Raw genomic sequence first — 72089 nt, forward strand, 5'->3', positions numbered from 1 at the left:
CTGAGTCTTTTTGTCACAAACCCAGGCAACTATAAAATTGACAACACATAAAGTGTGTCTAATCTAAGCTCATGATATGTCGGGCGGGAAATGAAGTTACCCAAGGTCTCATGTGGAACATCAGGAGCTCCCAAGTAATTGCATATCAGCGATGAAGAAAAATCAATCAATCGTCCCCGAATGGGCACATACTACTCTAGATCATATCCTGCATAGAACTCATGAATAAAGTTCACATTGATATACCCAGGGTTCCCGAACACATAGCTCAACCCATGATCATGAATAACCTTCCATATTGCCGAATACTTAGATCGTAAACGGCGCTCATGAACAGCCAAATTAGGGTGCATATGCTTAGGCCGTCAAAACTTGTACTATACCTTGGTGGATGGGGGTATAATCTTAATCATATATTCACATTGTCCTTGAGGCCTTAGGCATGAGGCTGCCATAACTGCCACTAGTTGAAACACCTCAACATGACTCAAAGTGGCCTCTCCTCCTTTTCGCTTTTTCGGTGGCGGTGCAGAAGATGTCTTGCCTTTGGTGGGGGCAGTAGATTTGTCCTTTCCTTTGTAAGTCGGTGGTGCATTTTGTTTCATATGCACCATTTTTGTACCTACACAAGTGGACATTAGTCGACTCCAAAGGGCATCTAATTAAGTCAAAACGTGGTCTTACGACCTCACACTTTAAATCTTAGCACATTGTTGTCAAGTACGTTTAGGCTACTCAGATTTCACCTCTTGAAATAAAGTAATTATTGTAGCTATGATACAACTAGGTCATGCATGAGAACAATGTAAGTGCCAAACTTGAAACCTTTAACCCGGCTCCGGTAAGCCACCCCACACTTCAAATTTATGCTTGGGACTCTTACAACTTACTAGTGGATCAATCCCGGAGACTCGAGCTCCAACTAGGACAAAACGTGCCTTTGAGGCATTTTATCAAATACATGGTACACACTAGTTAGGGCAAAGTTTTTATGTGGATGAGGGATTGCCTCACCCTCCTAAATCGGCTTGGGATTCGAGTGTAAACACTCGTTTGAGCAAGAATAACATTCCTATGGGGTTTCTGGGGTTGGGACGAGCATGCACAAATTTACATACAACACATTCATCAATTTTGCATGTTACAACTTTACTAAAATATTGAGAGAGATTAGTGATCTTCAATGAATGGTGACGTTGAGGGTAAGAATGTGTAAGAGATGATTTGATGGAGTTTTTATGTGAGTGAGAGGTGGAAGGGACGACTGGCAGTGGGGAGGGAGAATTTTGGAGAGTGAAAGAGAGAATGGGAGGGCTGGCAGTGGATTGTACTGTGAGTGTGAGGGTTTTTATTTTTGTTTGTGTGTTTTTATATAGTGGAGGGGTTATAAAAATGAGAAAGGGCCGAAACTTACCTAGCATTTTGAGCTGGGATGCGAGCCCCACCGCGTGGCTGACCTAGAGATATGACGCAAGGGGCGAGCTGGAGACAAGGCGAGGCGATCCTGGGCACGAGGTGAGGCGCGCTATAGAGAGAGAGAACTTCAGTTATTTATTTCAAGATGCATGTAGATTATCTATTAGTATGTTAATTTCGTGGTTGGCTTGCCTAACGATGGCGTTGGGCACTATCATGGGCTATAGTGAGATTTGAGTCGTGACAATTTGGTATCAGAGCGCTAGGTTTACTTAGGTCTCACGAGTCATGAATAAGTCTAGTAGAGTCTTGCAGATAGGTACGGAGACGTCTGTAGTTATCTTCAAGAGGCTACAAGATGTTAGGAGAACTTTCCTTTCTTGATTCTTTATCGTGCGATTTGATTTTGTGCAGGCTTATGCCTTCGGTTCCTTCTTACTCATTCGTACATGATATCGATCATTCGATATCAGTTGTGCACCGATGAGTTGTGAAGTTTCTACAGATGTGGTGCATGATGGTTTTCCCTACGTATGCGGACGGGCTATTATTGTTGTCTTGTGGAGGGGTGTTTTGTCGCTTCAACCCAATGTTAGTGTTGCCTATGGTTTTGAGTCTATGCACGGTGTATTGTGATGTTCATGCGTTGTTATCGCGCAATGCTGGTGTAAATAGTAGATTGCTTACTTATGTGTCATGACAGTGAATGACTCGAGAGAAGGATTATTTGGTTCATGGTTTAGAGATTCAACATTTAATTCTAGCGGAGGAGAGGCAATTGGATTATGGATGTTCAGGCTTTTGATGACGGAGTAGCGAGATTTGATATTTCCGAACATGCTGGAATTCTTGTTTGTGATATGGTGTCATCGTTCTTATTTGAATGAATTAAAGCTCTTATGTATGATGGTATTCATTGGTTTGCCTTTGGGGCAAGGTGCTGTTAAATGGTACCTAAGAAGCGGTTATCAGAGCTGGTGGTGTGTGGCGGCTTCAGAGTCAAATTAGTGTTTCTAGTGTTGATGGCTCAAGGAAGATGATCTTAAGGAGGCTTAGAAATGATGGCAATCTATTTGTTCGGGTGCTACGGAGATGGATCATGATTTTGAGAGGCATGACTGGCGGCAGATGATGAGAAGAGACATGGTAGGATATGTCTTGTGGTGGTTGGATTTCTAGTAGGTCAAGTACGAGCAATACAGATCGAGTAGTTTTCTTAGGAAGATGGTTTAATCGGAGTGGTAGTGGTAGCGTGTTGTATAGATTTTGTGGTACGATAGCCACATCCTCTGAGAAAGCATAGGGCGATTTGGGTCATTGTAGACAAATGACTAAGTCTATGTATTTCGTTTGAGGTGGTGGTTTCTGTACTTAGGATACTTGAATGTGACGAAAATAGTTGCTTGGGATGCAGAGGAATGTGAATACTTAATTATTGTTTGGGGATGCAATATAGCGTCGAGTTGTAAACATATTGTTGGACCTTCAGTTGGTGTTAATGGGATGAATGGATTCTTACGTATGACGAACGAGTGTGGACCTAGGATAATTAACTAATTTCATAATGGATGTGGCTATGTCTATGCCGTTGGAGGATGTCAGTGTGAGATTACACAGGTGGGTTATCTCCTGTAAGAAGGTTTGGGGTTGCATGACTTCTGATGAAGTTTCTATAAAGAGTTCTGCCTTCTATCCAATGGGATGCATGTACTATGATCTGAGCTTGGATCGCTTGAAGAAGATGGTACAACTTCAAGAGGTCGAATGTGCGATTATGGCTGATAATTCGGGATGTGTTATGATTTTTAGTACAATAAGAACTTATAAGAAATTAGGCTGAGTAACGATGTGAGATCGTGGTAGCTAGGATGAGAAGTCATTGTGGGTCCTTGGATTTTGCGAGGGTGGCTTAAAGCTAAGTGGGGGAGCCTACCATCGATGATTGGGTCACAGAGCTATCTGCCCTTGCAGTTTCTGGTTAGCGGTACATTGGTGGATTAGTTACGACCGAGGAAGAGAATGTCACAGGTAATTCGAGCAAGTTATTTGATGGATGTGTGCTATATTTCACTTTTTAATGTGTGAAGGTTATGCAATAACTCAGATTAGGTACTTATTTTTAGAGGTGATGTGCAAGGAAAAGGATTCATTTGGTTGCTTCGTTGGAGTGTTTGAGTGCTAATGGAGCACTAGTTGTTTGGTTATATAATCGGGACTGGTTTATATTGGGCGACTCTCAACAATGGTTCTAGTGGGTTCAAGAATTAAAGTGTGGTGCCTAAGGATTTTCGGATTCGTCGTGTGGTTAAGGATTTAGTTTTGCAGCGGAGTATGAAAGAGACCTGGAACATTTCTATGAATGCCACCGGGTCTGCGGTGTGGTGTTAGAGAGATGGAAGAAACAACTTCGAATTCGTAGAAGATCTTTAAGAATTGGGGTATTATTAGTTGGAGATACTATTGAGTGCATAAGGAGAGTATAAAATGATTTATGGGTATTGAGGCACTGTGGTCTTACAGTTTGGGGTCACTAGGAATGTCAATTGAGGTCCAATGTGTTCTGGAAAAGAGAGGTATTTATTCTGAAAGTAAGTCAAGAGAGAACTGAGGAGTTGAGTTTGTTTAGTAGTGGTTTGGATTGGCAAGTTAAAGAAAATGATCGGTTCCTTCGGTGCGATAAGGTGATAATGGTGTTTTGTGGCTACACTAGCAGGCTTGGCAGTCTCCATAGTTTGGTTGATTTGGTGGAATTTAATCCTGATGGTCAGGGTAAGTGCAAATGAGTCCCGAAAAGGCTATGACGGTTTTGACCACGATTTGAGGTTGGTGTCATCTACGTTTATGGGAAGTTGGTTGCGTGTTACAATTCTTTCTCCTAAATGGGTTAAGCAAAAGGTTCTAGGTGATGGAGTGTTTATTCCCTCAGTGGTTCAGTATTTATGACGGGACTCTGCACTCTCGCGTGTTAGCATGATAGATGTAGTGAGCACTGTGGAATTTGAATTGAAGGATAAAGGTTGATGTTCAGTTTTGACAGGGATGTAATGAGCTCGAAGTAGCGGGAGAAGATTTCATAAGTTGTGGGAGTATATCCCATGAAATGATCGTATAAGTGTGACGTGTCCGTCATTTATGTGGTAGAGATGGAAATCAGGTATGAACATTCTGGTATTGTCGCTGATTGGAGAGTTTATGTTTGAGAAACGCTTTATTCCTTTGGTTGCATATTGTAGAAGTTTGTTCTTGATTTGATGATTGATTGTATATGTCATGGATAGGGTCATTGTGGATCTTTGGAAGGTTATTAACCTATTTTGGGATGATTGGAATCGGCTTTGAGGTCCGTTGGTAGACCTAATGTGAATGTATATTCTACACCAGATCAAATATGCTTATTCAGCATATAATTTCTTATGGAAGATTCTTTGGGCATTGGATGTTAGTCATGTCATCATCAATTCCATGTATTACTCTATTATGCCATATGGGCGGTGAGACGACTTGATTATTCACACGTGTGTTGTGGTCCTGTGCAGCTTGTGGCGTTATATGAGCGAGATGGCTCTCGAGATACTAGTTTGTCTATTGCACCTTAGTCATACTTGGGCCTTTGTGACGCATAATGCTATCAGTCTCTACAGGGTTATATTTATGCACTTGGCGTGCTTGTGGTTGATATACGTGTGTCCAGTGGGTATGAGCATTTTGGCTCGATGGGAATTCCCTTATTTATTTTCATGTATGGATCAGGTGCTCGCCGCCATGGGTATGATGTTTGGATCAGGTTATACGTCGCAACAGTATCATGTGTGAATCGGGTTTCACGCCGCAATAGTGAGATGTTGAGTACGGTTCCTTATACTTATTTTGTGTCTTTTGTTTCTTACCTATGAGATAGGTTCATAGCTTTGGTTTGGTTGTTTTATTCGTTATGCGGGCTAGATAGTTCCGTACTCGGGTTCGCTTTCCCCTATTGGTCATGTTCGAGTTATGTCTTGTTGGCGCATTAATGATGTCAAATGAGATTTTAGATTGTTTTTGATGTGGCTTGTCGACGAATAGCTTGTACTGGGTGAGACGAGGTTGTTGGACATGAAATCAGTACAATCAGATTTGTATAATGTATGTTGGAAGGAAAATATAACTAATCAGTTCAGAATGTGGCAATGGTTTTGTCGAGCGGAGAGACTCCATGAGTTATTGATTTGATGGGTGGTTATGGGTTTATACATATCTTTTTCATCGTTGCAGTATTGTGAGGGTTGGAATAAGGCTTGTATATGTTATGAGGTATATTACCGGCACCGAGTTCAAAAATTGCAGTTATTGTGGTTGAAAGATATTAGTATGGGCATGCGAATTATGCGGTGCGTCATGTGATTATGACTTGGGTGTATATGTATTTTTGGTACAACTTGCCTAGTTTGATGCGGTGTATGTATACAAGAATTGGGCCTTACAAGAAATTCTGAATATTGGAATTTTGTTCCAAGGCCTGTGGGCTAAGGTAGGAAGAAGGATCCTCTGTCTGGGTTGAGCTAATATGCTCATATGGAATGTGGTGGTAAGGGTAGGTGCACAAGGAGTGACTCAGTGATTTTGGCAACTTTGGAACGATTCTTGGCACGTTCGAGGATGAACATATGCTTAAGTGGGGAAAATGTAACAATCCGGCCGGTCGTTTTGCACTCTAACATGTCGTTCGGTGGTTTGAGACCTTAAATAGCTTCACTTTATGTATTATGACTTGCGCATATAGTCGATTTTGATTTTTGAGAAGTTCGGACTAGATTTGGAAGAATAATTCTCAATTCGAAAGCTTTAAGTTGGAAGAGTTAACTGAAGTTTGACTTTTAAGTAAACGACCTAAAACTTAGGATTTGAAGGTTCCTATAGGTTCATAAGGTGATTTCAAACTTGGGCTTATGTTCGGATCGAGTTTCGGGTGGACCAGGAACGTTTCGGCGCTTATTGTGGTAAGTTGGCCTTTTGATGAATTTAGAATTTCCTAAGTTTCATTTGAAGTTGAGTTTGGTCTTGTCGATGTCCGTTTGGGATTACGTGCCTTTGAATGGGTTCTTATTGTTATTTGTGACTTGTACGTAAAATTTGGCGTCATTCCAAGATGTTTAAGAGTGATTCGGACACTTAAGTTGCAAACTAGTTAAGTTTAAGAAAATGAATTGAATACAGTCAAATAGAGAACTTAACGAGCTCGTATTCATGATTTAAAAGTTTTAACAGCTTTTTAGGAGGATGTTGGACTTGTCCGCAAGTTTTTGTTAGATTCCGATGAGTTTCGGGTGGGTTTGGATTGTATCGCGCTCTTATTTGATGTTTTAGCATCGTTTCTTTTGGCATAAAAGGTACCATATTGAAAAAATGACCTTTGATTTGTGATTTTATTGATCCATTAGATCCATATTGTAATTGCAGAACCATAGCAACAAGAATCGTCGAATTTCGAGGTTGTACGAGAGAGTTATGCCCATTTTCGTGTTGAGAAAGATTGTTGGTTACTAATGCGAGCTTTTGTTCTTCAAGAACATGAGGGAGGTCACGCGAACGCGAAAAAGGAATTCTCGGTTGCTCTTCGTGAACGCGAAGGTCTTCCACGAAGATGATGAACAAAAATAACATGGGTAGTATTTTACATTGGCAAACCGTGCATTTTAGTACTTTGAGCATATATTTAGTTCTAGAGCTCCATTTGAGGTTATGTTTGAGGTGTTGTTCTCATCTAAATGAGGGGGTAAATATCTAACCTTTATTTTGATTTTTTCATGGATTGTTTCCCCTTGATTATCATTTTTATCCATATTTGGATTCTAGAAATTGGGGTTTTGAGCCCTAAAGTTGAGAAATGGTAATTCTTGATTTGAGGGTCAATTCATGGACGAAATTGGATGATTTTCTCAATATAGACTATATAGTTTATGGGTAACATTTTATTTTTACATAATTTTTAGAATTCAAGTACGTGGGCCCGAGGTTAACTTTTGTTTACTTTTTGTGTGGCGTTGAGAACTGTTTCTAAATGGTAAATTATGGGTTCTTGAGTATGTTTTTATTGGTTTGCACGTTCTTTGACTAGTTTCGGATCGTTTGGCTTTTTGTTTGAGGTGTTAGAGAGGCATTGGAGCTGGTTATCGAATTTCGGAGCGAGGTAAGTCTCATGTCTAACCTTGTGAGGGGAAAAATACCCCGCATGTGTTATAATTGTTATGTACTACATGTTGTGAGAGCTATGCACGTATGAGGTGACGAGTGTCCGTGCGTATGCTATAAATCCCGATTAGGTCCGGGTAGACATAGACTCACGCCATGCTTTAATTGTAATATTTGAGTTATTCTTGCCTGTTTAAATGCTTTAATTTACATTGTTGCATGAGGCTAGACTTGCATAGAGTATCAGATTTGTTATTTTAGTCACTTGGCGAATTACTTCATTAGTAGTAGAAATTATACTTTTCTTTAACAGATTTCTCCCGCGTTGTACAAAATTGTCTGAAGAGTCTCTTAAACTGCATAACTCACACATATATTCGTGAGTGGGGCCAATGACCCATCAAGTTTCACTATTTCTATGGGATCGGGCTGAACACCTCAGCAATACTATTATATATTGGCGAGTACGACCTCGGCAGTTGTATGAGATGCATTTATGGTTCGTGCCTGTCAACCCTCGGCAATGTACATGATTATGGGATCGGGCTGAACGACCTCAGCGGTACTATTATGGGATTGGGTTGTGCGCTATGACAGGAAATTGTGCTTTACTTTTATGGAATTGGGTCATTTGCCTAGGCAGAATCGTGCGTGATAGCTGAATTACATCCTCCCTCTCATGGCCGAAGGCTCCGCAAGATGTTTGAGAGCTTTTAGATCCTGCCCTAAAATTCCCATTACCCTAGAGTTCTGAAGTGACTCTCGTTCTCACCGCAACCTTCTTAAGCCGAAAGAATGTCGGGCAAGAATCTCATGGTAGTATGAAGGGGGAGCAAAATCATATCTGGGAGTGGTTATTCGGATCTATCACATATTCTTGGCCCCGTCCTTTGGCTTCCACTCCAGTTGAACTCTCCTTTTTCCATCTTACCGTGAGAAGGTAGAGAGCAAAACCAACCCAACAAACAACTATTACTATGCCTATATTAGTAAAGCATGTACTTCTTGCAAGGCTTGTTGAGCTTGTTCACGTGACAGACATTGCAAAAGTAGTCCATTGAATGATCGTTGATCGATGGCATCATAATAGTATACTATTGTTTAACCCTGATGGGTTTCACAGTCGACCATTTGATTGCTCTGTTCCTGAATATACACAGGATAGGGATTCGATGAGCCCTATATGTAAAGGGGTTCTTGAACCCTTCTAAGCAATTAGAAGAGTGCGAGATTGGACCTCCATCAAATAGATAGATCTGGGATTGATTGTGGAACCGAGCATAGAGAAATGGGGGAGGGCAGGAAGATAGTCTAGGCAGTGTAGTCACTCTGGAGCAGGTTCTTCGAATGGATCAATGCATGTATGAACCCTAAAAAATCCCGAAGGTCTAGTCTAGAAAAACCCGAATTTTGTTGGGTTAGCTTTTTGGTAGGAAAGGAGGTCACAGGAAGAAATGCCCTACCAATGAATAGATTAGTCTACTAGCATCAACAATCTCTTTCTTCATATACGAGACCGTCTGCTTTTCTATCCTAATCTATAGATATGTAAGAAAAAAGAAAGATAGATATTTCCATGGTAGGAATAGGGCAGTTGCACTAAGGAAGAGAGTTAGGGATTTGATAAAGGTGATAGGACAAGGTTCCAAACCTGCCTTAAATTCTAAAAATTCTCCTCTAGAATCCGAGCTAGGTAAATAAGGCTGTGGGAAATGTTTTCCCTCCGGCCTTTAAGTGATAGGGGAGTCACTCTTGTGTTCTCTCTCTTGGGTACGTCAGTCTCGCTCTCTCTTATTGTTAAGTATATTTGTTATGGTATTAATGTCGTGCCGTTCTAGTAGTGTTTGTTAATTTGTAGTTTTCGGGGGGGGGGGGGGGGAGGATGCGGGGCCCAAACGAGAGCAGAGGCAGCAGGGCAGGTATTCTCAAAAAAGAAAGAAACGAAAATAGGCAGGGAGGTAAGAGCGAGTAAGACTAGGTTATAGCAAGACAACAGAGGTTAGATAGCTCTTACCAGAGGAAGAAGGTTCAGGTCACCCGTCCCCTTGACCCAGACACGAACTAATCCTTCTCTCTCTAGAATGTATGTCCGATTTTCGTCGAATATTTTTTATCACCTTCAAAACCAAATCAGAATTCCATCGTGACATGATAAATAGGGATGCCCACCTGTAGAGCGTAGTCCTCCCTGCAGCCTTGAAGTAGACTATTTCTCGAGTCTGATCTTATCCCCGAAGATGTTTTGCAAAAGGAGTAGGTAGCAAGAAAGATGACTAAAAGCTGATGATCTTTGCCTCTTACTAGTAAAGGGAAAAGCGCTATATATCTTATTAGTCAAGCCTAAAGCCCTTTTACTAATGTAATAGAAGGTAAGACCGGCTTTCGCGCAGCAGCTGTGCCCTTGCTTCTTGCCCATAGAGAGTTAGGATATTTTGTGAGCTTTTTCGCCTAGTGAAAACCTCTGCTTTTTCGCCGTAATCCCGTGCTTTACATTGCATTCAATGGATTCCACCATGAACTGGGAGCGGGGGAAGACATGCAACTTCCATTTTTGGTGTATGCAGTCACGTGCTGAGAAAAGAGGTATATATCACAATCCATTCACAAGCGCAAGGTGAGGCATCCGCCTGAACGGGGAGAATATTTCCATAAAACAAAGATAGGCGTGTCGGGAAAAAATATGAATTTACCCCTATTTTGTAGTCTTGGGAGTTGCTAACTAATGACCTAAAAAATGCGTGACATTTGGGAAGCATGAGCAACCCTTCACACACGAGATAGCAATGACAGGAGATTGACCGGTCGGGGTCGAGTGATCTCAGGGGTTTAGGGATGCTTCTCCTGCTGCAACTACCTCTCTATTTTCAAAAGTATATAGAAATGGTAGGCACTGGGAGTGAGTGAACTATCTGAGGAGAAAGGGGCAGCCTCTCTATAGAAGGGAAGGGAAAGGGTTATCCGCTCATAATGATTGTAGAGTCTCTCGGGAATCGAGGTCTGATATTAGTCATATCAAGTCCTCCCTCTCTTACTCAGAATAGCTAGCGAGAGGAATACTACTGATTATCTATGAAGGAAGGCTTTTAAGAATGAAAAAATCTTATCTTAAGGATAGAGAGCCCCCCACCTGCCTTTTCAGATACGAGTGAGTGAGCGCTTTTGCTGCTATAATCACTCTCGTCAAATCGGCCTATCGCTCTCGTCTATGAAAAGGTTCTTCTGTAATCACTCTCAATAAGACATCCATTCCCCTTTCAAATGAAATAGAACTAGACTTTTCTATTCAACATTAAAATCCGCCATTCAATCGTAGTGCGGTGTTCTTAAAAAGCTCAATCCTCTAAGGCTGAAATGAATAGATCGGGAATTCGACCTGGGATCTGCCCGTTCCTATCCTTGCCTACTAAACAGTTGCACCCCGGATATGTATGTTGGGAGAACCCCATGATCATTCCGTGTGGAAGGGAAGGAAGAAAGAAGGCAAACACGAATACTAAAAAGCAGTTTATGGGGATCCCTTGTTGACGACCAATTTTAACCCTCTCTTTTAAAATTAATTTATTTATACTTAATAATTTTCAATAAATGTTTTTAAAGTATTTTCCAAGAAATGAATACCTATTTCTACAATTTAATGCAGTATTAGTTTCAAAATTAATCATTTGGTATTAGTATTATGTAATCACAAATTATATTTGCTATTTTAAGATTATTAAAATAATTTCTATATGTAAGTTCTATAATTAACTCAATAAAATACTTCTTAAAAAAGCTAATTCGTTTACCATTTCAATAATTCAAAATTAATGTCCTAGTGAAGTATTTTTTTACAAAAAATCAATTAATTACAATAATTAATAGTATTTAACAATTATAATTCTTATTACTTTTTATTGAAATTATTAAGTTTATTTAACTTAATTTCAAAAGGGATTAAATATCAAAAGGCCACAATTATAATTCTTGAATCAATTATAAAATGGCTACCTTTTAAATGATTTTAGCCCAAATACAAGGCCCAATCCGAAATAACCCAGTCCAAACACCCATCTCCTTCTCCACTTTGGCAATCCACGCCTCTCCCTAAACCAATCACAACTCGCCACATCACCTGTGTCAGTCACTCACAAAAGAAATACAAAATCATCTAGGCCGTCCATTCCATAAATCAACGGCCCACAATTTTAACCCCATTCTTTTTATTTTTAATACACCTACAAGATCTAATCCTCACCATCCAAAATAGAGCAATCCAACGGCCACAAAATATTCTGCAAAAATCCCTTTAAACGCCAAAATACCAGGATCGTTGATCTAAAAGATAAACGGCCCAGATCCTTCCTTACTTCTTTAATCCAGAGACCAAACGCTCTAACCCTAGCAACCCTAATTCATTTGCATCATCAAAACCGCCTCCCCTTTCCATTTTCTCTCTTTTGTCTCTCATCTCTCTGACCTTCATCATTCACAAGACCTTGAATAAATTTGTGCAAAGTCAACAAAATCAAACCACAAACACTCGATTTGCCTCTCTATATCCACGAATCCTGCTGTTATCTTTCCATTTTCTTCACCAAATTCAAACGCCCTAATTCTGAAACCTTAGACTCAAAGATGAAAGCTCAAATCGCATGAGCACTGTTATGATCTTTCAAATCGAAGCCTGAAATCACCTCTTGTCCCATGAACCCCATGAATCCTACTGCAAATTCCTTTTTCAATTACAAAATTCAAAACCCTTCAAGTCTGAAAGCCCTAGATTTGGAAGGTGTAACTTCAAATTGCATGAATCCTCTCGTGCCCCGTCAAATCGGAGCATGCATGAAGCCTTCTTTAGAAAATCATCATGGAATCCTATACTAGAGGCCAAACGCAGTTTAAGACTGTTAGACTATTGCTTCTATGACGTTTCATTTTTTAGTTTTCTTGTTGCTTTTGATGACATGATCTTATTTGAACTAAACCTCTCTTTTCTTCTGTCTGTAATCCTGTTGTACACACATGTTAAGGATAATTCATCTTTCCTCATAATGTGATTAGGGTTCTGTCATTTCCTCTCTGTTATAAAGGTTGGTAATTGGATAAACTGAGCTTAACTATTTTCTTGATTAGGCAATACCCTCAACAACTTGCTTATTTGATATCTCCTATCTCTTATCTTTAGGGTTGTCATCCATCTTTATCTTTTAAAGAACCTAGCCACTCTGCCCTAGTTAAGTAATAACTTGTAAAAAGGAAGCATGGTCATCTTTGTATCCATGTGCTAACTTAGAATTAAGGTTTAGTTAATAATTGTCCTGATGCAATGCCTATCCCTTGTTTGTAACTTTTCTTGATCCAACTATCAAAACATGTAAGGATTCCTCTATCTGCATAAGGTTATTACTGACCTGAGATGTTCAAGTAGCCGATTAACTACTGCATGTTCTTACTTAATTTATGGTTATACATTCTGTCAAGAATTATCCTAGTCTTTGTTCTCTTGATAATTTTAAAACCAAGTCTAATCTCTAAAGTCTCATAAGGGTCTTTGCTGATGCTATCTAAGCTTGATGATTTGCATGAAGTTAATGCCATTAGGAGTATGATGCTTAAGGATTCCCTGTTGTACTCTATAAGTTATAGAACCTACTGAGAAAGATTGATCATGTCATGAATACCTGTGAAATCTCTACACATGACGAATTATTGTTATATAGCTTTACCTTTTCTTGGAGAATTGCCTTACTATAGACTTAGCCTTTTGTAACACGTTTATGATGTTTCTGATGTTCTCCTGTATGCGTTTTAGAATTAGATCTTTAGAATCCATATGAATACATGTTTGTTTGGTAATTCAGTATAGATTGTATGTTCTTATGTTAGGAAAATATATTTTGTTGTAAGTAATAACTTGGAATTTATTTTGCATTGGAAGGGCCTCGTTGGTATTCAAACCTGTAAAGAAAACATGTTGTTAGTATTTAAGGGTATTTGGGAGTGGGGTTCGACTCTAAGTTCGGCTGCCCTCCCGGACACAAGCATTGCCGCCTTGAGTCCCTTGGGAACTTTGAAGCGTCGAGGGATCAAAGGGGGCATCGACTTTGAGTTGGGCTTCCTTCTTAGACCATATGTCATTGACACATTTAGTTCTTTAGGGGTTTAATGTTCAATGGAATCGAAAGGTTTCCAATGTGGATTATTTGCTAAGTAAATCCACCATATTAATATAATTTCCCACAATGTTGATTATTTTCTTGTTTCAATTATTTTTCTATATGTTTGTCATGTGTATTTGAATATGCTTAGAATATGGAGTATATTTCTAATAACTTTCTTTTATTTCTTTTGGACATATACACATTTGGGCATGCTGAATTCCTAAGGAACTCAGGCCCAAACCAGCCTCACTACATCTTAGAAAAGTCTAGTCTTGCCATAGCCGCACCTCTCAAATTGCTGGGCCTACCTTATTGAGGCCCAATCTTCAGAGTCCAGTCTTCTCCCTTACTCCTTTAATTACTTCCCATTATTACCATAGCTTTGTTTATTGCCTTAATTATTTTCGCTTATTGCCTTCGCTGTCTTATCGCATTTTTACTATCATTTATTAACGCTCATATATCAGATTATGTGTTTTTCTTTTATGCTCTATTATTACATAAAACATAGGCAAACCTTAACTAATATAGGACCTAAAAGGAAATAGCTAGTAATTGATCTCCGCCTCCTGTTAATTCCAACCTATTCATCTTATACACTCACTCCTCTTTAAGGTTTTGAAGCTCAGGTCTTTAATCCGAACGACAACCTGTTTTCAAGTAAAATTAGGAAAGAGTCATTGATTTTCACTAACAAGGAACGAAGTCAAATTTTTCAAAAAAAGGCAGTAACGGACTGTCTCAAATGAATTTCCAAAGAATCGCTTCTTCAGATTGTTTGAAAATCAAGGTACATTTAAAAATCATCTTTCTTACAAACAAAGATGACTGTAGCATCTATCTTCAAAGATAATTAATTTTCTTAACTTAATAACTTAAGCTTTAAAATATAAATCACTTTCAAAACTCTCATAGCCTCCAATAACTCTTTTATAACCCCATACACTTCTTAAGTCTTACACATACATTTCCTTTAGTGTATAGAGAGCCCTGCCTTAGTAATAATCAAAGCATAGTGTAAATAACCGAGTCCTTAAAATTAGTGTAGATCCTATGGAGCTACCTCAAGTAGATTTTAAGGGGTGCCTAACACCTTCCCCTTAGAAGAACAAAATCCCTTACCCATAATCTCACCGGTTTATAGACCTGTAATCAACATAACTTAGTAATTAAATAGGTACCCTGGTATACCTTTAAATATTAGGTGGCGACTCTCTTTCATCAACAACAGAGAAACCATAAGTTGAATCATATCTTGACTAGTGCAAAATAAGGTGCAACAGCATGGCGACTCTGCTGGGATATCTCACTTAGGCTTTGACCTTAGCAGACTTGGACTAATTTGGCTTCTAGATTTATTTGTACTTTGCTTTGATTATAATCGAAATTGCAATTACATGCTTACATGCTTTATTTGCTCTTTATCATTACTTGCTCTTTATGATCACCATGCTTATTGTTGCTACACCCTTGTTTGTTACTACTTTATATACACTGTCATCACATCTCTTTCAATCGAGTCTTGGACGTACACTATCACACACAATGACACGCGAGAGTTATCTTTTACACCTATCTGAACCTTCTTTTCCAAAATCTCTAGTTTTAGAGAATGACTTTGTCAAGTCAACTGACATCACTTCTTACAACTTTCAGTCCAATTCAAAAGTAGGAAACACTCTACACTAGTAAAATAGCTCATACTGCATAAACCTTAGGTGAGTCGGTCCTTGGTACCGACACGCAATTAGGAAACCACCTTGAAGTCAATGGGTCATGCACCCAACGACATAATTTATGTGGAAAGACAAACAAACATGACAAGACACTTAAGGATCCTAAGCAAACACTTACCCAAATATTTTTCTCTTACCCACCTCAGAAAATAGAAATCAACCAAAACATCCCTAAAATTAGCATGGTAATGGGAGCACCACATAAGCTGAAACAGTGGTGGAAGAATTTCATCAGGAACACCGAGACGAGGTTCAAATGCACCTAGGGGCATTAACTGCATTGATGAACAACCGAGCGGACAAAGTGATCACTAGCCTGTTGATAGAGTTTTGGGATTTGGCTAAGGTAGTGTTCAAATTTTCTGACTGTGAGCTGGTACCGACATTGGAAGAAGTCACAAGTTTCATAGAGTTGTCGTTCAATGGAAGAAAGCCAGTATTGCCAGTTACTATGCCCGGTTATTGATTCTTGGATGCTCTAGGTCTTACCAATAACAGAAGTCTCACAAGTGTCATGCCCCAAACCTAGGGAGGAGTGGTTGGCAGCCCGTGCCGCACTGGCCCGAGTGAACCACTCTATAACTCATGATCATTCGACCAAAACTAGAGCATACGTAGGTCGAGTTAGCTGAACTCATTCCTTTTGTAACTATCACGGGCCAACATGGCCTTAACTCATAATGTATATCTATAAGTGGGCAACACTGTATCACTGAACCATTTTTCTTAAAACATGAATATATATAGGCCATCAAGGCCTATGACATATTGTACAAAATGAACCTCTGTCTACAAAGCCTCTAAAAGTATTATACATCAAACAAGATAGTGTACCGGCCTACCCATAAGTCTTTAGCAAAACTCTTACACGATGACTCATAGACTCGGATGCACTCCAAATGAGGTGGAGTCTTACCGATCCTTCGCTGAATGCCAATCTCGTCTACATAAGGGCTCGTCAAACTGATTATCTATACCTGCAGGCATGAATGCAGCATCCCCAATAAAAGGACGTCAGTACGAATAATGTACTGAGTATGTAAGGCAAAACTGAAACATAACAATAAGTCAACATTAATTAAAGACATATAAGAATCAACCTGAATCTCTGAAGTGCTATCGTATATGCATACTTATTATACTTACATATATACAATGCTTATGTTTGAGACTATTTCTATTATCCATATCGTATGATGCATGACTGCCCAACTGATCACTGGTAACTGCCCGACCGACCGTAGCTCGGTGGTAAATGTATAACTGCCCAATCGGCCGTAGCTCGGTGGTAAATGCATGACTGCCTGACCGGCCGTAGCTCAAATCCCTCCAAGACCGTTTCTAATCTCCAGCAACACGCATTTTCTTTGCTAAATGTATACATATATGTACATAAAACCAGTTTGTGCTGTCTCGATATGTCTTTTAGACTCTTGTTTTACTCCATCAGTAAAAATGAATCGTATTAATATACTTAATTTTACAAGAGCAAGATAAGGATTTTGAAATATGATCCAATTATTTATTTGTTTTTACATGGAGCAGATCATGTGCCTGCACATATGCATATATTTGTGTTGGTAAAATTCATCCAAAAATATGAATATGTGGAAAGTGGGGTCCACCTCACTTGCCACCATATTGAAAGATTGTTACATGTGGCATAAATGTCACATATTAGTCACACGTCATTTTTGGAAGGGGGGGGGGGGGCTAGGGGTGCCACATTATGTCTTTAGCTAATGTTTTAATTAATCTCCCACTAAACTCATTAATTACCTCAATTATCCACATTATGTCATACTATCATAGACATATGGTACCATATATAATAAATACATACACTATTATTTTTATTAAAACATCTATATATATATATATATATATATATATATATATATATATATATATATATATTCTCAACTTCTAATTTTACTAATCTCATATAAAGAGTAAAAATTTTCGTATGCTTTATTCTTAAAATGATAACCTCCTTTTCTTGTGAAAAAAATAATTTCCATCTTTACAATAAAGAAAATCTCATAAACATTCTCATATTAGGTGAATAATTTATCATGTCCGAAAATAATAATAATAATGGTAACTATCCAAAATTATACTTATAAAACTTTTACTAAAATACTTCACTTAAAAGAAAATACCACACTAACATAATATCTAATGGTATCAAGGTTGTAAACTTACGGGGTCTTATGGTCACAAATCCTCTGTAGAAAAGTACGAGATGTAACAAGAAGTATCGAGGACGGATGGGTAAGCCTTGACCAGATGTTCAATAGGTTTGGGCACCGTGAAAGCTACGAATGGTATTCAAGGGAGTTTGAATGTGACCAGGCGACATGGGAGAGTCTTAGGCCTATCACTTTCACAATGGCACTGTTGGGATTATTAGTCTTTCGGTAGCGAAGGGGCCGTATCAACATCAACCTGTTACCAGTGGTCCTGGCAACCTTTCGCGACAATCTTCAAGCTACGCTGGTGCCAATGGTGTTAGCTGAGATGCTGAGAGCTTTGTTTGCATGTGCACGAGGATACGATTTCTTTATGGGTTGTAACTTGCTGCTTCAGATATAGGCTACTAAACACTTCTTCCAGCGAGAGGCCACCATCGACTACTCTGTGGGTGTCAGCAATATGATCCACAACTACAACGAAAGAATGAGGCACTAAATCTCCCCAAATGGGCAAGAAGAATGGAGGGAAACACTGACTAATATAATAGGGGAATGGATCAACTGGAAACTCTCTTGGTTAGGTGGAAGGGCAATCTTGAGGACTGCTCAAAAGTACTTCATCGAGTTGATCGGACTGGAAGGCATTCAACCATACTCACCCCTGTGGGTCCTCAGACAATTCGGGATGATCCAAGACGTTCCTCTATGGACAAGAACGAGACTGTATGAGGATGAGTACAACGTCTAGATCCCAATTCCAAGGATAAGAAGACTGCAAGAAGAGTGGAATGACCTAGCGACAATGTCTATGGGTCAAAACTCATGGTGTACTCCCTAGTATTATGTCTGGACTAACAGAGAAGAGGAACTAGCCCGCCCAAGTAGAGAGGGTATAGCCTGGTTAAAGGATGCAGTGGTTGCTGTCACGCCCCAAAATCAAGGAGCGCGACCGGCGCTTAACCGAGTGAACCCGGCCGAGCAAGCATGTCAAACACATTCTACCCGACTCACTTACGATCAAGAGAAGACATGATTTCATCAATTAGACAATAGGAGATCATACCAGTACATTACTAAGCCAATTCATTAGGGACCTCATTGTTAAGTTTTAAGGTACATACACCTTGGGATTCACCCGTGATCAAGAAAAAAATATGATTTCATAAATTATACAGCAGGAAGTTCATACATACGATGCCAAATCGTTTGATTAGCCATTGCGCCTTTAAGTCTCAAAATACATAATTCTTATAGTTCGAATGGAACAAGTGATCAAACACAACATAACTGGTTTAACATTCCCAACACCCTTATACAAACCACATAGTGTCTACGGAGCCTCTAAAGATACAAAAGAGAGTGAAGATGGTACCGACAACAAGGCCCCTACTATACCTCAAAAAGTCACCACAATATAAACAAAAGTTATAATACATGAACCCGGAATGGAATGGGGCTCACCGAGTCCGCTGGGAAGATGATGATGTATCACTAACTGCAATCAACACTGTCTGCTATGTAGCCACATGCATCCATTTAAAGATGCAGCGCCCCCGGCAAATGGGATGTTAGTACCGTCGAATAGTACTAGTATGTAAAGCTAAAACACCATCTCAATAGAATGGACAATAATACAAGGAGGAAAACAGTCATGATTTCAATAAGAGCTTCAAAACAATACTAAAATATCAAGCAAGGATCACATAAGTTCTCAAGTCAATTTTCATCTTATTAGGTTGGGTAATCTTTAGTACCATATGCCACAATCCACAATACCATCGTGTTCTTACATGGAGTCCGATCTCGACCCGATCGGCTAGGTTGTCTCATTTGATACATCAACCATATCCACAATTTCAATTATTATTTCCAGTACAGTTACCGCCATGTGTGCAACATGGCGTCCGATCACGGCCTGATCGTCTAGGCCATCTCACTTGAGACATCATCCTTTCAATTGTTCAACTCAATTCACATTTCCTTCCCATCTTTCATTACATGGCACGAGTAGACTCATTTATTAAGTCGTTCTTGGCTCTTGGCGGTATCTTACAATTCAAATCTTTCCCTTTTTATATATTCAAATAACAGTATCATCCACGTCAATAAGTCCTATCATATAAGGCATTGCACACATAAGATAAAAAGCTTGGAAAATCTTAATCACACGGAGGCTTTTCATAAAAATTAGGTTAAGAAGCTTTATTCGACTATTGACACGGATTCTTAACCTTTCTCAACTCATATTCCTCATTTCAAACACATTCTCAAATAGAATGATGACACGATAAACATTTAAAACAATTATTGAACATAAATCTTTCAACACAACATATCAAGGCAGCTAATTCGAGTATGATCAAGTTAGGAACTTACACCAAATACCCAAACACCAGGGGTTCGATTCAAAGAAGAAGAGAGTTTAACCATACATACCTCAATTGAGCTTCCGTAAAATCTACAATGTTCCAGAATTCTTAGCAACCTCAATCTATTTTGGAAATATGACAATTTGAAATAAAATTAGGAAGATGGTCGTGATTCTATCTCATTTAACTATTCTATCAAACACTAGGTGCGCATTAAGTCTCTAAGGTCCTTTTATAGAGGATTTCATTAATTTACAATCCATCCTTCACCATTTTTGGCTCAACAATGTTCCTATACCCGTTGATAACACATGCAAGCAAGATAAAAACTCCAATACCCATGAACTTTCTTGATAGTTGCCCATCTTTTAGTTAGAATTCAAAATTAAGTGTTAGGGTGCAGAATCTTACCTCAAGGATAAAGATCTAGTGTGTTTTCCTTGTTAATCTTCAAAGATTTGTATAAGAATTAAAGGATGATTTGGTGAAGATCACTTTCTCACTCTAGGGCTCCTTCTCTCACTCTAAAGCATCAGGTTTCTGTTCAAAAATGACTCATTGCGTGTATTTAATGAAGTTGGGTTGAGTTATAGTGATAAAAGAATGGATACTCTGAAGTTTCGCTAAAGCCTGGTCTTAGCGTGCTACAGGCCTGGCCTCGCCAGGCTAAAGCCTGGATTTACACCTGGCCTCGCCAGGTCAAAAAATTTCAACTCCCCAATGCACTGTTCAACCCAAAAACTCCTAAAATACAATATATTAGCCTACCTTGGCACCACAAAACCTTAGATTACTTAGTGAAATTTTCTGGGACCTTACATTCTCCCCCGCTTAAGATCATTCGTTCTCGAATGAGAAGTAAAGTGCGCCCCAAACGCTTAACATAACTTATCTCTTTTCTTACACACCTCAAACTCCCAAATTTTGACTAACTCCCAAGCATTTCAAAAATTTCGGCAAAGTTTTCTTTGTAATTCGGCCTATCCACCTGCCAGAGAATCATCAAAAACCAATCCTAACAATATACACATAATCCAATGAAGCAAATCGCATTGTACGGTCCAACATACCTCGGACTCAATTTCCCTTTCTTACCAAATCGCATTACGCCCTTCATGGGTGAAACATTCAAGAATACCCAATCTTTTTCTTTGAACTGCAAATTCCTACGACGAACATCCGAATAGGATTTCTAACGACTCTGAGCAGTCTTCAACAGCTCCTTAATGATTTTAACTTTTTCCATAGCGTGATGCACGAGTTCTGGCCCTATCAACTCTGCTTCCCCCATTTCAAACCACCCAATGGGAGATCTACATCTCCTACCATATAAAACCGCGAACGATGCCATCTGAATTCTAGCATGATAGCTATTGTTGTATGCAAATTCTATGAGTGGTAAATGATCACCCCAGCTACCTTTGAAGTCTAGAACGCAAGCACACAACATATCCTCAAGTGTCTGAATAGTCTGCTCTGCCTGCCCGTCAGTCTGCGGGTGAAAGGCTGTACTAAGATTCACCTGAGTACCCAAACCTTGCTGAAATTTCTTCCAAAATTAGTAGTGAATTATGCTCCCCCCATGCAACCTGGCTATTTCTTTGATATACAACTGAGCATACTGCTCCGCTGTGTCGGTAGACTTAACCGGCAAAAAGTGTGTCAATTTCGTGAGTCGATCCACAATCACCCAAATTGAGTCAAACTTACGCAGAGTGTGCGGTAATCCTACCAAAAAGTCATATTAATCATTTCCCACTTCCACATTGGAATTTCTATGTTCTGTGCCAACCCACTAGGCCGTTGGTGTTCAGCCTTTACTTGCTGACAATTTGGACACTTCGCCACAAACTCCGCTACATTGCTCTTCATATTGTTCCACCAATAGACTTCCTTAAGATCATGATACATTTTCGTAGAACCTGGGTGCATGGAATACCTAGAAGTGTGAGCTTCAGTCATAATTCTTTCCCGGAGGCCATCCATATTTGGAACACATAGTCGCCCTTGGTAGCTTAGTGTACCATCATCCATGCCAAGAGCAAAGGCCATGGTATTATGTTTATGAATCCCCTCTTTCAATTTCACCAACAATGGATAGTTGTATTGCTTTACTTTGACTTCCACAACAAGCGATGATTCAACCCTATTTTGCACAATTACCCCTCCTTCACTCGAGTCCGCAAGACGTGCTCCCAAACTAGCTAATCGGTGAACTTCCTTAGTTAATAGCCTTTGGTATGCCTCCAAGTGAGCCAAACTACCCATAGATTTCCGACTAAGAGCATCTGCCACAACATTGGCCTTTGCCGGATGATATAGAATAATAATGTTGTAGTCCTTAAGTAACTCAAGTCATCTTCTTTGCCTCAGATTCAATTCCTTCTACTTGAAAATGTATTGAAAGCTCTTATGGTCCGTGAATATATCAACATGGACCCCATATAAATAATGACCCCAAATTTTCAATACAAACACCACTGCCGCAAGTTCTAAATCATGTGTTGGATAGTTCTTTTCATGATTCTTTAGTTGCCTAGAAGCATAAACTATCACCTTCCCATGTTGTATTAATACACACCCAAGCCCAATTCTTAAAGAATCATAATATACCACAAATCCATCTATACCGTCTGGTAGAGTCAACACCGACACTGTAGTCAATCTTGCTTTCAACTCCTGGAAACTCTTTTCACAAGCATCCGACCATTGGAACTTAATTGCCTTCTGCGTCAATTTAGTCAATGGAGAGGCAAGAGTAGAAAACCCCTCCACAAACTTTCTATAATATCCAGCTAAGCCTAAGAAACTGCGAATCTCTGTTGGAGTTGTAGGCCTCGGCCAATTCTTCACAGCTGAAATTTTCTGAGGATCAACCTTAATTCCCTCACTAGAGACTACATGACCCAAGAATATGATAGATTCAAGCCAAAATTCACACTTCGAAAACTTTGCATATAACGGGTGCCGATGTAGGGTTTGTAGAACTACCCTGAGATGATCGGCATGGTCTTCTCGACTTCGTAAATATACAAGAATATCGTCAATAAACACTATCACAAAAGACTCTAGGAATGGCTTGAAAACTCGATTCATAAGATCCATGAAGGCTGCTGGGGCATTTGTTAGCCCAAAGGACATCACCAAAAATTCAAAATACCCATACCGGGTCCTAAAAGTTGTTTTCGGAATATCCTGCTCCTTGATCTTCAATTGGTGATACCCGGATCTTAAATCAATCTTGGAGAAGTACTTGACACCTTGAAATTGATCAAACAAGTCATCTATCCTTGGCAGTGGGTACTTATTATTGATTGTGACCTTGTTAAGCTGCCGATAGTCAATACACATTCTCAGTGACCCATCTTTCTTTCTTACAAAAAGGACCGGTGCGCCCCAAGTGACACACTTGGCCAGATAAAACCCTTTTCTAACAAATCTCTCAATTATTCCTTTAGCTCCTTTAATTCTGCCGGTGCCATTCTGTAGGGTAGAATAAATATAGGATGCGTGTCTGGCATCACATCAATCCAAAAATCAATCTCCCTGTCTGGTGGGATCCTAGGGAGTTCATCTAGAAAGACTCCCGAAAATTCATTCACAACGGGCATGGACTCAAGCGTAGGTGCCTCAGCATCGGTGTCCATAACTCGGACCAAATGGTAAATACATCCCTTGTTGATCATCTTTGTGGCCTTAAGGTAAGAAATAAACCTATCCTTTGGCACTACATCATCACCCTTCAACTCAATAACTAGCTCATTTGGAAATTTGAACCCAACAGTCCTAGGGCATGGGGCCCTCCGTTGCTGCTGGAATCTCCCTCCTGATCGGCCCTGCTGGTGGGTCCCCTGCTGCCCTGATTGGGCCTGAAATGACTCACCCGCTACTGACTAGCCACTGCTGGCGGTGCACTAGCTAAAGATTGAACAAAAGACTGGAATGGCCCTGATGACCCTCCCTTGAAAGCTGATCATCCCCCACCAAATGACTCCCAAATGTTGCCCGCAGACCGGGCCTTACTAGTACCCTCTCTCTATCCCTTCTGTTCTTCAACTTACGGTCTTCTGTAGCTTGAGAAAATGCTACCATTTTCTCATAGTTCATATCTGAATTCAAGGCAGCTGTAGCGGCCTCATTGATAACCAAAGGGCTAAGTCCCTGCACAAACCAGCGCACTCTACCCTCCATAGTAGGCAACATTAGAATGGCATATTTTGACAGGCGCACGAAGTCCATGTGATACTCCCACACACTCCTACTCCCTTGGTTAAGATTCTCAAACTTTGCGGCACGAGCTGCCCTAGTCTCGGCCGGCAAGAAATGGTCCATGAAAGCGTCAGCAAACTTGCTCCACCTCGTTGGAGGGCTCCCCTCCTCCCAAGAGTCCTCCCACATGTCAAACCAAGAATAGGCCACCCCTTTCAGGTGGTAGGTGGCCAACTCCATTTCCTCCATCTCAGTAGTGCGCATAACCCTAAGAGTCTTATGCATCTCATAAATGAAGTCCTGTGGGTCCTCCTTAGGATTTGCACCCGTGAATACCGGAGGATCCAACTGAAGAAACCTGTTCACCCTGGAATCACTAGAATCCCCTTGTTGGCTAGAAGAAGTGGGTGCAACATTTGATCTCTGGGCTTGAGAAGCCACTATCTGTGTCAACATCTGGATAGCTCCCCTAAGATCAACATCAGAAACACCAGAATCGGAAGTTGGGACTGGAGGTGGAACTGGTATATCAGTTGGAGGGACCGTTGCATCCTCAATAGGTGTAGGGGCAGGTGTGGTCTGATCAGTTGCAGTAGAGTCAGGCAGTGTAGTAACTAGAGGAATATTCTCACTCCTCAGGTGCATACCTGCATCATCAATTATAGGATCAACTGTAACTCTTGGGGTGACATTGGCTCTTTGGCCAGTTCTTGTCTTCTTCTTAGGTGCCATGTAATGAAAGTTAAAGTAAAGCACGAGTTAAAGAAGGAACAATCTTACCATCATCTTTATCGCACGATCGAGAACATGAAAGAAGAGTATTATTCCTAAATTCCCATGTAGCATCCTAATTATAGATGTGGTCGACAACACACCGATAATAAGGACTCTACTAGACACGGCTCTGAGAGAGATCCTAGGACACTTTAAAACCTTAGGCTCTGATACCAAGTTTGTCATGCCCCAAAACCAAGGAGCGCGACCGGCACTCAGCTGAGTGAACCCGGCCGAGCAAGCCTGTTAGACACATTCTACCCGACTCACTTACGATCAAGAGAAGACATGATTTCATCAATTAGACAATAGGAGATCATACAAGTACATTACTAAGACAATTCATTAGGGACCATATTGTTAAGTTTTAAGGTACATACACCTTGCGATTCACCCGTGATCAAGAAAAAATCATAATTTCATAAATTATACAGCAGGAAGTTCATACATACGATGCCAAATCGTTTGATTAGCCATTGCGCCTTTAAGTCTCAAAATACATAATTCTTATAGTTCCAATGGAACAAGTGATCAAATATAACATAACTGGTTTAACATTGCCAACACCCATATACAACCCACATAGTGTCTACGGAGCCTCTAAAGATACAAAAGAGAGTGAAGATGGTGGTGACAACAAGGCCCCGACTATACCTCAAAAAGTGACCACAATATAAACAAAAGGTATAATACATGACCCCGGAATGGAATGGGGCTCACCGAGTCCGCTGGGAAGATGATGATGTACCACTAACTGCGATCAACACTGTCTGCTATGTAACCACCTTCATCCATTTAAAGATGCAGCGCCCCCGGCAAATGGGATGTTAGTACCGTCGAATAGTACTAGTATGTAAAGCTAAAACACCATCTCAATAGAATGGATAATAATACAAGGAGGAAAACAGTCATGAGTTCAATAAGAGCTTCAAAACAATACTAAAATATCAAGTAAGGATCACATAAGTTCTCAAGTCAATTGTCATCTTATTAGGTTGGGTAATCTTTAGTACCATATGCCACAATCCACAATACCATCGTGTTCTTACACGGAGTCCGATCTCGACCCGATCGGCTAGGTTGTCTCATTTGAGACATCAACCATATCCACAATTTCAATTATTATTTCCAGCACAGTTACCACCATGTGTGCAGCATAGCGTCCGATCACGGCCCGATCGGCTAGGCCATCTCACTTGAGACATCATCCTTTCAATTGTTCAACTCAATTCGCATTTCCTTCCCATCTTTCATTACATGGCACGAGTAGACTCATTTATTAAGTCGTTCTTGGCTCTTGGCGGTATCTTACAATTCAAATCTTTCCCTTTTTATATATTCAAATAACAGTATCATCCACGTCAATAAGTCCTATCATATAAGGCATTGCACACATAAGATAAAAAGCTTGGAAAATCTTAATCACACGGAGGCTTTTCATAAAAATTAGGTTAAGAAGCTTTATTCGACTATTGACACGGATTCTTAACCTTTCTCAACTCATATTCCTCATTTCAAACACATTCTCAAATAGAATGATGACACGATAAACATTTAAAACAATTATTGAACATAAATCTTTCAACACAACATATCAAGGCAGCTAATTCTAGTATGATCAAGTTAGGAACTTACACCAAATACCCAAACACCAGGGGTTCGATTCAAAGAAGAAGAGAGTTTAACCATACATACCTCAATTGAGCTTCCGTAAAATCTACAATGTTCCAGAATTCTTAGCAACCTCAATCTATTTTGGAAATATAACAATTTGAAATAAAATTAGGAAGATGATCGTGATTCTAGCTCATTTGAGCATTCTATCAAACACTAGGTGCACATTAAGTCTCTAAGGTCCTTTTAAAGAGGATTTCACCAATCCACAACCTATCCTTCACCATTTTTGGCTCAACAATGTTCCTATACTCGTTGATAACACATGCAAGCAAGATAACAAATGCAATACCCATGAACTTTCTTGATAATTGCCTATCTTTTAGTTAGAATTCGAAATTAAGGGTTAGGGTGTAGAATCTTACCTCAAGGATGAAGATCTAGTGTGTTTTCCTTGTTAATCTTCAAAGATTTGTGTAAGAATTGAAGGATGATTTGGTGAAGATCACTTTCTCACTCTAGGGCTCCTTTTCTTACTCTAAAGCATCATGTTTCTGCTCAAAAATGACCCATTGTGTGTATTTAATGAAGTTGGGTCAGGTTATACTGATAAAAGAATGGATACTCCGAAGTTCCGCTAAAGCCTGGTCTTAGCGTGCTACAGGCATGGCCTCGCCAGGCTAAAGCCTAGATTTACACCTGGCCTTGCCAGGTCAAAAAATTTCAACTCCCTTATGCATTGTTCAACCCAAAAACTCCGAAAATACAATATATTAGCCTACCTTGGCACCACAAAACCTTAGATTACTTAGTGAAATTTTCCGGGGCCTTACAATTGCCTTACAGATTTCTCATGAGATCCTGCTGCATTATCTTGTGACCATATCAATGCATTTTCAGGCGGTCCCAGGATCCATTGACCACATATTGCCACCGGCTGAAGATGATGATCGTGCAGTAGAGTGTATCCAGATAGAGTCAAGCACAGAGCCAGAAGAAGATCTGGAGGAGGAGTCTGAATTCAAAGATGATGAGGAAGAGTTTGAGGAAAATCCGGAGGAGGATCTAGAAGAGGAGAAAGAAGAAGAGAGGGGTACGGGAAATGACTCAGGGGGTAGTTATTAGAGTTGGCTGATTTCTCCCTCTTTCCCCACTTTGTACCTTTACCCTTAATTTTTCTCTTTTACTTTCCAAAAGGGCAAATCGTCCGAGCCCATGCAACTCTATGAAACAATGATGTAATCCTTGTTCCCACTTGTACTAGTCTAAATTATCAATGAAAACAAATTGCTTCGGATCTAAATGTGTGAAATCTAAATGTCTGTCAAATATCCGTGAACTAGGCCTACTTCCTGCAATGAGAGGTCCCCGCGAATAATAGGAATGCGCTAGCTGTAATGCATGAATTATCTACTCTGTGTGATTTCCTGCTGATGAGCGCAAAACACACACTTAAATATTTCTCGCTAATCAAAAATAGTATAGTATAATATTGTATCCACAAGGATTAGATGTAAACAGTATTCTCATAGTTTCTAGCTTGGTTGCTATCAAAGATGATCAACAATTGAGATTTATATGATTTCTAACTAAAATTAACTAAGAGTCTAAAGCTATTGACTAATGACAATCAAAACAAGAAACAAGCAGAGAAGGTTATCAATGGGAGAATATAGGGTTTTGATGGGATAGGTGCCAGATAATGGGTGAAGATATGCAAGAATGTGTAGTGGATTGGTCTTTAGGAGAACCTCTCTCAATTATGCCTCTCTCGATTACATGAACTAGTGAATATAGATGCAACAATTAAATCATCCAAAATCACTTCAATACATAAAACTAGAGTATAATATACAAACAATCATCAATACACCAAATCCATCAAATACTAAAGGGAACTACTCCATAGATATGGAGAAATTCATCACAAATATAATAAAAGTATAGAAAAACATAAATTCAATCCAAACTCGGGTCTTGAGTGAGGAAGGAATGATGAAATCCTTGTGCTTTTCTTACTCCCACTCCTCTTTAGCTTTCTTAGGTCTAAAGTATGTCCAAAGTCCAGAAAATAACATTTTTCCATATACTTAAACCAAGTAGGGTCGGACCCAGACAAACCACATTCTCCTAGCCGAAATAGAATTTTCACTCTATAAAAATTGCACAGGCGTGCCGCGCCGCATGTGGCGACGCGCCATGCGGGGAATTAGTGGGGATTTCCAGAGATCTCAACATCTGTCAGGCAACAAGTTTATTACAGCCGCGGCGCACCACGCCCTGCCTTACATGCCGCGGTTGTGAGATTTTCTGAGAGTACGGTTCAAACTTCAATTTTTGATGTCCAGACTTGGTCCTCGACCCCCAAACATGATCCCGACATAATCCTTTGGGCTTTCACTCAGACTTTAATGCTCCAAATAGCTCGAATTAGTTCCACAACATCTACATTGTTTTAAATCACTCCTACACGGCATAAAACCCACAATAAGTGCAAAATACTACCAATTAAAGCTCAATACAAGTAAAGTACAGTGGATTAAAGTGAAATAAGAGACTAAAATACGTAATTATAGCCTACCATCAACACCCCACACTTAAACCATTGCTCATCCTCGAGCAATCAAATTACAGTTCATAGAGACACGATTTTTTTCAACAACTCTAATAACTCATCATACCAAGAATATTTGTACCTTTTTGCCATTTGCCTCTTGCGAACACTTAAGACGTTCCCCTTTTGATGAAATTAAAGAATCATTTTCCAAAACATCGCAACTTTGTTTCACTGCCTAATTTATACTTAGTTTTTCTTTTCAGTAATCAAACCGATAAAAAACCGCATTCCATGATTATGACATATAACGAAACCGCTGAGCGCAATGACCCGGATTAAGAGGAATATCACGGGAGTATGATGCCAAACAATCTCCCGTGGGAGATCGAACATTTGGAGAGTCTTGGAAGCAAAGAAGATGTAAAAGAAACCAGAATCAGCATTCACCTAGGAGCCGAGCAGAAGGAAAAGGTGATTGAGCTCCTCTGACAATACGTCCAGTGTTTGCATGGTCCTATGATGACATGCCAGGATTAAGAACCGACATTGTCTCGCATCGACTACCCACTGACCCTACCAGACCGCCGGACAAACAGAAGCCCAGGAAGTTCAAACCTGATCTAAGTCTGAGGATAAAGAACGAAGTGACAAAACAGATAGAAACAAATGTAGTAAGGGTCACCAACTATCCAAGCTGGTTGGAAAATATCATCCTAGTGCCCAAGAAGGACGGGAAGATCAGAATATGTGTGGATTACCAAGATCTCAACAAAACTAGTCCAAAGGATGATTTCCCCCTACTAAATATCCACATCCTTATCGACAATTGCGCGAAGCATGAATTGCAGTCATTTGTGGATTGCTTCGCTGGATACCACCAAATCTTAATTCACAAGGAAGATGTAGAGAAGACAGCTTTCATATGGCTTGGAGAGTCTACTATTATAGAGTTATATCGTTCGGTCTCTAGAATGCCGGTGCCACCTACATGAGGGTTATGACGACCCTCTTTCACGGTATGATCCATAAGGAGATTGAAGTGTATATAGATGACGTCATCATAAAGTCTCGAAAGAGTTTAGAGCACTTGGACGACTTGAGGAGATTTTTTGAATGCTTGCAAAGGTACAGTTTGAAGCTGAATCCAGCAAAGTTCACATTCGGAGTCCTCGCTAGAAAACTATTGGGTTCTATTGGAAGAAGGAAGGGGATAGAGTTGGACCCGTAAAAAATCAAGGCCATATAGGAATTACCACCACCAAAGAGCAAGAAAGATGTCACGAGTTTCCTAGGAAGATTGAATTACATCAGTTATTTCATAGCCCAGTCCACGGTAATCTGTGAACTCATTTTCAAGAAGCTAAAGAAGGATGTTGCCACAAAATGGATGGAGGAGTGCCAGAAAGCCTTCGACAGAATCAAAGAGTATCTTTCAAACCCACTAGTGTTGGTTCCCCCCGAACCAGGGAAACCATTGTTGTAATATTTGTCAGTCTGTGACAATGCCTTCGGCTGTGTGTTGGGGCAGCATGATGAAACTGGGAGACAAGAGCAGGCTATCTAGTACTTAAGAAAGAAGTTCACACTATGCGACGCCAAGTATACCCAGATAGAATGTACTTGTTGTGCTCTGACTTGGATTGCTCAGAAGTTAAGGCATTACATGTCGGCATATGCTAAGCATCTGATATCTCGGCTTGACCCGCTCAAGTATATATTTCAGAAGCCAATGCCTACCAGAATGCTAGCTAAATGGCAAATTCTCGTCAGCAAATTTGACATTGTGTACATAACTCAGAAGGATATGAAAGGGAAAGCTTTAGCCGACCACCTCGCCGAGAGTCCAGTGGATGGAGATTGTAAACCTCTTACCATGTATTTCGCAAATGAAGAAGTACTATTTGTCGGGGAGGATATTGTAGAATCATACCCTGGATGGAGGATGTTTTTCGATGGAGCAACAAACTTCAAAAGAGTCATGATTGGGCATTCCTAATTTAAGAATCTGGACAACACTATCCAGTATCTACAAAGATAAGATTCCCTTGCACCAATAATATGGCCGAATACGAGGTGTGCATCTTTGGAATCAGAATGGCAGTCGACATGGACATCAAAGAACTTTTGGTCATAGGAGATTATGATTTGTTGATACACCAAGTCCAGGGAGAATGGTCCACCAAGTATGTCAAGATACTACCGTACCTGCACTGCATGAAGGAGTTGTGCAGGAAGTTGACAAAGATTGAGTTCAAACATCGTTTCATTTTGGTAGTTATCGACTATTTCACCAAATGGGTTTAGGCATCTACTTACAAGGCCGTCAAAAAGAAGGTAGTCTTATATTTTGTGCGAAACAACATCGTCTGCAGATTTGGAATACCGGAGTCCATCATTACTAACAATGCCGCTAATCCCAATAGCGACCTCATAAGAGAAATCTGTGAGAAGTTCAGAATTGTCCATTGCAATTCCACAGCCTACAGATTGCAAATGAATGGGGCAGTCAAGGCAGCCAACAAGAATACCAAGAGGATTCTGTGAAAGATAGTGGACAATCACAGACAATGGCACGAGAAGCTACCCTTCGCTCTATTAGGTTATCGGACCACCGTGAGAATGTCTACTGGGGCAAAGACGTACATGTTGGTATATGGCACTGAAGCGGTGGTACCCGTAGAAGTCGAGATAACGTCCTTAAGAGTCATTCAAGAAACAAAATTGGATGATGCAAAGTGGATACGGGTCAGGCAAGAACAACTCATGCTCATTGATGAGAAAAGAATGGATGTAGTGTGCCATGGACAACTATATTAGAACAGGATGGCCAGTGCATTTAACAAAAGGGTGAAGCCTCACCAATTCACACCGGGGTAGTTCGTTTTGAAGAAAATCTTTCCCCATCAAGAAGAAGCCAAAGGGAAGTTTGCACCGAACTGGCAAGGTCCTTACGTGGTTCACCGAGCACTATTTGGTGGAGCTCTAATCTTGGCAAAAATGGATGGAAGAGTCAGCAAAAATCCTATCAACTCAGATGCAATCAAGAGATTATACGCGTGAAGACAAATAGAGTTAGGGTTTTTGATGTAACAGAATTACGTTCAACCTGACTTCCCTCGGAGGGATACGTAGGCAACCCACGTAGGGTTCAGTTTCTATCTCCTTTTTTTTTCTCTTGTAATATAAAAAACCAAATATCACTTTTGTATGTTGTTCAGGAACTACGCCGACTTGATTTCCTCATAAAGAAATACGTAGGCAATCCTCATCGGATTTAGTCGCCTTTTGTAATCATAATACATTCTGGCCTAATTCCACTTGGATACGTAGGTTGTCTGAGTCAGACTCGATCATTTTCATTCTTAGTCTCATTATTTTGCATCTGTTGTAATCGAACTATGCTTCGACCTAATTCCAATTTGGATACATAGGTTTCCTAAGCCAGGCTCGGTCATTTTCACATATTTTATCATCATCCCACGAACTACGTTCAGACCTGATTCCCTTTTTGCATACGTAGGCAACCTGAAAGGGTTCGGTCATAACCTTAGAAAAACCTTTGAAATGCATTAGTTTTAATTAGAACGTAGTCGCAACAGCAAGTAGCCGCATTATTAGAGACATCACATAAGATCGACATCAACAGGACAAAGTTTTCAAAGGGATACGTTCGCGTGTGGAGAACATTTTGTAATATGTCATAATCCGGAACCACGACATTTGCCTTCAAAGAAACACGTATTTTCAAAATGTTTTAATATATATATATATATAGCAATTTTTTCCATCTACCGAACTTCATGGCGCAATCATGTAAAAGGCTGGGGAAGACCAACACCGTGGTTGACACAAACCAACATTTCCCCCTACTAAGAAGTTTTCTTTGAGTGCAAGGTCAATAGGGAGTAAGGAATCGCTGGGACCACACTAGGGAAAATGACAGATCCGCCACTTGCCTAAGATTATCTCGCCTCCTTTTACTTAAATATTTTGAGTACAACTAAAGCTAACTCTTCAATCCTCTACAGGTGCCTCGGAATCAGACAGCTGACACTGAAATTTGTATATAGAAAACTGCCTACTCAATCAATTGGAGCACCCTGTACAAATTGCACGTCGGCTTCACCAATCGAAGTCCTGTATATAGAAAACTATTAGCTCGATAAATCGGAGTGCCTTGTACAAATCGCACGCCGGCTTCATCAATCGAAGTCATGTATATAGAAAACCGTCAGCTCAATCAATCAGAGCGCCTCGTATAAATCGAACATTGGCTTCGCCAACTTGAGCTATGTATATAGCAAACCGCAAGCTTCGCCAACAAAAGCAATCTATAACACCGCTCCGTCAATCACGGACACCGAGATAGACAATCGCAAATCATGTGACCAACGTCCTGCCAATCGATGACAGCAACCTAGCTTCGCAGTCAAGAGTATCTCTTGGGCATGTTTTCGTTTCATTTACTATTACTTTGAATGTTTTGACGTTTTTCTCACACAACTATAGGTATGATTATGATTTTTATCAATTACTCTCGAATGGAGAATACTTTACATTTCAGTGCAAAGCTCTCCCAATAAGCGGAGACGTACTCTACAAATTGAGCTCTCCAACCAAGCAGAGACATTTCTCAGTGCAAAGCTCTCCCAACAAGCAGAGACGCACTTTACCAATCAAGCTCTCCCAACAAGCGTAGACAATTTTCAAATGCTCCGATAGCTACGGAATAGTACACAGCCCGACTAACAAATCTAGTTAGGATCAAGAATCCAGTCATCCCAATCTCAAATAACGGCTCGCCAACAGCCATACATCATCATTCCTGCATCATTTGCATCATATTTAAATATATTTTATATTATAATATATTGGTATGCGTGTATTTCAATTATTTTGTAGGAACAAACACCGTAGCGTGGAACGTTTTCTTAGCAGCAGGCCAAAATACAATGCTATGAGGACAGCCAACCCAGTAGCGGGCCTAAGATCCCACCTCAGGACGATCAACGAGCTCAAAAGTTTGAATCATTTAAATCAGGCCGCAAAATTCAAGCTACCATGAGTGACTTATCTTCCGTCTCGTCGTATCATCGCAATGCGATACTGGGACAGTTCCTGCAAGTGCCGGTTCCCCAAAATCCCTACTCCAGAACTACATAAGACCTGTTCCTCATTAAGCCCGAGGTATGTAAGTATTTCAAAGCCAAAATTCGGCTCGATACTCCCGAATCTTTCCAGAGTCTTCCTCAATTCAATCATACAAATTCACCATCACCATTTCCTGCAATATCTGCCTAAAGTAGGGACAAAATTGGCTTTGGTTCAATTTCTTTGCCCGAAAACTCTTTCATCGTCTCCCGTTAGAGAGGGGCAGCTATTGACGACCAATTTTGACCCTCTCTTTTAAAATTAATTTATTTATACTTAATAATTTGTAATAAATGTTTTCAAAGTATTTTTCAAGTAATGAATACCTATTTCTACAAGTTAATTCAGTATTAGTTTCAAAATTAATCATTTGGTAATAGTATTATGTAATCACAAATTACATTTGCTATTTTAAGATTATTAAAATAATTTCTATACGTAAGTTCTATAATTAACTCAATAAAATACTTCTTAAAATATTTAATTAGTTGACCATTTCAATAATTCAAAATTAATGTGCTAGTGAAGTATTTTTACAAATAATCAATTAATTACAATAATTAGTAGTACATAACAATTATAATTTTCATTACTTTTTATTGAAATTATTAAGTTTATTTAACTTAATTTCAAAAGGGATTAAAGACCAAAAAGCCACAATTGCATTTCTTGAATTAATTATAAAATAGCTACCTTTTAAATGATATTTAGCCCAAATACAAGACCTAATCCAAAATAACCCAGTCCAAACACTCATCTCTCCCTAAACCAATCACAACCTACCACATCACCCGTCTAAGTCACTCACAAAAGAAACACAAAATCATTGGGGTCGTCCATTCCATAAATCAACCACCCACAATTTTAACCCTATTTGTTTTAATTTTAATACAAGATCTAATCCTCACCATCCAAAATATAGCAATCCATTGGCTACGAAATTTTCTCTGAAAATCCCTTTAAACGCCAAAATACCAGCACCGTTGATCTAAAATATCGACGTCCCAGATCATTCCTTACTTCCTTAATCCATAGACCAAACGGTCTAACCCTAGCAACCCTAATTCATGTGCATCATCACAGCCGCCTCTCTATATCCGTGAATCCTGCTGTTATATTTCCAAATTTATCACCAAATTCAAACGCCCTAATTCTGAAACCTTAGACTAAAATATGAAAGCTCAAATCACCTGAGCTTTGTTATGATCTTTCAAATCGAAGCTTGAAATCACCTCTTGTCTCCTGAACCCCGTGAATCCTGCTGCAAATTCCTTTTTCAATCACAAAATTCAAAACCCTTCAAGTCTGAAAACTCTAGCTTGAAGGTGTAACTTCAAATCGCCTAAATCCTCTGGTGTCCCATCAAATTGGAGCATGCATGAGCCTTATTCAAAATATCATCATGGAATCATATACCAAGAGGTCAAACGCAGTGACCTCTAGGTTTTAGGGTTTGTCCGTTTGTTCGAAGCTTCAACAATCAATTACCCTTCACTCAGGTAAACTCAATACTAGATTTCCCCTCTGTCTTCTGGTTTTCATTCGATTTTCTATCATCATTACCATGACTCACTCTCCACTATCCGATTCAAATTCTCTGAACCCTAAAGCCTTAATTACACTATAAATAGAAGCCTGTAATATTCTTATCTACGACAACCTAACAAGAGAAAATTACGAATCAATCACTTTACACTGAAGAGATATACATACAAAAAGCACTGAGAAGTTTAGCCTTAGGTTTCTCACTGTTTTTGTTTTTCTTTTTGTTGGGTACTATCACTGGTCTAAACTTGAGTGTTCTAGGATCTTAAGCAACTGGAAAAAGTTCTCGTTTGGTCTGCTGCTCTCAAAAAGGTCTGCACCTCTCTCACTTTTTGTCTTTTGAATGATACAAGTATGCCAAGTTAGGTTTTGTATATTACAATTGTTTTATAGTGTTTAATATGTTAATACTTGTGCTTTGTTAGTTTAACGACTACTTGTGATTAGTTGTCCTGCTATGATCTTTAAATAATGGTTGATTAAGCTATAATTGACTCTTGCTAATCTTATTTCCTGAGCTCCAACAGTCTACATGTTTAAGTTGTTATATGTTCATGTTCACATGAACCTTATAATCTTTGTTGGCATGCATTAACCCTTATCCTCGCCTGTTACATTTTGTTCATTGCATGTTGTATCTTTGTAGCTTGTAAGTTTATGAAGTTGAACCTATATTCTGATGACTATGATTGAATGGATTTTAAGGTGTTTCAGTTTATATTCTCTATACCTTTATACCTTGGGGATAAATTCTTAGTGTCATATACCATCTCCTTTGTTTAATATTGTTAGACTGTTACTGCTATGTCCTTTCATTTTGTTTAGTTTGCTTATTGCTTCTGATGACATGATCTTTCTTGAACTAAACCTCTCTTTTCTTCTCTCTATAATCCTGTTGTACATACCTGTTAAGGATAATTCATCTTTCCTCATAATGTGATTAGGATCATGTCCTTTCCTCTCTATAATAAAGGCTAGGAATTGGATAAACTGAGCTTAATTCTTTTCTTAATTAGCCAATACCCTCAACAACATGCTTATTTGATATCTCCTATCTCTTATCTTTAGGGACATCATGCATCTTTATCTTTTAAAGAACCTAGCTACTTTTCCCTAGTTAAGTGTAACTTGTAAAAAAGAAGCATGGTCATCTTTGTATCCATGTGCTAACTTAGAATTAAGTTTGAGTTAAAAATTGTCCTGATGTAATGTCTATCCCTTATCTGTAACTTTGCTTGATCCAACTCTCAAAATATGTAAGGATTCCTCTGTTTGCATAAGGTCATTACTGACCTGCGATGTTCAAGTAGCTGATTAACAACTGCATGTTCTTACTTAATTCCTGGTTATACATTATGTCCCAAATTATCTTAGTCTCTGTTCTCTTGATAATTTTAAAACCAAGTCTAATCCCTAAAGTCTCATAAGGGTATTTGCTGATGCTATCTGAGCTTGATGATATGCTTAACGTTAATGCCATTAGGTGTATGATGCTTAAGAATTCCCTGTTGTAGTTTATAAGTTAGAGAACCTACTGAGAAAGATTAACTATGTCATAAATACCTGTGAAATCTCTATACATGATGAATTATTGTTGTATAGCTTTACCTTTTCTTAGAAAATTGACTTACTATAGACTTAGCCTTTTTTAACACATTTATGATGTTTCAGATGTTCACCTGTCTGACTTTCAGAATTAGATCTTTAGAATTCATATGAATACATGTTTGTTTGGTAATTCAATATAGATTGTATGTTCTTAAGTTAGGAAGGAAAGTATATTTTGTGGTAAGTAATACCTTGGCATTTAATTTGCATTGGAAGGGCCTCATTGGCATTCAAACCTGTAAATAAAATATGTTGTTAGTGTTTAATGGTATTTGGGAGTGGGTTTCGACTCTAAGTTGGGCTGCCCTCCTCGGTACAAGCATTGTCTTGGGCCTTGATTCCCTTGGGAACTTTGAAGTGCCGGAGGATCCAAAGGGGGTATCGACTTTGAGTGGGGCTTCCTTTTTAGCCCTTATTTCATTGACGCATTTAGTTTTTTAGGGATTTAATGTTCAATGACAACGAAAGGTTTCTAATTTGGATTATTTGCTAAGTAAAGCCACCACATTAATATAATTTCCCACAGCGTTGATTATTTTCTTGTTTCAATTATTTGTGTATATAACTGTCATGTGTATTTGAATATGCTGAGAATATGGAGTATATTTCTAATAACTTTCTTTTATTTTTTTGGACATGTAGACATTTGGGCCTACTGAATTCCTAATGAACTTAGGCCCAAACCAGCCTCGCTAAATCTTTGAAAAGTCCAGTCTTGCCATAGCCGCGCCTCTCAAATTGCTGGGCCTACCTTATTGGGGCCCAATCTTTAGAGTCCAGTCTTGTCCCTTACCACTTTCATTACTACCCATTATTTTCATAGCTTAGTTTATTGCCTTAATTATTTTCGCTTATTGCATTTGCTCTCTTATCGTATTTTTTACTATAATGTATTAACACTCATATATTAGATTATGTATTTTTCTTTTATGCTCTAGTATTATATAAAATATAGGCAAACCTTAATTAATATATGACTTAAAAGGAAATAGTTAGCAATTGATCTTCGCCTCCTGTTAATTCTAACCTGTTCATCTTATACTCTCACTCCTATTTAACATTTTGAAGCTCATGTATTTAATCAGAATGGTAACCTATTTTCAAGAAAAATTAGGAAAGAGTCACTGATTTTCACTAACAGGAATGGAGTCAAATTGTTTCATAAAAAAGGCAGTAATTGACAGTCTCAAATGAATTTCCATAGACTCGCGTTTTCAGATTTTTTGAAAACCAAGGTACATTTAAAAATCATCTTTCTTACAAACAAAGATTGCTCTAGCATCTATTCTTCAAAGATAATCACTTTTCTTTACTTAATACCTTAAGCTTTAAAATATAAATCACTTTCAAAACTCTCATAGCCTCCAACAACTATTTTATAACCCCATACCCTTCTTACGTCTTACACATACATTTCCTTTAGTATATAGCGAGCACTGCCTTAGTAATAATCAAAGCATAGTGTAAATAACTAAGTCCTTAAAATTAGTCTAGGTTTTATGGAGCTACCTCAGGTAGATTTTAAAGGGTGCCTAACACCTTTCCCTTAGAAGAACAAAAACCCTTACCCATAAACTCACCGGTTTATAGACCTGTAATGAACATAACTTAGTAATTAAATAGGCACCCTAGTATACCGTTACATATTAGGTGGAGACTCTCTTTCATCAACAACAGAGAAACCACAAGTTGAATCCTGTCTTGACTAGTGCAAAATAGGGTGCAACACCACTAAAAAGGGGATAAAGAGCGTACAACGACCTTTCCAATCATAAAACAATCCCTACCTATACATTCCATGGCAACAGATAGAAGGCAGTTTTGTCATTGTTCTTAACCTCAGGCATATTTACGTTCCCAATAATCTCCATTAAAATACTACCATGATTTCCGAACAAACCGAGGGAGAGTCAAGGTATGAAAAAACTTATCTATGATCTACTTATTTCCAAGTACGTATCATCCGCTGCCTTATCGGCCATCTCTGCAGCCGCCAAAAGCATACCCTCTCTCGGATATTGAGTGGGTTGACCCGGGAAGAGATCCAGACAAACCTTCCAACAAGAAAAATACAATTTGATCATAAGGCCATCTCGGGCATAGGAAAGAAAGGTGGCGGACAACCGACGTACTGGGGAGCCTAAACAGCATTGAGGATGAGTCCGCTGGTCGACAAACAACTTCTATCTACAGGTGCTTTCATTATGGATCGGTTGACTTGTCAGGATTGATTGCTCACGCACAATTAGGTTGGGAAGCCTTGGGAAGGTTATCTGAATCACTATCAATACGATGTAGGGCTGATTTGCTGACCCTAACGAACGTGACGTTTTCCCAAGGCAATTCAAAAAAGGCGGGAATACCTTTGACCTGGGCTGGGGAGGGATTCGGGTTGCTTTTCTTTAGGACTTTAGTCTGTAACAAGGCTCGAAGACCTCCAGCTGCATTTGAAATGGATCAGGTAGGGCATTAGTTTACCACATGGGTGGATTAGTAGTTTTCTTTATTTTCTTCAATGGTAGGAAATACGCATCAGCGGGGGTATATGGGAGGAAACCATTCTGTAGTAATTCAAATTACTCCTTCAAATCACTAAGTAAAATCTGGACTAACACATACCGCAGTGTATTATGGTCAACCCATATAGTCGCACCTACCAGCAACAAGACGACTACTCCCTGCACACTACTAAACGACGCTATTTAACGCTTGGGTTCGCCCAATACAAGAACTATAGCCCAACCTAACTTAAGGCTAAAGCCATAGACTACAGCCCCGTGAGAGCCCTCTATTTGACGAACATACTCCGTTTTGATCTCCCCCATACCTTCGTATCAAATATGGGAATAATTGGCTTTCGAATTAAAATAATAGTGCATAATGGCAGCACTCCTTCCCATTTCTTCTTTTATGATCTTATCTACTTGAAATGCTTAGTTGTAAGTGCGGAGAAGGTACCCATGGGACCAAATGAAAGGTCACTGAAAGGTTTTCAACTAAAGCTTTGCCAGTACTTGAAAGACTCGAAAGACCTACTTGATGAGTTTCCTCATGAGTAAGTTCGTAGGTGCTTTTAAGTTGAGTGTCGCGACGAGATTATCCTAAGAGAAGCTTTAGCCCTTGAACCTGAAACGACAATTATGAGCTGTGTCAGAAGTGACCGACTTTATTTTATTAGCTATATGATTAGAGGCTTAGTTGTTAGCTATCTAAAATCTACGTTAAATAAAATCCCTTTTGAAAAAACCACTAATCCGCCAATATGATGTGTTCCAAAAGGAACATAAGATAAATGAATAGGACTGAAAAAAGGTCTACTCTTATAGAAGAGCTACAGAGAAGAACGCAGATTCACACCTTTATTTCTCGTAGATCAAAGAGTCAAAACTAGCTTTCGATCTAACCAACCATGGAGCTACCAACCAACAAGCAAAATGAGTTCTCATTCAAGGATAACTAAGCTTTGACAAGGGAGAGGGGGACTAAACCAATAGGAGGAAGAAGTAGATGGAAGACAAGGTCACTTGTGAAAGAACTAACTGAAGGGGACTATCATAGTTGGGGCGGTGGATGACAGGCTAGCTCACCAAGAACATTAGGAGAGGTTGGGGAAGACTTGGCTGCGGCAAGTCAAGGAGAGGTTAGGTCAAGGGATTTCAAACAGAAGTCCCATCAATCAGAAGAAAAGGATGTTCCAGGAAAGAAAGAAACAAGGATATCCAAAAGAATAGGACTTGAAGAAAGGTCTGAATGAGGGGAGATCGGTCTAAGGGCTGCAAGATATGCTACAAGGTTGAATCAGTCCACTAAGGTATGATCTTATATATGATTTCAGCGAAGTGTTCAAGTCAAGGACTTAGGCGATCAAAGAAAAAAAAACTTGAAACAAAAGCCTTTTATCCCACAGCTAAGGCATTCATCCAATACAGAGAGAGTGTCATATAGAATAACTCTATCCTTTGGAAACCACCTATTCCTCTCATTGAATACCTTAACTAGGGTTAAGATTCATGGTTAGAGAAGGATTAGGTCTTTTTAAGAGCTTATTGACCCCCCAAAATTAAGCTTTATGACCGATTTCTTTAGCTCAACTTCTTTTCAGTGCATGATAGAGCGTGAGGTTCGAGATCTGTACGAACAAATGCTTTATTCGATCACTTTTCGCTAGCCATAATGAGTGATGAGATAGCGTATGATCTGTGCGCTAAGCGAGCACTAAGCATTTTCTACTTCAACAACTTCTACTTATAGCTTAGCAGTTTTGTCTTTCAAAATTCTCTTTAAACTTTTCTTTTTCTTTTAGATGATGACAAACGAACTGAAAACTACAAATTCTTCTAATTAATTGAATCCTTTCCTAGAATCTAATTTTCTTATATATATAGAATAGTGATGTATTTCTGACATTTTGTCAAGTAAACCTGCACCCAAAGTGCTTACGTAGCAGGTCACCGTTTGGCTAAGATCCTTGATGACTGATTGATAAGCACTAACGCTTTCAGTCTTGTGTTAAGTGTTCGGATAGCGACTAAGGTCCTAACAATTTGATGTTAGACTTTTCAACATGAGGGACATCAAACTCCTCTAACGCAAATAACATAAAGACTAGGATTAGATGCTTAACATAATGACTCGTATGCTTTCATGAAAGATAGAGGAGCGACTCTTGAGAGAGACATGTAATAACTCGACTAGAGCAGATCCCAAGACTTCACCCCTTCCTTTAAACTGTTGGGCATTACATTCTATAAAAGGAAAGTCAAAATGAAAGGTAAACAAATGAGAGAATAAATGCGACAGAAAGTGTCAGAGCTTCGAAAGCCTGAAATTGAGTATCCTTGAATTGAGAATGTTGTATCATTCCCAACCCAAGATGATAAGGCGGTAACAGAACTACGGCAACTCTAGAACGCATCATGCAGTTTATTTCAACACATGGGTTATGGCCTAGGAGAACTCACGCGACTATTAGCGCTGGGGAAGCCATGCATTGGTAAACCAACCACACATTTCAAGTGAAGGAGTGAAAGCTACTCAACTGTAATGGTTGTAGAGGACCTACAACGAGTTGCGGTTGCTTCGCAAGCAATAATCGATGGTATAGCATATGCGTGTCATGGTCTTGGGAGCAGTCATAGTTGTTTGAGTCGTTACGTTAGAGCAATACAACTATGAGTACCAGTCGTCCTAACACTACTATCAAACCTACTTACGTTGTCCTTATTACCACTCATAGGGTAGTCGTTCCGTAACACCACTAGTCGTTATAGCACTAGTCCTTTTTATACGGTGTTTAGGAGGCCCACGAGTCAGCGCTAGAATCATCGGTTGTTTTGAACATAAATCGGTCACACTACTGGTTGTTTGGAATGCTAAGGCCAAAATGCAGACGGTCGGGAACACTAAAGGAGCGTGCTCTTGGTGCTAGGGGTCGTTGCTCACGCAAGCGAAATGGTATTTTGGAGAACTAAGGGCGACTGGTGGTTTCTTCGTTCGATAAGACTAAAACCTTCACTTGCAACACTAGAGTCATTTTGGCACTTTGAGTTGTTACCAGTGTAGTGTAAACAACATCCCCGAAACTGGCGCATGCGATATGCCTTGGTGTCTTTATGGTAATCAACATGCGTTAGGGAAAGAGTATACCAAGCCGAAGGTGATCCACATAACTACAAGTGTTGGGGATCGTTTGCCATAATGCTCTAACACACGTCATTATGGTGCTTTGGAACACTGCCAATCGCCACCTCTTGCAAGTAACAGTCGGTCACAAATGGTAATAATTATACGCTATCGTAGGCGCTTCTAATTTCTCTATAGATTCACAATACAGCATGCGCTGAAATCCCCCTAGCTACTTACTACTCTATAACACATAAAATCAAAAATGAAATGGAATTCAAATTGGTCGAGAAAAAGAACCGCGCTAGTTGGAATTTGGGGAAAGATAGAGAGCTCTCTAGAATCTCATGATCAAATTGAGAGTTCCCTTTGCTAGTCCATGAATATGCCGCACCCAGCAGTTTGAGGAGTTGGCCAGATACGGGTCGAAGCCCTGCCTTGAAAAAGTCAGGACTTTTGGGCAGATTCCAATATCCGGGCCATCTCTTTCTACGAATTCCTCGGGTTGTCGGAATCTCTGGTTCGAACAAGACCAGGAGTCCCATTCATTCGTTTATGGGAGCGAATCTCTGTTCCCATTCTCCACCGGGTCATCAAGTGATAACCAGTTAAATTCATTTTTCCATCCATGATTTTTACCCTAGGACTAACTCTGTTTGACCTACCTTGATTGCCTAGTTAATGCTACCGTCGCAAGCAACCTCTTAAAAATTAGGGAGTGAATGACCCTTCTATCTAGATCGATGATTTCGTTCGGCCAAGCCATCTATCGAAAGTCTTGCAAGTAACCTATAATAAGCTAAGCGAGCTAGAAGCTAAAGTGAATCTTTTTTGGCATCTTTTTCTTTGCTTTGACTGCGACGTTGTTTGGTCTTCCTCTTTCCCTTGTCCCATGTTTCAAAGCTAGCAACAAGTTCGAGCCTTCGCGATCTCTCTTGAACGGCGGTCGGTCAGTCCATTTCTTCTTTTGATGCAAGACTGATGCTTTGAATGTCTCCCATATCATTCGATAATAAAGATCCACTACTTACCTTATAGACGCTAAACTCAGTACCTCACTTCCTTACTAGTACACCTACTATACCCATACTTATTACGAATGTGTTCACCAGACATCTGACTTAGCAACCTTCTTCTTAGACCGGCAATGATAAGGAAGGAGATCTATGGATAATGGGATATAGAAGTCAGGCGCGACAGTCAGCTCAGTCAGAGCGAAAGCAGTCAGGAAAGGTTAACGTCAGACAATGTAGTGCAAGCGACTGGTAGCGCTTGCCATATAAAGAAGGCGACTATAGTGGGAGACGAAGGCGATGTGGGATTGCCAAATAGAGGTAGAGCTTGCAAGGAAATTCAAAAGATGTTAGTAAGATGTAGCGCTAGCTAGGTTAGGGTAGCACTTGCCATAAAGAAGCTAGCTAGAAAGCAGGTCAGGCAGGCTAGCGATAGTACAAGCAAGCTAACACGCAGGCGAGGTTGAATGGGGCTTGCACAAGCTTTATATTATCGCAAGCGCAACCTTTGACCCCTTCGTCGATAGCCTCTCATTTGTTAGACTACTCGCGTGGCCTACTGCATTTAGGTATAAGAAACCCCAACCAGGAAAAGAGTGTAAAGCAGTACTTATTTTAAATTTTGTCCCTTGTAAACAAAAGTGGTCATGACATAAATTGCTAATGAAGACCAGATCCCCAGTCACTGACAATTGCGTGTGGCATTCCATGCAATGAATATATCAGTAAATGACGTTGTCAAGGTAGATGTGATTATTTGCCTTTAAAAATATTGCATATAAAGAGAAAGATAGCCAGTCTTCTTGAGCGGACGAGAGTGTTATGTAAAAAGGACCAAAGAGGATCCTATCCTAAAGGAGAAGGAGGAGGAGTAGGAGCTACGTTTAGGGGCAGAATCGAATGATTACGATATAAACAATGAGATAATGGAGAACACTTAGAAAATTCACTTTGAGTACAGGGAAGACTGCTGGTAGGAATTTCTCAGGGCGTATTATGATTTTTCACCAAGGGGGTGGATCGAAGTGATTGCAACGGAGAATTGATCTGAAACAAAGCACTTAGTCTATATGCATTATAGAAAAAATAGAATATGAGACTAATCATTCTTCTTAAATTGCTCCGGTATGATGGACCGGGGGGGGAAGGGGTTTTCAGAGAAAATGCAACATGATAGAAGAGTTCGCTCTGCCGCATAAGATCCTTGAATCAACCACGGCTACCATCTGCGGTCCATTTTTGTTCTCTTCCCTACCAGGGAAGTAGGATGAAAGAAAGGTAGCTTGCTTCTCTCGTGGATGGGTGGCGACTTATGTAGTGGTCGCCCTTTCTACCAGAATGCCTTCTTGATCAAAGAGGCCCTTTTTTACTAGTAAGAACGCAGGAAGTAAAACAACTTGCGCGAAGGACATTTTTGTCATGACCTAAACCGTAGGGCCGCGACGGGCACCTTGTGCCTAACTCAACCGAGTACCAACGTAACGTATCCTTCTTATCATACTATCATGGGTAAATGAACCGAAAAGGCCGTCATGAGATAACTAGAATTAATCATAAGATAATACTCGACATGGGATGATCCAACATGATATAGAAGCTTATGCATGCGACATACGGGCCTATAAGGCCGACATAATCCTTTGTATACTCAAATCATAGGCCGACAAGGCCATACAAGTATCTATATACATGACATCTGTCTAAAAGCCTCTAAGAGTACATAAATGTCATAAAGGTTGGGACAGAGCCCCAAATACTAATCAATACATGTCTAAATCATACTTACCAAATAGGCAACTCCTGAGCAAGTGGAGTGCACAAAAACCTTCCGCTGAGCTGATAGCCTACTAGGAGAACTCTTAACCAGTCTATCGGGACCTGAGGGCATAAAACGTAGCATCCCCAGGCAAAAGAGACGTCAGTACAAATAATTACCGAGTATGTAAGGCATGAAAATAGTATATAAAAGATATGAAAGAAACACGGAGTAAAGAACTAAACCTGTAATTCTGAATAGCTCTGTGAATCATGAAAAATTTATAATGTCATGCATGCGCGTATAAATGTCATACCATGCATAGGTATATACATAACGCCATCAAGCCTCTGAGGGCATCCCATCATATCATCTCAGCCACTGTGGGCGAAATCATCAACGTATATCAGCTGATCAGGTGGTGGTGCGTATATAATGCCATAACCTTTCCCCATATCCCATATACATATAATATACATGTATAGAACGCCATCTGGTCATGGGTCAATAAACATGTATAAATGAATGCAATGCATAATGAAGTAAGTCAATGATATAATGCAATGATACACCTTTATCAACTACGTATTGTTCTGAGACCTATGAACAGAAGCTATAATAATAAGACACATGGGGAATCAATAACATAGGCACCCCTAGTACTTCTATGAATAGAGGCATTTATAAAAGTTGCGTGTTTGCTTGTTTCGTTTGTATCGTATAGATCATGCCAAAAGGAAATAAGGGATAGCCTTAATATACCTTTGCAATCTTCTCTCCAATCGTCAACCAAACTCAATATTATCTTCTTACGTCTCCAATGAGTAACCCGAATTCATCGTCATCATATAAGCATTGTAACTCTCATATTTCAAAACCAATATTCTACAAGAAAACGGACAGCACATCCCCTATTTTTACTACATCCCATAAGTCACTAAAAGTCACTAAACAACCCAAACAACAACAATATAATCCACAATAAGCTCTCTAATTACTGCAACAACCATTTTGAGCGGCTGGCTCGATTTACAATTAACAAAAAATATAATTTAATCCAATTCCTTTTCCATGAATCTTCCTACAACTTGTATAACATCATACTTATGCTTACCATATCATTTTCATCCCAAAACATCATAAAAATAATCTTCAAAAATAGTCCACACGCCTAGCACCTTAACCTTTATCGTCAACCTCTTATTTTTCATGTTATCTTCTTCAATCAACTGAATTAGCACATAGAAAATCTTAACAACAGCAGCCAAAACATAATCAAACTATTTATAATAATTTTTAGCCACAACCAACCATATATATAGCCGCAACACAGCCCACAAAAAAAGATAACGATTCCTTATGCCATGTCAATTACTATCTTAAAGATTTTAATTCAAACAACACAAACAACACATGATTAACCTTAAGCATAACCAAGAACAAGATTTACATACTTTAGGCAGTAGATACAACTTGAAATTTCAGCCATAACAACATATATATATATAGTTGGTTGTGAATTTCAGCCATATATATATATATAGCCTTAAAACAACCCAACAAAAGATAACAACAACTCTTCCCCTTTCAAGTGTTATCTTGTAATCATCATCCAATAACTTAACCAACACATAGATAATATTAATCCCAAGAAATAGGTGTTATACATACCTTAAAGAATCTAGAAAAACTCGAACCAAATCTTCCCTTATCTTACAACCACCCTTAATCACATTATGACACCATAAAGACTCTCTTCTTCACTTAGGCTAAATTTTGATGTTTGATTATGGTGTATTCCTTTGGAATTTATTTGGAGCCTTTGGGGAGCTGTTTGGGAGGGTTGGGAGAGTGTGATTCTGGAAGGAGAATGAAAAATGAGCAAAGCGCATCCCAAAAATAAGATAAGAATAAGTGAAGATCGGGCCCCGACCAAGTGGGTCCCATAGGGGCCTCCTGCGCAGTCTCGCGAAAACGTAAATATTTATCTATACTGATGTCGATGAACGGTTTGCAGAGTTAGAAACTAGACACATGGAGCTTTAATTTAATATAAATATCTTCCTGTAACTCTCAATATATTGGGAGAAAATCGCCTCGCAACCTGGCCTATAAATCTGCCAGTTTCTCCGAAGTGCGGCGACGTGACTTGGCGACCCTATTTTAAAAATCCATATTTATTTACTCCTATATTGTATGAATAAATGGTTTGGACTTTGGAAACTAGATTCATATACCTTCATTTTGGTATGATATATGTCTCAAAATGACATCATAAAGCTTACGAATTAATTTCTCAAAACGACTCGTTACAAGGCAAATCTTAACTCGATTTTTCCGCAACTTAAATCCGATTTTTCCCAAACTTTATATTCCATATCCAAACATCATATATAGTCATATCATAACTTTAAACTCATTTAAATCATGATTAGAAAGTTTCATATTCATTTTAGCTTACTTAAGACTTCGGTAAACCTTTCTTATCCTTATAAAAGGATTTCATTCTTTTTGAGCTTACTTTAGTTAATCCTATAATGACAGTGACGTTTGAAGTATGGGGTGTAACAGATTTCTTCTCTGTCCTCTCAGCTCCAAAGGATAGGTAAGAGACTGCATCCCTTTCCTTCAGTAGCTCGTTAGGTTTCCCAAGAATAGTGGTAGCTAGGGCAAAGCCCGCTTTCTTTGATCCGCGAATGAGAGAGAAAGTCTAAGGAAAAAACACGTTATCTCTTTATGGGTACATAGGATCAAATGTAAAGCAGCGTTCTCTTGGCACCATTTTAAGCGGCAAGAAACTTTAGGGCTTGTTGGAGCTTCTAAGCGTAACGAATCGAAGTTGAAGATAGATTAAGGTAGCTTGCCTGCCAGTATCACATTACTTGAAACTCATTACTACTACACCGAGGTTAGTCTTAATACTTACTGGGTACCGATTATGGTGTACTCATGCTATGCTTCTGCACATCTTTTTGTGCAGATCCAGGTACCTTGGACCGTACTGATCTATAGTAAGTCATTTCACACACCGGAGACTTCAAGGTATCCCTGCATGATCCAACCACAGGCCTCGGAGTCACCCTCTTAGTTTCATTACTATTGTTTATGTATTATAGACAATTCTGTATTTTGAGATTAATATTGTGTATTCGATTAGAGCTTGTGACTCTGTACCACATAGTTTTGGGATATTATGCCGAATACTTTGTGCTTTGGCCGATATTACTTTTATTTCCACATTTTTGATAAACAATATTTTTGTTAATTCATGTTTTCATTGTTTAAAATAATGTTGAGTGACCGGCTTAACTAGTTGGAAGACTAGGTGTCATCACGACTCTCAATGAGGAAATTTCGATCGTGACAAGTTGGTATCAGAGCTCTAGGTTTATAGGTTCTATGATTCTTAAGTCTTGCGGATCGGTACGGGGAGACGTTTGTACTTATCTTTGAGGGGTTACAGAACTATTAGGAAATTTCACTTTTTTCGTTACTTTTCATGCAGATTTATTGATTTCCGAACTTAACCTTTTGTCTTTCTATTCTCTCATAGATGGTGAGTACACGCACTGTTGGATTTGATGAGGAAACCTCGCGCCCCTTGCAAGTGCTGTGAGAGGTCGGGCTGATGAAGAGCACATGCTACAGCTAGAGCACCTGCCAGAGCAGTGATCGAGGATCCACCAGCAGCTCCGGTTGGGGAGAAGGCACCTGATATACCTATTACTATCCCTGGACTCCATAAAACTTTAACACAATTCCTGAGCATGTTTGGTACCTTGGCTCAGCGAGACTGATCCCACTTGTACCAGCTACTTCTCAAGATGGGGGAGGAACACAGACTCCCGCCTCCCGTACTCCAGAGCAGTGGGTCCATGTTGATCAGATTTTAGAGCAGAGGAGGCTTGAGAGGTTCAAGAAGTATGATCTTCCTACTTTCAGTGGCGCAGTTTCTAAGGATGCACATGGTTTCCTAGACTAGTGTCATTGTATTCTCCACACCATGGGAATTGTGGAGGTGAGCAGAGTTGCCTTTACCACATTTCAGTTGACGTGTTCAGCATATAGGTGGTGGCAGGCTTATGAGGAGGGTAGGCCAGTTGGTACATCGCCACTCACTTGGGCTTATTTTTCTGATCTATTTTTAAGGGAGTTTGTCCAACAGACCCTCCGGGATGCATGGCGCATAGAGTTCGAGCAATTGCGTTAGAGACTATGACGGTGTCAGAATATGCCATGAGGTTTAGTAGCTATCCCTCCATGCACCTTCTTTGGTTTCTACAGTCAGAGATCGAGTCTGCAGATTTATTGAAAGGCTCAGTTATGGTATTAGATGCAGTCTGGCAAGGGAGCTGGAGATCGATACTCCATTACAGCGGGTTATTAAGATTACTTGGACATTAGAGCGTATTCGTGGTCAGGAGAGGGAGGATAGGGAGTACAAGAGGCCTCATGGTTTTGGAGGATCTGGGGGCTCCTACTTTGGGGGAAAGATCCATTATGGCAGAGTTTTATCAATCAAACAAATAGGTACGAACTTCAGGCCACTCGTAGTGCCCTAGATATTTCAGGACATCAGAGTACTCATCTTACCCAGCCATCATCTTGTGCACCTCGTTCACGGGGTGCTTACAGCCGTTATTCTAGCCATCCGGGTCAGGCTCAGTTCCAGTAGCCAAACCCGCCGATAAATTGTTTCGAGTGTGGTGATACTGGGCACATTATAAGGGATTGTCCCAAACTTAGGAGTAGTGGACCTCCATAGGGTACACAGTCCATGGTTTCTGCTCCATTTTCTACTTCACCTGCACAGCCAGCCAAAGGGGAGGACAGGTGGGTAGCGGTCGTCCTAGAGGGGGAGGCCAGGCCCGTTGTTATGCTTTTCCGGGTAGGACTGAGGCTATTGCATCAGATGCTATCATCACAGGTATTATTCCGGTCTATCATAGGAATGCATCAATTTTACTTGATCCAGGTTCAACGTATTCATATGTATCATCTTACTTTACTTCATATTTGGATATATCTCGTGATTCTTTGAGTGCCCATGTTTATGTGTCTATGCTTGTTGGGGATTCTATTATGGTAGACCATGTCTATCGGTCGTGTTTTGTCACTATCAAGAGTTATGAGACTAAGGTTGACCTTCTGTTACTCAATATGGTATAATTTTATGTGATTTTGGGCATGGATTGGTTGTCGACCTATCACGCTATTCTAGATTGTCACGCCAAGAGTATGACATTGGCTATGCCGAGTTTACCATAGTTGAGTGGAGAGGTACATTGGGTTATGTTCCTAGTAGGGTAGTGTCCTTTCTGAAGGCACAACGAATTGTTGAGAAGGGGTGCTTATCATATCTAGCCTTTGTGAGGGATGTCACTGCTGATACTACTACCGTTGAGTCAGTTCCAGTAGTGAGATATTTTGCACATATGTTTCCAGCAGACCTACCAGGCATGCCACCAGATAGGGATATCGATTATGGTATTGAATTGGTGTCGAGCACTTAGCCCATTTCTATTCCACCGTATCGCATGGCAGCAGTAGAGTTGAAGGAATTAAAGGAACAACTTCAGGAGTTTCTTGACAAGGGTTTCATCATGTAGAGTATTTCACCTTGGGGTGCTCAAATTCTATTAGTGAAGAAGAAAGACAACTCTATGAGAATGTGTATTCACTACAAGCAGCTGAACAAAGTTATAGTCAAGAACAAGTACCCACTACTGCGCATTGATGATTTCTTCGATTAGCTTCAGGGTGCTCGAGTATTCTCGAAGATTGACTTAAGGTCGGGGTATCATCAACAGAAGATTCGGGATTCAGACATTCTGAAGATAGCTTTCAGGACTCGCTATAGTCACTATGAGTTTCTGGTGATGTCATTTGGGCTGACTAATGCCCCAGCAGCCTTTATTCACTTGATGAACAGTGTATTCCAGCCATATCTTGATTCCTTTGTCATCGTATTCATTGAAGACATATTGGTGGATCCGAAGAAGATTGAGGCAGTTCAGAGTTGGCCCATACCTTCTAGCGCTACTGAGATCCGGAAGTTTCTTAGTTTGGCTGTGTATTATCGTCGTTTTATGGAGGGGATTTCATATATAGCAACACCTTTGACTAGATTAACTCAGAAGGGTGCCCCAATTAGGTGTCCTAACAAGTGTGAGGAGATCATTCAGAAGCTCAAGGCTACCTTGGCTACAACTCCAGTTCTGGTTTTGCCTTTAACATCGATTTCTTATACAATTTATTTTGATGCTGCATGGATTAGCATTGGGTGTGTGTTAATGCAGAAGGGTAGAGTTATTATGTATGCTTCACGTCAGTTGAATCCTCATGAGAAGAACTACCTAGTGCACGACTTGGAGTTGGCGACAATTATTCACGCACTGAAGATATATGGAGGCACTATCTCTACGACATGTCATGTGAGGTGTTCACGGATCACAGGAGTCTACGACACTTGTTCAAGAAAGAGGATCTAAACTTGAGGCAACAGAGGTCGTTGGAGCTACTAGAGGACTATGATATCACAATTCTTTATCATCCCGGGAAGGCCAATGTGATGGTCGATGCTTTGAGTAGGAAGGCTGAGAACATGGGTAGTCTTTCTTTTATTCCATTTTAGGAGAGATCGTTAGCTTTGGATGTTCAGGCTTTGGCCAACAGGTTCGTGAGGTTGGATGCTTCAGAGCCAAGCTAGGTTCTTGTTTGCGTGGTTTCACGGTCTTCTTTATTTAAGCGCATCCAGGCACGTCAGTATGATAACCCCCCTCCCCCCTTTATTTTCCTTGTGGACACTATCACGCCCCGAACCTGGAGGGGCGAGACTGGCACCCGATGCCTCACCTAACCTTACGTACCAACTTACGACTAAGGAACTCTGATCATGTGATGTCATACTTTGGCCATGGGCCACATTGCAAGACAACTGCGAATGCTGAATAAATATCAATATAAAACTGGGCCGACAAGGTCGTCATAATTACTACAGCTGACAAACCAACCAAATATACATACAAGGCCTACAAGCCCAACATGCTGCACTAACTGACAGGATATGTCTACAAGCCTCTACTGGTGGATATACTGTGATCAGAACAGCTTCCCGACCTACTCATAACATATATACATTTATACACAATATGTACATAAAGCTCTAGACCCGGCAACTCCGAAAGGCATGGAGCTTACCGATCAAGCTGAACTCGGGCAACACTTAATGAGGAGGTATACATGTCTGTTTGAACCTGCACGCATGAAATGCAGTGCCCCCAAAAAAGGGACGTCAGTACGAAATAATGTACCGAGTATGTAAGGCACTATACTGAAAGCTGAAACTGAACTGATAATATAATAACTGAAAGCAACTGCAAGTCAATGATAATCTGAAGATATGCTTACCTGCTGATACTGACTCAACTCTCTCAATATAGTAAGTAAAATAGTTGTCCGGCCTTATAAGCCTCGGTATATATATAACTGCTCTGCCGTAGTAGGCTCGCTCATAGGCGCTCGGCCATACTAGGTTCTGTATCTCGGCTAATTGGGCTCGCTCATAGGCGCTCGGCCACAGTAGGCTCGGTATATAACTTACCATCTGATCAGAGGTTGCCCAATAGGGGCCTGCCCATTGATTATAGCTCGATGGTAATGAAAATACTGTAATACTGCATATATAGGCTCTCTGCTCTCTTGACTAGAAAAAGACAATACTCAACTGAATATGAAGTCCCGATAAGGAGAATATTGTAACTTACGAGACTAGAAAAATATACATAAATTTCGGAATATGAATTTCTCTTTATGTCTCGTCATCAACTAATGTAATGGATTCCCTTATTATTTAATCATTCATTTTCTTAAGTAATGACATATGGTGTTTGTAACCTTATGCTTGTTGACTAAACGAGGACTATTTTACATTTTGGTATAACTTATGCAAATCGTAAAAGTATCAGTGTGTTAGTAATAAAGGTATCTCAACACCTTCAATTAGGAAATCCTTACATAATAATCCACATATTATTGTTCCCTCATTATTTTCCACTGCATAAACAATTTCTGCATTATTACAATTCGGCATAATTTCCCAGATTTTTGGTATTACAGGGTCATGCCAAAATGAAGGAAGGGCTTAGCCTTAACATACCTGAGTCGATTCTCTGTATGATATTCTTGAAAAAGGTTGCACCGTACTCCTTTAGAATCGCAAAATTCCGTTGCTATTACGCAGTATAATTTCGTATGAAATTGTTTGACGAGCAAAATCACGTCAATCTATCTCACTTTGTAGAAGAATCATATGAAACAAGATATATGAAACAAGAGCCACTTTGTAAAATCATGTTTGAGACTTTCCACCGTAAGTGTCTCACTTACAAAATATATAATCCCTTGCAACAAATGAATTTGATAACCTTGATGATAAGTTAGAGATACACCAAAATCATTTCACTTTTCACGTGTAATTGTCTTAAGTTTGATATCCAGTTGCCTACTAATTGATTTGTCTAAAGGTAAGAGTCACCTATGTCTTATTCCACTTGCTGCCACGTGGGGGTGGGGTGGGGATTTTAATCTTATCCTATAATTAATTAATTAATTAGATAATATCCCGCTATCCGATAATTACCCAATTACCCGCACAATTAAAAATTGTCTCAAATTACTTAAAATTCTATTTATTTTTTATGTATTTTTTACATCATACTATCATGGTCATATGGTACCATATAAAGTAAATACATACACTATTATTTTTACTAAAATATCCATGTAAAAATACATATATTTCTCAACTTATAATTTTTCTAATCTCATATAATAAGTAAAAATTCGCGTTCGCTTAATTCTTAAAATGATAAAAAGATAACCTTCTTTTCTTGTGAAAAAAATAATTTCTATCTTTACAATAAAGAAAATCTCATAAACTTTCTCATATTAGGTGTATAATTTATCATATCCGATAATAGTAATAATGGTAACTATTCAAAATTATACTTATAAAAATTTTACTAAAATACTCCACTTAAAAGAAAATACCACATTAACATAATATCTAACGGTATCAATGTTGATAAACTTACGGAGTCTTACGGTCACAAATCCTCTGTAGAAAAGTACGGGATGTAACAGACACGGTGCACCACAGTGATGCCAAGGAGGTAACTATTGGTGATGATAGGGTATTGAGGATGTAGGGTCGGGTTTGTGTTCCGAATGTGGATGGATTGCGTGAGTTGATTCTTGAAGAAGCCCATAGTTTGTGGCATTCCATTCGTCTGGGCACCGTGAAGATGCACCCCGATTTGAAAAATCACTATTGGTGGAGAAGAATGAAGAAGGATATTATGGAGTATGTGGCTCCGTGTTTGAACTGTCAGCAGGTGAAGTACGAGCATTAGAGACCAAGTGGTTTGCTTCAGAGACTTGACATCCCGGAGTTCAAGTGGGAGCGTATCACCATGGATTTTGTAGTTGGACTTCCATGGACCTTAAGGAGATTTGACACAGTGTGGGTCATTGTGGATGGACTGACCAAGTCTGCACAATTCATTCCCCTTATGACTACCTATTCTTCAAAGCAGCTGGCTCGGATTTATCTTCGTGAGATTATTCTCCTTCATGGTGTGCAGGTGTCTATTATCTCGGGTCGAGGCACGCAATTCACATCATAGTTTTGGAGAGTTGTGCAGCGTGAGTTGGGCACACAGGTTGAGCTGAGTATGACATTCCATCCCGAGACTGACGGGCAGTCCAAGCGCACTATTCAGATCTTGGAGCACATGTTACGTGCCTGTGTTATTGATCTCGTGGGTTCATGGGATCAGTTTCTAGAGCTAGCTAAGTTTGCCTTGATAGATTTGGTGAGAGGTGGCCTATAGACTTGCATTGCAAACCAGCTTATCGGGAGTTCACCTAGTGTTCAATGTTTCCATGCTCCAAAAGTATTATGGTGATCCGTCACATGTGTTGGATTTTATCTTAGTGCAATTGGACAAGGATTTAACCTATGTTTAGGAGTCGGTAGCTATTTTAGATAGGCAATTCCGAAAGTTGAGGTCGAAATACATTGTGTCAGTGAAGGTTCAGTGGAGAGGTCAACCGGTCAAGGAGGCGACTTGGGAGATCGAGCATGATATGTGGAGTCATTATTCTCACCTTTTTCGCACTTCAGGTATGTCTCTATACTCGTTCTAGGATGAACATTTGCTTAAGATGGGGAGAATATAAAGACACGATCAATCATTTTGTGTATTTGAGCCTCGTTTCCCTTTTTGAAGCTTCTCCTATGTGCATTTGTTATTTTATGACTTGCGGGGATGGTTGGTTTCATTTCAGGGAGGTTTTGTAATGATCTAGAACAATTGGTTCTTAGTTTAGAAGCTTAAGTTGGAAATATTTACCGAGGATTGACTTCTTTGAAAACGACCCCGGAACAATGTTTTGATAGTTCCAATAGGTTTTATGGTGATTTTGGACTTAGCGTGTGTCCAGAATTGGATTCGGAGGTTACTTGGTTGTTTTGGCTGGTTTTGCCGAACGTTGACAATTTGAAGGTTTAGAAATTTTCTAAGTTTGACCATAGTTTGACTTTATGTCTATTGGGTTTGGATTTCAGTTTCAAGGCTTGGAATAGGTCTGTTTTGTCATTTGGAACTTTTTTGCAAAGTTTTGTGTCATTCCGAGTTGGTTTGGTGGAAATCGGACGCTTGGTTGTGATTTTAGCAATTCTTGAGTTTCATTGTGAATCTTATGTGTTTTGGTGTTTGATTCATGGTTCCGGTGTTATTTTGGTATTTTTATCATGCAAATGAGTTCGTATGATATTTTTAGACTTGTGTGGATATTTGGTGTAGATTCCCGGGGGTCGACTGAGTTTCAGATGCTTTTTGGATTGGTTTTGTCACGCCCTAAACCTGGGGGCGAGACCGGCACCCAGTGCCTCATTTAACTTAGCCTACCAACTTGCGACTAAGAAACTCTGAACAAACAATGTCATACTTTGGCTGTAGGGCCACATTGCAAGATAGTCTACGAAACAAAATATAAAACTGAACGGGAACTAGTTCTGACTGAACATCAATATAAAGCTGGGCCGAGAAGACCGTTATAACTACTACAGCTGACAAACCAACAAAAATATACATACATGGCCTACAAGCCCATTATACTGCACTAACTGACAGGATATGTCTACAAACTTCTACCGATGGATGTACTGTATTCGGAATACGACCCCGACCTGTCCATAATATATATAAATACATACACAATATGTACTCAAAACCCTAGACCCAGAAACACCGAAGGACGTGGAGCTTACCGATCAAGCAGATCACGGACAACACCTACGGAGGAGGTCTACCAGTCTGTCTATCCGAACCTGCATGCATGAAATGCAGCGTCCTCAGGAGTGGGACGTCAGTACGAAATAATGTACCGAGTATGTAAGGCAATAGAATAACTGAAAGCTGAAACTAAACTGATAATATAATAACTAAAAGTAATTGGGAGCTAAAGATGATATAATACTTACCTGCTGATACTAACTCAACTCTCTCAATATCGTAAGTAAAATAGATGTCCGGCCCTATAAGGCTCGGAACGTGTAACTGCTCTACCGTAGTACGCTCGTTCATAGGCGCTCGGCCATACTAGGCTCTGTATCTCGGCCATTCTAGGCTCTCTCATAGGCGCTCGGCCACAGTAGGCTCGGTATATAACTTACCATCTGATCAGAGGTTACCCAATAGGGGCCTGCCCACAAATTATAGCTCGGTGGTGGTAAAAATACTGTAATACTATAAATTTATAGACACTCTACCATCTTGACTAAAAGAAGATAATACTTAACTAAATAGAAAGTCCCAGTAAGGGAGAATACTATAACTTCTGAGACTAGGATAATGTGAATAAATTCAGGAATACGAACTTCTCTTTATGTCTCGTTATCAAACCCATGTAGTTACGAGATTATGTCAAAATGAAGGAAAGGTTTAGCCTTAACATAACTTATCACAATCTTTCCAATAACCACGTTGAACTCGTCTTTTTGCACCTTAATCTACAATAACGATAATAATACTATCATTAAGTTACGAAAGGTACAACTATTGCCTAACCAACGATAGGTTTATTTGATAATAAAACGGGCAGCATCTCCCCTATCATCTTTACTTCCTCAAAATTCAAGATAACACCAACAACACAACAACACAATAATAAAAACATATATACATTATTTTACAACCTTATATAGACCACAAAATACTACAAAACAGCCCAACACACCCCAATCTCTTCATACACAAAACGACCACCGTAGTAGTATCAAACACCCCGAAAATGTTACGACGAACGACCAGCCCACCACCCTGAATTTATGTGGTGTTTCTCCACATCCTTTCTCCTTGAAAACTCCCTAAAACATTAGCAAAACACGCAATCCAAAAGCAACACAAAACAACCCAGAAAATAGTCCACTACAAGTTGAATAACTCGAATTCATGGCTTTCGATCACCGTCCCATGAGTTACCTTATTTATTGAATAACTCAGCTCCTATCTTGGTTCTTCAAACTCTAGGTTTTTCCTCCAACTAGAACTTGAAAAGGAGAGAAAATCAATTAGGGTTTGTGTGCAATTTTTGTAAGGATATTTGCAGGGGTTTATGTCTGGTTATTGTGCTATATAATGAGTGTTATATTTCAGGAGATACACCTTTAAATCGGCCAAAGGCTATTTCGGGTATATTTAATCCTCTCATTTAATCAAGTAGGTGACACACCTACTTGTCACCTAGCAGTCTGCGCAGTCTCGCAAAAATGCATATATATCTCTACTCCAATGTAGTATTGGCAAATGGTTTAATGATTTAGAACATAGATGTCACACCCCAACCTCGGGAAGCGCGACTGGCATTCAACCGAGTGAACCCGGCCGAGCAAGCCTGTTAGATACTTTCTACCCAATTCACCCATGATCAAGAAAAGACGTGATTTCATTAATTATATAGTAGGAAGCTCATTCATACAGTCCTAAATCGTTTCATTAGTCATTGCGCCTTTAAGTCTCAAAATACAAATTTCTTATAGTTCGAGTGGAAAAAGTGATCAAATACAACATAACTTGTTTAATATTCCCAACACCCATATACAACCCACATGGTGTCTACGGAGCCTCTAAAGATTCAAAAGATGGTGCCGGCAACAAGGACCCGGCTATACCTCAAAAAGTGACCACAATATAAACAAAAGGTACAATACATGACCCCGGAATGAATTGGGGCTCGCCGAGTTCACTGAGAAGAGGACGCAGCACTACATGTGATCAACACTGTCTGCTATGTAACCACCTGCATCCATTTAAAGATGTAGCGCCCCCGACAAAAGGGACGTTAATACCGTCGAATAGCACTAGTATGTATAGCTAAACACCATCTCATTAGAATGAATAATAATACAAGAGGAACAGTCAAAAACTCAATAAGGGCTTCAAATAATATTAGAACAACAAGTTAAGGATCATATATGTTTTCAAGTCAATTTCCATATTATTAGGTTGGGTGATCTTTAGAGCCGATGTACCATAATTCACAATGCCACCGTGTTCTTACACGGAGTCCGATCACGACCCGATCGGCTAGGTTGTCTCATTTGAGGCATCAAACATAACCACAATTTCATCATAATTTCCAGTGCAGTACCACCATGTGTGCGGCATGGCGTCCGATCACGGCCCGATCGGCTAGGCCGTCTCACCCAAGACGTTATCTTTTTCAGTCAATCATCTCACATCATACTTCTTTCACATACTTTCGATTAATTGGCACTAATGGCCACAATTATAAAGTCATTCTTTGGCACTTGGCCGTATTTCATAATTCCAGTTCCATTTTTCCACATCCAACTATTACTGTCACTATTAACAATAATAAGGCTTCCCATTCAAGACATTAAATTCACATATGAGCAATTTGGGCATCTGAGGTACATAAAGGCTTTTCATACAATTTGGCATAACAACCTTTATTTCGATCTTGATATGAAATCTTAACATTTCTAGCACATATTCCACATTTTGAACACATCCTCAAATGAAAGGATGACATGATGAAACATTTAGAATAAATATTGAACATGCATCCTTCAACACAACCACATTAGGAATAGCCAATTCTATAATGATCAATTCTGGACTCACACCAATTTCATGAACACCGTGAGATTCAATTCTAAGAAGAAGGGGGTTTAGCCAACATACCTCAATTGAGCTTCTTAAAACTCTAAGATGTTCCGGAATATTAGCAACTTCAATCTATTTTAGCAATATAACAAAATTGAACCAAAATTAGAAAATGAACATGGTATTATCTCATTTAAGCATATTATCAAACACTAGGCGTACATCAATGTTTTAAGGCCCTTTTTTGTGGAAGATTCCATAATTCCCCAACCCATTCTCTATCATTTTTAGCTCACAATATTCCCATATACTTCAAGGATACATGCATGCAAGGTAAGAATTATCATCCCCATGAATTACCTTACTAATGGCCCGTTCTAGTTATATTTTGAAATTAAGAGTTTGAGTGATAGAATCTTACCTCTTAGGAAGAAGACCTAGGTGCCTCTCTTGATAATCTTCAAGGTTTTAAGTGAGAATTGAAGAGCAATTTTATGAAGAACACTTCTCCCTCTAGGACCCTCTCTCTCACTCTAAAAATGTTAGAAAATAAGCTCAAAATGATCTATGGGATGTGTTTTAACGGAATGGAGTCGGGTTTAAAAACCCCAAAATTGAAGCTCCGAAGCAGGTTCTACGGTCGCATAGTGGTTATGTGGTCCACGAAACGACCGCAAAAATGGGTGCCAGAACTGGAAAGTAACTGACCTGGTCTGCGGTCACTATGCAGCCTACAGACCTATTTTGTGATCGCATAATGCACCAAAGAACGGTTATGTGGTCGCATAGTGCACCACAGAACGGTTTTGCGGCCGCATAGTACACCACAGAATAGTTATGCGGTCGCATAGTGCACCGCAGAACCTCCATCCGAAAAATACCAAAGTTGGATATGAGACAAGAGTGCGGCCCACAAAATTGTTATGCGGTCGCATAATGGCCACGAAATTTACATAAAAAATATCCCCATAAAACTGCCGCGAAGAATTTCTACTATTATTAACCTCTACGCCCACTTTGGCATCACAGAATCAAGGTTTTTAGGATAAATTTTATGAGGCCTTACAATAGACTCATAGATGTTCAATTTTATGGGTGGAACACCCCGTAACTCTAAGTATATTGGGAGAAAATCGCAGTTACATATGACCCAAATTTCAGTAAAACTTATGAACGTAACATGTGATGACTTTCATCGACTTTTGTTCCACAACTTGCTTGACTTCAAAACTTAACACATGACTATAATAAAACTAAAATAAATCATAACATAACCCTCTTATCATGTTAAGAACCCTAGTCTCACCCCAAAGGTATGGGTTATAACATTCCCAACTTGTCGTTTTTCGACAAACCATTATTTTCTTCAATTCCTTTAGCTTCTGAAACATCCAACCTTCTTCGTATTTATTGTTCATGATCTTCAATATTTGTAACCTCTAAGGTAACATGATAATATACTTTATATACTTTTAAATATGATCTCATTTTTGGTCTTACATTAGTTTTTTTACGACGCACTTTTACGTACGAAAATATGGGGTGTAACATATTTGGTCATGTTTCATAGTTGTTGGTGCTGGGCAGATGTTGCAGGTCTCGCAAATGCGAGACACTGTTCACATTTGCGAACCTCGCATTTGCAAGGTGGGGAGCGCATTTGCAAGGTGGGTTGGAGGGCGGCGATGTTCGCTTTTGCAAACTTCCTGATCGCATCTGCGATGGATCTTGTGGGCAGGGGTCATCGCATTTACGATCATTGGATCACTTTTGCGGAAGGGGAGGACTTTGCAAATACAAAGTCTGTGTCGCATTTACGACGTACCTAGTATTCAGAGGACATTGTATTTGTGATACACCTATCGCATTTACGGGGTTCGCATTTGCGAACCGCGGGTCGCATATGCGACTTCCGCAGCTGAACAAAAGGTTGAGATCTAGAGACTTAGTCTCATTTATTATATTTTTGAGCCCTAGAATCGGTGGGAGGCAATATTTGGGAGAGATTTTCATACACAACTATTGGGTAACTGAGTTTGATCCATTTTTATTACTTAACTTGATTGTTTATGACATTTAACATCTAATCCATGGAATTTGAAGAGAAATTTTGGGGAATTTTGACTATGTTTTGAAAAATAAAAATTTGAGATTTGAGATTCGAATTGGACTCGGATTTTCAAAAAATATACATATATAGACTCATGGAATTATGGGTAGTTGAGATCTACCCTTTGACTCATGTTTTTACTGGGCGAGCCCGGGGTTGACTTTTGGAAAATTGTATAAATATCTTAACTTTATTAATCGAATTTGATTTCTCTTGCATTGTTTGATATTATTAAGTAAGTTTTTTCTAGATTTGAGCCGTGCCGAGGTGAAGTTTAAAGGGAAAGCTATTTTTGAGTGTTGAATTGGCCTGATTGAGGTAAGTATCTTGCCAAACTTTGTGTGGGGGAATTACCCCTTAGGGTTTGGTCTATTTGTACTATTTGTACTATGTGAAAAGACGTGTACACGAGGTGAGGAGTGTATACACGGGCTTATGTATGGTAATTGATCGGATTAGACTCTTAGGCTATTAATATGCCTTGAATTGAAGTTATTGTTATATGAAGCATATTCCTTTGTTGATTTCTTTTTGTACTCTTGTGTTGTTGCTGAAATTCTTGTATACATTGTTGTTGAGCTGTGGGCTATGGATTGTTGTGGTATTGGTATTATTGTTGATCAATGTTGTGGCATATGAGCACGTGGTGTGCGGTTGATTGTTGTGTTATGATTGAGATGTGCATGCGGTGACATAAGGGTGGTGTGTATATTGATGCGCATGTGGAGAGATAAGGGGGATTATGCACTTGTTGCTAGTAAAACATACTTCATTGTGAATAACACGTGGTGAGATAAGGGAGCTTATGCGCGTGAAGCTATTTCGGAAAAATATTTTAAAATGTGAAGTTCACGCGGCGTCATAAGGATGAATTATGAATTGTGATTTGTGATTATGAGGTATGGTACCCGGGGTGATTCTTGTTGTAAATTATGTGTTGGAATTATGCGCGTGAAGCTATTTTGGAAAAATATTTTAAAATGTGAAGCTCACGCGGCGTCATAAGGATGAATTATGAATTGTGATTTGTGATTATGAGGTGTGGTACCCGGGGTGATTCTTGTTGTAAATCATGTGTTGGAACGACTTGAGGATTTGAACTATCACTATGTTCATTAATTGATTCACTTATAATTTAACTGTGTTTGGGTTAAATTGTCGTATTATCAAATGTTTACTCTTTGTTGCCATTTGCTTACTTTGTATTATCAAATGTTTAAACTCCTGGCTACGCTAAGTGTCGAGCGACACTACACAAAAACAAGTTAATTAACGACCAGGTACGTGTTCTGATCCTTGTTGTTTACCCAAAAAACGGATAGAGTTAAATTTGTACGTAGTTCTAAGGATATGTGATATAGCTTAATACTATTCGTAAGGATAAATAGAAATATCAAACATGGATTGCAAAGAGTACAAAGTAAACAAGGTTGTAAAGAAGAAGATTTTTAGGACTGAACAGGTTGAATCAATTTATGAAGCTTAAAAGAATAACTTTTCACTGTAAGAGAATATAGTGCTTGAATTACAATGTAAGCAAAAACTTGGTCTTTACAAAAGTAATAACCATCCCCTTTATAGTAGAGGGATCTTACTTTAGATATAGTTAAAAATACATAGTGGGAGACTCATGATAAATCAGCTTTTCCTTAATTCCTGCCAGGATTATCTCCTCTAGTGGGATTGCAATGGCTCTTGTCTATGAGATAGATATTGACTCGAGTTTTTGGTCTTGACTCGAGCTCTCGATCTTGACTTGAGCTTGATTCTGACTCGGATCCTTGCATTGATTCGGGGTCAGTGTTAGTAGGTATCTGAATCATAAGCTCGATAACTTTACTTTGCATCATAGTTCGATTAGGATTCGAGCTTGATAATGATATCTAGCTCGACATTGATCGGTCCCTCAGGCTCAAAGCTTGTTTGTACCATCTTCGGAACCCATCTCGAAGTCTTACTCCGATCTATTATGTTTTGACCTCGATCGATCGTACGAAGGCCAAAATCTATTTCGACCGTATGCAGATAGTCCCCTCGTTTCTCGGGAAGGATGTGGTGAGAAACAATATGATTTTCCAACGGCTCGATCGGATTATAAGTTGACATTTACATTGGGCTCGACCATGACGCACGTGATAGCTGTCCCGTCGATTTAGTCTTTCAAGGCATTTAATGCATATCAGATAGTGGTCAGCCACCATTGATACTGAACTGCCATTACTTTAATCTATAAATATCCCTTCCTTTTATCATTTAACACTTTTACATATTCAATCTTCCAAATTTTCCAAGTTCTTTTTCGTACTCTCTGAGTTTATTCGCAAATCTGTGATTCTTCTTTGCAAGATCCTTCTTCTAAACCACCAAATCTTTATTACCTTCTTTAAATCCAAAATGGTGAAGATATCAAAAACCGTCTCCCAAAAAGAAAAAGCTTCTTTTTCCCAATCTGCCGCCGATAAAACACTGGTGGATCCACGGCCTGAGAAGTGCGTTCCGGCGGCGTTTGTTCTTACCTCCGATTTCAAACTCAATAAAGGTTTGCCGGTTCCTGGCTAATGCAAGCCTATATCGAGATATATTTGTTCGATAACCCGGGAGCATCTCGAGCGGATAAAAAAAAGATTGTAACTGGGAGAACAAAGAAGTAGTAGTGCCGTCTCCCGAAGAGGATTTTACTACTCACGTAAGAGGGTTTTTAAACGTGTATACTTACCATTTCACGTTATGTCCCCTCGACCCGATTATCATAGATTTTTGTCATAAATACCTAATAACTTTAGGCCAGATACATCCTTCCTTTTGGCGGATAGTTATTTTGATCCGATATTTTGTGAGTAACATCGAGGGGATGCCTTTCACCCTCGATCAACTTGTCTGATTATACCGTCCTCGCCTTTTTCGAGGGGTTAATAAAACTCCAACTTCGATCTACCAAGGCCCTGTTCTAGAGTATAGACGGGGATAAGGATCGAGGCTGGATGGGCAGATTCATTTAAGTAAGGACTTTGGACCTGATTCTGACCAAAAAAATGCCTTTTCCGGAGGAGTGGAACATGAAGCGTAAGTGTAATTCTCCTGTTATCTCCTACTATTTTATCCTTTCATTTCCTTCACCAATATTCCCCTTTTGTAATACAGCGGTTCCCTGGATGCCCGGTGTAGTGCCCGATCTCAAGAACTGGGTACGTGATCTGTTTTCGACCTCTTCCTACGCCGAGCGCTCATGGCGCGACTTGTCGAAGGGCCGATAGGAGGCCAAAAATCACGGTAAACCCCTTTCTCGTACCTTTTGATAATTTGAATAAGATGCTTTTCACACACTTTAATAAAATTTTCCATGTGTAGGTGTGGGCAAAGATGCGGTTTTGAGGCCCTCATCCGTCGAGGAAGAGGCTTCGGCCTCTGTCCTAAAGCCAGTGAAAGATAATAAGAGGAAAAGAGCCCCCGTCCTCGAAGAAGAAAAACAGAAGAAGAGGATGGCTCGTAAGCCGAACAAGAGTATCATTCCTTTGGCTATAGAATGAGTTCTACGTCTGAGCGCTGAAGAAGAAAAAGAATAAGAAGAAGAAGAGAATGATGGGTCTCCTCTGGCGACCTGAATAAAGAAGACCACCGACATTCCACAGGCAGTTGGATCGATGGTGGTTCATAAGGCTCCGCCTCGAACTGAGGATATATCGGAGAACGATTCTGGTAGAGTCCTCGAGTTGTCGGAGATCGAAGACACTTCCCATCGAAGCCAACAGATGGGGGATATGTCTGAAGGGACTCTTCTCGAATCTTTTTGAATCGAAGAGAATGCCCCAGGTGATTCACTTAGGGTAGTAGTAATCGAAGACTCGCCTACCTTCCCTGCTTTTTCCGCAGGTGCGATTTGGGAGGCCCAAGCTTTGGGGGCCCTAGAATTAGATAGGCCTCATGATGGAGAGGATCCTTTTCATGACCTGTTTATCGGTGTCGAGGACACTACCGGTACAAGTGATGCATCAGATCTTTTTCACGGAGTGCAACGGGCTTTGAATCAGGTAAGCCTTAAATTATACGGCGTTAGCTTTAAGTTTGCTTTTCTTTAATAACTTTGTTTCTTCTTTCTTTGAAGGCCGCGGAAGTTCATCGAGAATCATGTTCTCGGTCCCGAACTAAGCTGAGTCGATACGAGGTCGAGCTTCAACGGGTTACGGAGGAGAGGAACTCCCTAAAACTCCTCTTAGGCCAAACGGGGGAAGAAATAAATGACCTCCGAGTTGAGTTAGCCAAGGCTCACCAAGATCAGATCGATCTGTCCGAGTAGGTAATAATACTTTTAAAAGCCTATGGGCTCAATACTGGAATGATGGCTATTGTTTCGGTTTGACAGTTGTAGCAGAAAATTGAGATGATCGAAAACCTCCGTGAAGAAGTAAATGTGGAAATAAGGAATGGACCGCTCTGCTGGAGAGAAAGAAATTGCTCGAGCCCAATTGTCATCGGCCAAAAACCAACTTCAAACAATGAAGTAGAAAGGCTCGATCCAAGCAAGAAGAATAGAGGAGCTCGAGGCTCGGTTGGCCTTTGAACTTGCCAAGGCCAAATCTGATGCCGAAAAGGCAAAGGCCGATGTGGATGCACTCGTGGCCGTCTATTGGGCCGATGTCGAAGCTGTCCAGGTCCAAGAAATAGAGGCAGTCGAGACCGCCAATACTCGAGCACATTGGATCGCTGAACTTGCTAAGTGCCGATCTCGGAGGGAGACCCTCGAGGAGATCCATGCTCGACGTTTTGACCTTGCTAAGAGATTAAAAGGACCAAAGAACTCGAAGTCAACGTTGAAGCCTTGGTTTTCGATGATGGTGATAATAATGATGATGATGAGAGTAAGAGCGGGTCCGAGAACCGGGGGGGAGCCTGATAGAGAAGAGACCGCTCCTGGGGATAACCAAGAAGCTTAGTCCTCAATTTTTATGTTGTAATCAATTATGTAAACAATCTTGTATATAAAAATATCCCTTTTTCCGACATTCTTCTGTTCTGTTTCCTGTCTTGTGAAGATTTTATTCACGCCTTATGAATATTTTAACAAGGATTTAGGCAATTTGATCAAATTTGGACTTCGTAGCCTTTATAATCGAGTGAGCGCTTACTCAAACTTGAAGTGATGTAGCCCTTAGGCTTAGTAGTCGAGTGAATGATTCGAACTCGAAGTAATGTAGCTCGTAGGCGTAATGATAGAGTGAGTGCTTTCTTGAACTAGAAATTAAAATAGCCCGTAGGCTTAGTAGTCAAGTGAATGATTCAAACTCGAAGTAATGTAGCCCGTAGGCGTAATGGTCGAGTGAGTGCTTGCTCAAACTCGAAATAAAAAAAGCTCGTGGCTTAGTAGTCGAGTAATGATTCGAACTCGAAGTGATGTAGCATGTAAGCATAATGGTCGAGTGAATGCTTACTCGAACTGGAAATAAAAGTAGCTCGTAGGCTTAGTAGTCGAGTGAATGATTCAAAATCGAAGTAATGTAGCCCGTAGGCATATTGGTCGAGTGAGTGCTTGCTCGAACTCGAAATAAAAGTAGCCCATAGGCGTAATGGTTGAGCGAATGATTCAAACTCGAAGTAATGTAGCATGTAGGCGTAATGATTGAGTGAGTGCTTACTCGAACTCGAAATAAAAGTAGCTTGTAGGTTTAGTAGTCGAGTGACTGATTCAAACTCGAAGTAATGTAGACCGTAGGCATAACGCTCGAATGAGTGCTTTCTCGAAATCGAAATAAAAATAGCTCGTAGGCGTAATGGTAGAGTTAATGATTCGAACTCAAAGTAATGTAGTCCGTAGGCGTAATGGTCGAGTGAGTGCTTGCTCAAACTAGAAATAAAAGTAGCCTGTAGGCTTAGTAGCCGAGTGAATGATTCGAACTCGATCCTGTTTGCATAATAAATCTCGAAATAGAGGAAGTTTTCTTGGATATAAGATATCGGTATAGAAGAGAGCTTTTCTTTGCAAGTCATTATACATGTGTTCATATTTTGTGTCAAGGCTCAGGCCAACAACATGAGCATGGTTCGTTTTGACCATTTGGCTATTACAACTTTTCCTATTGGAACCCTGTTGTTACGAAATAACTTGCTTGCATCAGAACTTGATATATTTGAGGGCTAATGCCCCCCAGTATTCGAGGTTGATTATGAAGAAGCCTTGGGTACTGTTGAATTGCCCTCAGGTAGCACATGGTTGTTGCCTCGCTAAAAACCTTGCCGGGAAAACCCATTTGGGATAAAAACTGATCCAAGGGAAAAAGAGTGCAATGCGTACTTTAAAACCTGAGGTCTCAATGTCTTTGGTCGAACTTCTGCAATGAGTTTAGCTTCGAATATGTATATATGGCTGAAAGGAAAGAGAGTATCATACCTTAAAAATAATATCGTTTGAGGAGTGATATGTTCCAGTTGTTCGATAATGGTTTGCCATCCATCATTCCGAGTTTATAAGATCCCTTTCCGACTATATCGAGGACCTGATAGGGTCCTTCCCAATTTGGGTTGAGCTTCCCTTCATTAGGATCTCGAGTATTGATGGTGACCTTCCTTAGGACTAAGTTCCTGATCTTGAAGTGGCGGAGGTTGGTTCTTCTATTGTAGTACCTTTCGATTCGTTGTTTTTGTGCAGCCATTCGAACGAGTGCCACTTCTCATTTTTCACCTAATAATTTGAGGCTAGTGTTTATTGCCTCATGGTTCGATTCCACCAATGTATGTCGAAACCTTACGCTGGGTTCTCCGACTTCGACTGGAATTAAGGCTTCATAGCCATACAGTAAGGAAAACGGAGGTGCTCCTATACTGGACTTCGATGTTGTTCGATATGCCCATAGGACTTCAGGCAGAATTTCTCTCCATTTCCCTTTGGCTTCGTTCAACCTTTTCTTCAAGTTTTGGATGATAGTCTTATTTGTTGATTCGGCTTGTCCGTTCCCACTAGGGTGATACGATGTCGATAATATCCTTTTTATTTTATGATCTTCGAGAAATTTTGTTACTTTACTGCCAATAAATTGCGTACCATTATCGCAAGTTATTTCTGCGGGTATCCCGAATCGACACACGATGTGATCCTAGATAAAATCTATAACATCTTTTTCTCTTACTTTCTTGAACGCCTGTGCTTCAACTCATTTAGAGAAATAGTCAGTCATAAAAAAAATGAATTTAGCTTTACCTAGGGCTAATGGTAGGGGGCCGACGATATCCATCCCCCATTTCCTGAATGGCCATGGGGATAAGACTGAATGAAGTTGGTCCCCGGGTTGATGGATCATCAGTGCAAACTTTTGACATTTATCACATCTTCGAACAAACTCCTTAGTGTCCCTTTCCATACTATCCCAGTAATATCCTGCTCTGATGATTTGTGAATCAGTGATTCGGCGCCGGATTGGTTCCCACAAGTGCCTTCATGGACCTCTCGTAAAACATATTCGGTGTCTACCGGTCCCAAGCATACTGCCAATGGTCCATCGAATGTTCTTCTGTACAATGTCCCATCTTCAGCCAACGTGAATCGAGTAGCTTTGGTTCGTAGGGCCCTAGACTCTTTAGGGTTCGATGGGAGTTTTTCGTTTCTCAAATATTCAATATACTTATTTCTCCAATCCCAGGATAAGCTTGTGGAGTTTATCTCGGCGTGCCCCTCCTCGATTGCAGACCTCGAGAGTTGAATGACAGTCCCTGAATCGATTTCATTTTCCTCGACCGATGACCCCAAATTTGTGAGTGCATCGGCCACACCTTTTTGTTCTCGAGGCACAAGTTGCAAAGTCCATTCCTTAAAACGGTGCAAAGTTACCTGTAATTTGTCGAAATACCTCTGCATTCTGCCTTCTTGAACCTCGAAGGTTTTGTTTACTTGGTTTACTACCAATAAAGAGTCATATTTAGCTTTAATAATTTCTGCTCCCAGACTTTTGGCCAGCTAGAGACCTACAATCATGGCCTCGTACTCGGCCTCATTGTTAGTTAACCTATAAGTTTTGATAGACTGCCTAATGATGCCACCCGTGGGGAGTTTCAGTACGATGCCAAGCCCGGACCCCTACACATTCGAAGCACCATCTATGAAGAGGGTCCAACCCCCAATGATTTACTCGAATTTAACAAGAGTTCTTTTTCAACTTCGGGTATGAGGGCTGGCGTGAAATTAGCCACGAAGTCTGCTAAAATTTGAGACTTGATGACCGTATGGGGTTGATATTCGATATCGTACCCACTGAGTTCGACAGCCCATTTGGCCAATCGGCTTGATAGTTTGGGCTTGTGCAAAATATTACGAAACGGGTAAGTGGTTAATACGCATATATGGTGACATTGAAAGTACGGTCTTAACTTCCTAAAGGCGCTTATTAGTGCTAGCGCCAATTTTCATAGGTGTGGATATCTAGTTTGTGCTTCTCCTAAGGTCCGACTTATATAATAAATGGGAAATTGTGTACCTTGCTCTTCTCGAACTAGGACACCGCTTACCGCGATTTTTGATACTGCCAAATACAAGCAAATTTTTCGTCTATTTTTGGAGTATGAAGTAGCGGTGGGCTCAATAGATATCGTTTTAATTCCTCTAATGCCTATTGGCATTCTGGGGTCCAAGCGAAATTGTTCTTCTTTTTGAGTAGAGAAAAAAAATTGTGACTTCGATCTGACGATCTTGAAATAAATCGGCCTAAGGCTGCAATCCGTCCTGTTAGCCTCTGTACGGCTTTCACGTTGTCCACGATGGTGATGTCTTCGATGGCCTTGATTTTATCGGGGTTAATCTCGATCCCCCTTTTTGACACCATGAAGCAGAGGAACTTGCCCGAACCGACCCCGAGAGCACATTTCTCGGGGTTGAGCTTCATGTTGTATTTCCTTAAAATCTCGAATGTTTCTTGCAAATGGGTCAAATGGTCCTCTGTGCGCAGGGACTTAACTAGTATGTCATCAATATAAACTTCCATTGATTTACTTATTTGTTCTTCGAACATTTTATTAACTAGGCGTTGGTAAGTAGCTCCCGCATTTTTTAGCCCGAATGGCATCATATTATAACAACATGTTCCATACTTGGTGACAAATGAAGTCTTTTCCTAGACTTCTAGGTTCATCTTGATTTGATTATACCCGAAATAGGCATCGAGAAAAATAAGGATCTCGTGGTCGGCCGTGGCATCGATCATGCGATCGATGTTGGGCAGCGGAAAGGAATATTTGGGGCATGCTTTTTTCAAATCCTTATAGTCTACACACATTCTAAGTTTGTTCCCTTTTTTAGGCACTACAACTACATTGGCTAACCATTCGGGATATTTCACCTCCCGAATGGACCCTATCCTGATAAGTTTGGTTACCTCGTCCTTTATAAATGCGTGATTCACCTCGGACTAGGTCTTCTCTTTTGCTTCACCGTTTTGAAACTAGGGTCCAAGCTTAGCCGATGTGTCATTATGTCTGGTGAGATCCCTGTTATATCTAAATGGGACAAGGCAAAGCAATCAATGTTAACGATAAGAAATTGAATAAGTGTTTTCCTGAGTTCGGGGGTCAATCCCATTCCTAGATATACCTTCCGTTCGAGCAAGTGCTCGATTAGTGTGACTTGCTCCAATTCCTCAATCGATGATTTGGTAGTGTCGGAATCATCGGGAATCACGAAGGATCGAGGGATCCTTTGATCATCATCTTCGTCGATCATCTAATTATCTGGCCGAGTTAAGCCCGATGTCTGAGATTGCAATTTGGTATCTCGTTCCCCTTTTGAGCCTGATCCCTTTACTGGCGAAGGCGAGGATATTGGATTTGCTTCCTCGACGGCAAACATTTCTCTTGCGGTCCGTTATTCTCTGTACACTGTTTTGACTCCTCTCGATGTTGGGAATTTAAGGACCTGGTGTATGGTCGAAGGTACG

The 72089-nt window shown here is 39.9% G+C and overlaps 1 pseudogene; it reads left to right on the top strand.

The window, feature by feature from the left end:
* The first annotated feature begins 45035 nt into the window (after positions 1 to 45035).
* On the top strand, positions 45036 to 49855 carry LOC142171800 (large ribosomal subunit protein uL2mz, N-terminal part-like; annotated as a pseudogene).
* The last annotated feature ends 22234 nt before the right edge of the window (positions 49856 to 72089 follow it).

This window comes from Nicotiana tabacum, chromosome 17 (assembly GCF_000715075.1).
Source record: "Nicotiana tabacum cultivar K326 chromosome 17, ASM71507v2, whole genome shotgun sequence".
NCBI classification, from domain to species: domain Eukaryota; kingdom Viridiplantae; phylum Streptophyta; class Magnoliopsida; order Solanales; family Solanaceae; genus Nicotiana; species Nicotiana tabacum.